Genomic DNA, 72,089 nt, shown 5'->3' on the forward strand with positions numbered 1-72,089 from the left:
AAAGAAAAATGTGCTGCACACCAAAATCTGAATTTCTGAAGGGCCGTCAATCCCATTGATGTGCAAGTTTGACATCTCTTTTAGAATCTAAATCATATAGAGCTGTGCTTTTTTTTGTTCTAGAGAGTGACATTTCTTCTGACAGAAGTGGATTATATAGAAATACATTCAAGGAAATATTGTAGGGAGTCAAATACAATATAGAAATGTTTTTTAAACAATCCCGGGATGCCAAAAGTGAAGGTATTTAGGAAAGAGTCCTTTTCCTGTGAAGTATGCTACTTATATATTTAGTAAAATACGGCAACTGAGGGAAAAAATAAATGGTGGTCCTGTGCTATGTCTCCAGTTTTTCTTTTTTTTTAATCAGAGAATCCTGGTTATGGAATGTACCGCATGCTTGTCTGTTTCCAAAATTCAGCAGTGTCTTATAAATCTGAGCTTCAAAAGGTGGAAAAGAAAGAGAAGTGAAGATCAGCTGCTATATCGTTGCATGTCAGGGTGGCCTGTGCAGATACAACGTACTGAGCAGTTTAACATCACAGAAAAATGTAACCTTCATTAAAGGTCATTTTCAGTTTATCGTCTTTGTGGTAGCATATTTTGCACTGCCTTTCCACAGTTTTTATGATTGTGATATACAATGTAGTTGGAAGAAAAATGATTACTATTGACCTCCCTTGTTTTATTTATGTGAGCTTCACCAAGTCAAATTCTGTGAGGTTGGTGTCATTCTGACTCTCATTCTTGCTCTCTCTTTTTATGTTTTATTGACATTTAACCACAGTCTTAAACATTTGCTGTTCGGTATGCCAGTTTCTAAAAAAAAATAAAATAAAATAAAAAAATCAAACATCCTTACAAAAGTGTCAGGGACACTATCTGTGACAGAGTTAATATAATTCTTGTAGTGAAAATAAGTGAATCAAAGATGCACAGGTAGTGCCTTGTTTTATATCCTACTTGGGGGAGATTACCACCAAAAGGAGGTGGTGTTTTGAATCCCGGCCTAGGACTAGTGGTGCAGCCTGCTGCCCTTCTGTAGTACGGCTCTGCTGGATGTCAAGAACTTCCGTTTTCCCTCCTTTTGTATGAGACGTCCAGATGTTTTCTGGGAAAAGAGCATAACAGGGTTTGAAACATCCAGAGATCCTAGAATCTGATATCCCAGACTCGTAGGTAGTGCTGGGCGGTATACCAGTTCATACTAAAAAACGTTTTTTATTTTTGTTATGATATGGATTTTTCTTATACCGCAACACCGGTTTAAATAGCCTAAACAACGTTCAGAACGTGGCGCAGCGTGAAACTGTTTAAGGGGGGACCTTTTTCTCTGCTGCACCGCTAAACACACATGCAACGGAGTACATGTGTTAGTGGAGGTACTGAATGGTGAAAATGGACAGAGAACATTCCGAAACTGAAGCTGTTGCAGAAGTTAAAGTTGAATATGATGACACAAAAGAACTTTTGCCGAAAAAAGGAGCAGTGTCTGTTTTCTGGATATACATTGGTTTTAAAAGGTCAGATGTAGACCATTATGTTAAAATGTGTGAATACTGTTTCCATAATACTGCAAGCCAAGTTGCACTTGTTTTATTATTTTTTTTTCAATACTGTGTAATGTACCTGAGTACTGTGTAACAGTGTGACGACATGTTGAATTTATTCTCGACATTTCCACTTTAATCTTGATGCTTATGACGAGAATAAAGTCAACATGTTGACTTTATTCTCAACATTTCTACTTTATTCTCGCTGCTTATGTCGAGATTAAAGTCAACATGTTGACTTTATTCTCGTAATTTGTCATTAAAGTAGAACATCGTAAACTAAACTTCATCTTAAAATGAATATTTAATTTACTAGATTTTCTCAAACCCCGTCATAAGTTATGTAGCACATTAAATGCTTTGTGTTAAGTGTTCCCCAAGCCATGTTAATCGCTATGTGCTTCTTAAACTGACTTCCTCTGCACTAAGAGGAGGCGCAGGCAGTGATTACCACACAGAATACATTAATTTCATGATATTCCTGCTCTCTGAACATTTAGAATGCTAAGATAAATACTTGATATTATTTTCATGATGAAATGCATTAAAGCATGTATTAATCATGTGGGGGCACGGTGGTGTGGAGGGTGCACTGCTGCATTGTTCCCTGCCTTGAATTTGCATGTTTTTCTGGTGGGTTTACTCGGCGTGCTTCAGTTTTTTTCAAAGTCATGTAGGATGTGGGGTTTTGTTAGGCTGTATTGACCCTGCTAGTGTGTATGTATTGCTCGTATTTACCCTACGATGTGCTGGCGCCTTGTTCAGGATTTGCTCCAGCCTCGCACACAATGCTTGCTGGGATGGGTGCAGCCCTGAATGGATGGCATAATTAAACATGTTTAACGAAGATTTTTTTTAAAGTTCTGAACACTCCGTGGTCTAAGTTTATAACTAGTTTTAATTTCACAAAGACGTTTATCGTGTGGTGATTGGTTATGTGGAAAAAGAAAAAGAAAGGATAGGAACTGGGGGTTTGGTATGTCAGACAGAGACCACACGCATGCAATAAAAAAAAAGCCCGCTCAGAAGAACATCCATTGAGTTCTGTGTTCGTGTCTCCGACCACCAGATCACAAACCCAATATTTACACAATATTTAGGTTAAACCTGTGTGATACCCATTCATACATTCAGTTTTTTGGAGCCTCGTCACACCTGCCATTAAGTTCTCAACACTGAACGTACACCTGGGGACCCCTTACTGCGAGGGAGCAGCACTACCGTACATGTTTAATACCTGCTTTAATGCATTTCATCATGAAAATTTATCTTAGCATTCTACATTTTCAGAGAGCAGGAATATCATGAAGTGTTAGGAAGTCAGTTTAAGAAGCGCGTACAGCGATTAACAACTGGGTCGGGGAACACTTAACACAAATCATTTAATGTGTATATTAACTTATGACAGGATTTGAGAAAATCTAGTAAATTAAACATTGATTTTAGGATGAAGTTTAGTTTATGACATTCTACTTTAATGACAAAATAAACTATGAGAATAAAGTGGAAATGTCGACTTTAATCTTGACATAAGCATCGAGTTTAAAGTTTAAATGTCGAAAATAAAGTCAAGACTTTATTCTCGACATACAGTTTTTTTTTTCTTCACCGTGGCCCTAATACGCTTCCGTAGGGCTATACCACAAATAGCATTATAAATGCAAGTTGCAGTTTTATTATTGATGTATATAGCTTAGCTTGAAGCAAGGTCCATATTAATGCACTTTGCCTTAGTGATGGTTCAGTTGGTAAAGATGTCATCACCAAGTTGCATTTGTTTTATTTTATTTTATTTTAATTTGGTGAATACTGTTTAATGCACCTGGGCTTGAAGTCTTGGAAGTAATAGTATTATTACTGGAAGTTACACTATTATTTATTTTATTGTTATTATTTGTTAGTTTAAATATTAAGCAGTTTAATGATGGTAAGGTTGTTTAAAAAGTCACTTTAACGTGTCAGTGGACAGAGATTGTTAACATTAACAAAGTGTAGTTGGTTTACAAAAAATATTTACTATTTATTCTGTTTCTAAGACATTTTCAGTGTAATACAACTTTTGACAAGCATCTCTGGATATTTTACTAAGTCTAAATGCCTCTTTGGATGATTGAAAATATGTTGTCAAAATTTTAGTTTAAGTTGTTTGCAAACTTTGTTCAATAAAAAGGCTCCATATTTTGACTGTATCTGTCATGCAGTGTGATTCCTTCTCTTCATAAGTGTCACCCCCTTGAAAACTATCACTTTATGGGGCCATGCAAACCTGTATTAATACTTGTGTGCACATTAAAATGTTTTTTGTACAATGTACAATTCTCATGACAGTGGAACAGGTTATACTTAGCCAGTCTACTGCAGTAATTGCAGTGGAAAAGGTGGTTAACACCCACTTATGCATGGGAAAAAAATACCATCCAACACTGTGAAACCGGTATAATTTTGAAAAATACCGTGATATAGAATTTTGGTCACACCACCCAGCACTACTAGGGTCCCCTTTTCTTCCATAGTGTATTGTATGAGAAAATGTGACTAGACAATACACAGTGTCTTCAGAGAGTATCCAGGACCCTTCATTTTTCACAGTTTTTGTTAAACGTCTTGAGCATGGAAAAGGTACTATATAAATAAAAAATATAAATTATTATTAAAATCTTGTTAAATATAATTTTTCTCCTCGTCAGACAATGCTCAATGACAATTAAGGATTTTTTACAAGTTTATCAAAAATAAAAAAAGGAATATCACAGAATTCAGACCCTTTTATTCAGCTCTTCGTTGAAGCCCCTTTGGCAGTGAGTATAGCCAGGAGTCTTCTTGGGTCTGAAGCATCAAGCTTCTCACATTTGGATTTGGGGATTTTCTGCCATTCTTCTCTGCAGGTCCCCTCAAACTCTTTCAGGTCGAATGGAGACTGTCAGTAGACACCTATTTGCAGGTCTTTCCAGAGATGTTTCATTGGGTTCAAGTTCAGGTTCTGACTGGGCCACTCAAGGATGTTCAAAGAGATGTCCCTAAGCCACTCCTGTGTTATCTGTGCCTTGCACTTAGGGTCACAGTATTGTTGAAAGATGAACTTCAGTCTAGTTTGAGGTCCAGAGATATTCATTTAGGATATCTGCACTTTGCTCTGTTCAACTTTCTCTCAATTGCAGCTAGTCTTCTAGTCCCTGCTGTTGAAAAACAACCACACAGCATAATGCCAACAACACCATGCTTTACCATAGGAATGGGATTGCTCAGGTGATGAGTAGTAGTTTCCTCCACATATGACATTTAGAATTCAGGCCAAACAGTTCTATTTTGGTTTCATCAGACTAGAGAATATCATTTCACATAGTCTGAGAGTTTTTTTGGTGCGTGTTTCAGTCTCCAAGCATATTTTCATTTGTAGTCTGGTTAAATTACCATAAAGTCCAGACTGGAGGAGTGTTGGTTATCCTGCTAAAAGTTGCTTCAATCTCCACAAAGGTTCTCTGGAGCTCAGCCAGGGTGACCATTGCTGTTCTTGGTCACCTCTCTTCCCATGACCATTCTTGGTCACCTCTCTTCCCATGGCCCTTCTTCTGAGGTCGTTCTGGACCTATTCTATTTAAGAATTATGGAGGCTGCTGTGCTCTTGGGAATCTTCAATTCAACAGAATTTCCCCAAATCTGTGCTTCAGCACAATCCTGTCACTAAGCTCTGCAGTATATTCCTTCAACCCTTTGGTTTTTGCATAACTGTGGGACTTTATATACACAGATGTGTGTCATTCCTAATCCTGTCCAGACAACTCAATTGTCCACAGGTGGACTTCAAACAAGATGCGGAAACATCTCAGTGATGATCAATAGAATAGGATTGTACTGAACAAAATTGTAAATTTTTGTAACAAAGACTCTGCAGCTTAACAAAATGTGAAAAGTGAAGGAGTTGGAATACTTTCTGAAGGCTCTGAACTGGTTATGCAGCGATTTGAAAGCATGGGTGCGCTACGTCGACGACACGTGGTATTAAAAAGAGACTGGATGAATGAATTCCTCAGCCACATCAACTCAATATGCAACCCAGTTCACTATGGAAAGAGGAATAAACCAATGCATCAATTTCCTGGACATTTCCATTGAAATGATTGATTACGAGTGTTTATTGAAAGGGATATTATATGGACAAAATAGTACACTTTTCTAGCAATCACCTCTCATCACATAAACAGAGTTGTGTTAAGACATTGTTCAGAAGGATTTACATCCCCTGAAATGTAAGACGCTATGTTTTCCATCTGTTCACATTAAACGGCTACTCAAAGACATTTGTCAAACAATGCTTACATAGGAGATGCCACAAAGCTCGCTCAGCTTAAAATTGACTCCAACCTGACCCCCATTCCACCTAGCACAGCCTTCGTTATCTTTCTGCTGTTTCAGAAAGCACAGTGCACATCCTCTCCATATTGGGCATCAAAATAGTGCATAAACAGGCAAACACGCTGCGCACAATCCATTTTAATGCCAAGAGCAGGAAATTGGCTGCAGAGACAATGAATGCAGTGTGCAGTATACCATGGCATGCATGCCCCGCTGTATACATGGGACAAACATCTAAAACACTCGCAACACCTATACAAGAACATTACAACGCTGTTGGAAGGAAGGACCTACAATCTTTGATATACAGTACAAACATACAAGTTCAACCTGACACATGTATGACTGGGACACGGAGCAAGTAAAATTCAAGGCTAATACTAAAAGTGCCAGAATGCTGGCTGAGTCTTGGCTATCAAACAAAAACAGCATTAACAGACACTTGGACATGAACCCAGCATATGCACGCTTAAAAGAAAGAACATCCAAATAATAAAAAAGACTTTATGACCAACACCCTCCAAACCCCAACCTTATTATCTCCCCCTACCCTCCTCCTCCTCATTTGCTATATACCGCTTTGCCTTTCCTATATGTCTAATCATTTTCCTCTGATGAAGACTCCTGGTAAGGGTTAGAACTGAAAGCTTAGGAATGAAAAACTATTTTAAGATATGTGACTTATCTTCTCCTTTTGTGGATTTCTAGCTACAAATATGAAAAATGCATCACAGGCCTTCACATATATATGAGGGACATTCAAAAAGTTTCCACACTTTCATATTTTCATTGAAAACGGTGAAGGTGGGAGGAGTAGTAATTGGGCATTAAAAAGTGGGTTTGACGCTGGGAAAATTGCATCGCAAAAGAAGGTGACCATGTAGAAAAGTGATGTAATTTGTTTTTGAAATTCTTAATAAACAGAGTTAAAAAAAGTGCGGAAACGTTTTGAACGTCCCTCGTATATATTGTGACATGTACGCAGCACTGCCACTCTACGCGTCCTGCTTCAAAAGTGCCTTCGTGGGCCCACCACACAGTAGAGCATCCATCAGCCATAGAATACTCATCACCACGACAACGGGTTCGCTCACAGCTCTCTGCTCAGAGCGTACGCTGGCTAAGGACCAATCGCCGATGTGGGGGGCTATTTTAAAATGGGCAAAGACTTGGCCCACTTTCTCTTTGTCCCCTCTTCTTCAGGACAATCCGATCCCAGTCCTGGATCTGCAGCTGTGGGATCAATCTCAGGAGGAGGATTATCAGTACCTTGTAGCGGTCCGGTGCCACTAAGATTCACACCGTCAAAATGACGGTGATTTATTTATTTTTATAGAGGATCCCAGGGACGCTGCCAGCCTTGACCCGACTCGCAACCCTGACATACAGAGACAAAATAAAGCACACTGGGAACTAACAATTAAAGAATATAATGAAATTAAACAATATAAATGTAAACAATAATACCATCCCTGTACCCCTACGGCGATATTACATTAAACATATAAACACAAACAACTCCACACAGCAAAGTCCATGGAAACAACACCGGATGCAATGAAAGATGATGATAGTGAGTCCAGAGGCCTGCACGCTGAAAGGGAATGAAAAACAGTCCTACCAGTAGACACTGTAAGGGTGAAGACGGATAGATGGTTCAGGAGCGCTCCTTTACTTGCGGGGAAGCCAATGAATCCACAATCAGTCCTCAGCACACAGGTAGACAGAAGACGATCCAGACCCCAATAACGACACAATCCAGGACACAAAAACTAAATACGGCTTAATCAACAGAAGGCAGTCTGACAGGTAAACGAAACACAAAATACAACAACAAAAAACACCTCTTCTCCTTTTGGACACCTGTCCACCTGTAAAACCCCTCTGACCACCTTTGACCCCAACAGCCCCTGCAGGGACTGCTGGGAGATGCAGTTTTAACTACTGGTAGCACTGCTACAACATGGACTGAAGGAGGGAGCCCAGGCGGAATAACTAATGAAATCACTGCTTGCTTGCTGTGCTTGTGTGTTATAGCTCCCACCTCAATAAAAATGCTTGCAGTTCCTGTTTGTCATTTTTAATAAAGCTGATCTTTCTGAAGATTGTGACTTAGCTTCCTGTTTTAGGGTGTAAAACAGTGACTCACACGTCACAATATATATAGCGTACATACACAGAGAGAGAGAAAATAAGGAAATTGTGCTATGGCTGAATGCCATCCCAGAAGAGTGGCCAATCTTAATTTGCATCAGCAGAAGAGAGTGAAAAGATTCCCTTGATTTGTTATTCTTCCAGTTGTGAGAGCATAATGGAAGAATTGTGGGGCATGGCCAAAACACGTTAAAATATTCCTCACCATTGTAACTGGTGACAATGGAAAGCTGCTACTGAAGCCTTCAGGGTTGTCTATAAGTGGACTAGCAATCTACCAGACATACTAGGATCTGCCAGAGTAAGCTATGGACAGATGACTCCTGGGGTTTTTGTAGACCTGTGCCTAAGTGCTTCTGAAGAGACCAGAAGTGACATCGGAAGTACTCCAGGGATCATACTTAAAATAAGCCAGGAGCCATTGCTGCAGGAAACTTAGAGTCAGAAGGATAAGGATAAGAGTTCAGCAGGCAGGAGGAAGAGTGGTGCAAGAAGAGGGAGAGGTAGAAGGAATGTTCAGGGAGACGTGTGTGGGTTTTATGATTTATTACCCCTCTACCCTTCTGCATTATTACTTTGAATTTGTAATAAACTCTTTCTTTTTCTTGTATTTTTCATTTCCTTGCTGTTCTTTTGGGTTCGGGAATGTCAAGAGTGCACCCTAAGGCCGCTCTCTCTTTATTTATTTTTCTCTCGCTCTTGGTCTATATATACTGTATATATAAATGATCCAACAGAAAGTTTTGTGGGGCAAGTTGGCCAATTGGACTACAAAATAGAAACAAAGGAGGAACAGTGAACCTGCTACATCGGAGAACTGTTGTAACCGAATGTAATGGACAATTAAGATTACGAATCTGTTCAGGGTTGAACTCATCAGACAAAACAGCTGCTGGAATGTAGCAGAGCCGGACACACTAGAAAAGGGAGTCATGTTGCGTGTTGTCATGTTGTGTTCTCAGTGTACATCCTGAAGTTCAAATAGGTGGTGAATTCTGGGTCAGTAACACCAGAACAACTTCAGTGTGTAGTGGTGTAGTGTAGTGTAGTGGTGCGAGTACAGCGTGCTCCAGGGCTGTGACACCAGGGAAGTTTTAGCACATGTAGAATCACAGTAGCAGCAGCAGCAGACTTACAGAGTGTATGAGAACCACTAGGCAACAAAACAAGGTTCTCCTTAGCCAGTAACAGTGGGTGTATATAAATAGTTAAGTTTAAAGCAAGCTTTCTCCTTTTCTTTCTGGTTATATTCAAATAAAATAGTCAAAGTGCCACAGTTTTTTTTTTCCATCCTAGTGATTTTTTTTTTTTTTAATTTATCTCTAAGACAGTCTGGGATTTGATCCCTTTTGTACATACACCTGATGAGCCCCAATAAGGGTGAAACACGTGTCATGTTCTCTTTGTATTATTTGGCTACTAAATAACACATACCTTATCTATTATATAAAAAAATCCTGGGATGAGACAAGACTTTTTTCAAGAGATTTTTTCAAGTCCCGCGAGACGAGACTTTGGCCATGAGATTTTCTCAAGTCACACTCTCCTCTCAACCATATTCAACCACGCACACGGTACTCTCACATCTCATTCGTGTTTTGTCAGACTCAGTTCCTGCTCTCTCAGCTCTTACAAATTTTAATGTTTTCCTCACTTTAAGTTCCCAATTAAAAAAGACATATTATGTCCAAATCTTATTGAAGAATTTCATCACGAAGGGTTATCAACAGAAAAAATGAGTGCACAGGCAATTCTAGCACTGAGAAACGATGAATTCAAACAAACTAATGCCAAAAATGTCAATCAGTTACACGGCAAATTGGTTAAATGCGTATCAATAGATTATGCTAGAACAGGTGGTGGTGATCGTGCGAAAGATGAAAACATCAACTTAAAATATCCCAAAGAATATCTACAACCATTAACACTATCCGGTCTTCCATCCCACCAATTACTGTAGAAAGAAGGATGTATCCAAGAAAGGTAATGTAGTACATCTTCCGCGGATAATATTACACAACAAAGGAGATCTTGATATGCCATTCATATTAAAACGTTAATAGTTTCCTGTTGGAATAACTTTTGCAAAGATTAATTAACAAATCTCAGAGAGAAACATTCGAAAAAGTCATTTTATTTAATAGAGAGAAAGAAACGAAATTCAATCACAGTCAGTTATACGTTGTGTTGTCACGATGAAAATCCAAACACAGAATCAAAATTCAATGTGATATTGATGAATATTTAATTAAAAAAATAGTTTTTACTGAAGTTTTACAGTAAAAATGTAAGTTTAAAAATGTTAATTTCAAAGCCAAAAAGAAAAAAATCATATTACACAACGAATAACTCTAATGCAACATGAAACATAATTTACTTTCAAATTATTACATTTTACTATTTTTTAAAATGGTTAATTACTCGCTGTAATGTAAAATATTTAGTTCTATTATGCGTATGTAATAATTCCCATGAAAATAACAATCTGTTTAAATTGTACAGATACGCAAGCGGCAGAACAGCAGGCTAGCACGTAGCACAAGCCCGGGGGTTGGCAAACAAAGTGAGCAGCTACTATATATATACAGTATACACACACTGGCTCCAAGTTAAGTGCACTGTGTGGGAAGGACATTGAAGGCTGGGTCTTTTTCTCCAGATCTCCAAACAGGACATTTACTGGAGCTTTGCATGCTTGCTCCAGTTTTCCTACCAAATCATCAAGATATCCAGGTTATTTTCCGATTCCGATTTGCCCCCCATGAGGGTGTGTTGGTGAGTGAACCCTGAGATGGACTGTCATTCTGTGCATCACCCAGTGTTGATGGGATACACTGTTATCCCCCATGATCCTAAATAAGAGATTATCTTTTAATGCTATATGTAACAATAACATTTATTTATATAGCACATTTTCATATAAATGATGTAGCTCAAAGTGCTTTACAAGATGAAGAAAGAAAAATCTAAAAATAGGATTAGGTAGCTATATGCAGTTTTAATTAGTTTCCTTTTTGTCTTCATTTTTAAATACAGCTATGCTTTGGTAGGTGCTCAGTTTATGAAGCATATCTAGGGGTATCTGTTGTCTTTTATAGACAAAAAATGTTCACTCAGTTCTGAAAAGCCAACAATCCATTAGTAGACACTCTGTGTTTATCAGGTGTGACTTACCCACCACAAACCACACTCTAAGCACATCTCATTAACGAGTTCTCTTTCCTTTCATGATTTATGTTTAGCTTCACTATCTTTCAGCTTCTAAGCATCCTCTACATCTCAACTCCCAACTTTGAATTCAATGACACCTTCCAGAGAATCAGTTTATACTCCAGCCTGGCATTTGCTTTCTGGCTATCCAAAGAGTCCTTTCAGAGAAGATGACACACCACATAACATAACATTCTTTAACCCAATTAATTCAGTTTAAAGTTAGAGAATGGTATTTTAAAAAGCCTGGCACCAAGAAGTTAGACCATTAGAACAATTGGTGCTGGATTGCCTAAGCTTCCATGACAGAAAGCAATTTAAGAATTTTCCCTTTGTAATTTTGTGACAGATAGAATTTTTAGGTCATCATTGTTAAAGTGGCTGAAAGCTTGCACACTCAAAGCAAATACACATAGTAAATGTAAGTCCTCTTTTATTTTTTTGATTGTGCTTGTTAGCCACTTTGTTACCTCTCTTAGCTATCATCCCCTTATACTTCCTTCTTTTAGTTTCTGCCATTTGTCTTGGGGGGAGTTGCACAACGTTTTTAAGGGTGGTTACACTTCCTGGCCAAGACTCATTTAGCAATCTTTCGCAGCACCCAGAAGACTGGTCATCCAACCAATATTCTGATCTCTCTTAACTGCATTCATTTATTCCATATTGAGGTAATGGCAGGGCGGAATCACCTTTAATGCAAATATATGAAAATATGGGTCCATTTTTTCTAAGAAGTTCAAAAAAAGCACGTTTACTCAAGTCTTCACACTATAGATTTAAAAAAGATCCTTTTGTAAATGCAAGTGATGTAAAAGGCACCCTTCTGTGTAAATTTACATTCTCAATTCCAAGATCAAAGAAAGAGGAAATTGCATGGTAAGCTTCTGCAAATACGTGGCAACTGGATGATTCATATTTGTGCATTTGATCAGGGGCTTCTGTGTCCAGCTATTGCAATTTTTAGCTTTGACTTCAATTTGTCAATATATACTTTACCCCAGGGGAGGAAATCACCTAAATTATACGTGCAGTGCAAAATATTCCTTTTAGCTATGACTTTATTTATATAGCAGTGGCAAAAATGATGTATTTATAGAAATGCACATCTTAGTGAAGCTTTGTGTGGTGCATATGTGCTTCAAATAGCCTGGTAAAGAGGTGGTGGTGATGATCCATGCATACAAAAATCCATACTGATTCTAAAACCATGTATGAATGAGGGGGAAGAGGAGTACACAGTAAAATATTGGCAGAGTTCTAAATAAAAAACTATACTTCCTCACCTTTTTATAATAAAATTACTTTGTATTCTGTATTGTGGCCTTGTTTTCTCCATAAGCACACTTGCTATGGTAATCATTATGAAAAGGGCTATGTCAAATACATCTGGATTATTTTGCTTGTGTGGGTTATGTATTGTGAAAGCTAGGGGGGCACCGCTGAACCCCAAACATGAACACATAAAACAGTCTCAGGTTCAAATGAAAGGAAGGTTTATTAGACAAATACCTTTGTACAGAACATTTAAACAGGTGTCTCTTCTTCTTTCCTTCTCTTCCTCTCTCCACTGCTAGTCCTCCGTGGTGAGTGTTGCCTGTCTCTGCTCCTGGCTCTTACTCACCTGGACAAGGCAGTGGTGGTCTCTTTTATTGAGGACCAGGGTGTACTTCCCATGCTAGGGCTTTGCCAGTTGGGAGTACATCCAGGTCATATGGAAGTCCCAAAGAATAGGGAGTGTAACTCCCTCTGTAGCACCCCCTAGCGGAAACCATGAACTCGAGCAGGGTTGTACTTCTGGACTACAATTTCCAGGATTCCCTGCTGGAGTCCAAATGGATATCGAGACCCAGGGATGCTGCCACCTAGAATATGCTGGGGAGACAATAAACTGGATATATTGCTCTTCCCAGTTCTTCCATATTATTGACATCCCTGACAGGTAAGGATCACAAGTAAAATTCCAGCTGGGATGCGGGTCCTCACTTGTCATTCCTCAGAGTATAATTTGAGTTTTTGTGTTGTTTTTGTTATTTTTGAATTATTATTTTTCAAATTTTTCTGTATTTTGTGTTATGGTTGTAATTATGCTCCATCTTTTTAAACGTGCTTACATTTGATGTGCTTTGTGGGTGGAGCCTCATGTCTAATGGGGATTACAAAATGCTTGGAAAATAAAATATGCAAAGGAGAAATTCACTGATTTAGGGACTGCACATAGTCTGCTTGTTTTCTGAAATATTAAACATTAATGTTCTTTTGCTGTTGTGTATTTGTAATATTGTTGTAATTGTATATATTATGTCTTTAAGGGTAATTTAAATTTGAACTGTATATTTTAAAGAAGGAAATATATAAGTGAAAATTGTTTAAAAAAAAAGGCAATTTGTTTTCAGTGTCTTCCTGATAAGAACAATTTTGATGTGTCCTTAAGTCGCAGAGTCTTTACAATTCTGTGACTTTGTGACACTGGATATGAAATTTGTGGTGGTGTTGAGAGGGAATGAGGGAACAAAGCTGCTACTTATGATATAATTTTGTAGCAACATCTCTGAATGTACACTGCCACTTTTGACATTACTTTACAGCAACATCTCCGAATGAAGCTGCTACTTCTGACATGGTTTGGAAACGCCATGCTTGAACACGGGGTGTGCTTCAATATTCTATGAAGTTAGAAGCTTGGATTTAGTTTGATGAGGTCTGAGTATTGGAGATGGGAAACTTGAGGTTTTATCAGATGGTCAGGATGAGGAAGAAAGCTTGAGGGATTAAAGTCAGGTTTTATGAGCCTCAGTGATAGAAGACAACGAAAAGCAAGTCAATGAGCTGACTAGTGAGGGAGAAAAACACAGAAAGCTGACAAGAAGCCAGATGAGATGACAATCTGGTTACAGAAAGATCTTGCCGCAGATTATGACTTGACTTTGTGTATGGCTTTGTCGGGATACTTAGTTACTTGGTGTAACTACTAAGATTATGAGCCACCTACAATGGACATAGATGTATCGAATGTACATGTTTTCAGAAGCATTAACCTAATAATAAGAGTGCTAATGAACTAAGCATATGGGCAAAGACTAAAATGTGCTCAAGAATCAGAGATAAGTTCAGGAGTCAAGCTCTCACGTAAAACTCCATAATCAAAAGAAAACTCGAGCGGCTGATGAGTAGCGCTAAGCTGGAGACACAAATTCCTAAGCAAAGGCTGCAGGTCGACACTTGATTTTGTTACAATATCTACTACTGATTATCAATTATTTTTTTGGCTTATTATCTATCTCAAATCTTTCATAGAGAGCCAAGCAGGCACTGTTCATTGTGAGCGATTTATCTTTCATAGTGACACTACCCCAAAGTTCTCTTCAGTCGAATGAATTCCGGATGAAAAAGTTAATAATCTGAAATGTTCAGTTATATCATAAAAACTGTTGAATGTAAATTGAGTGGCATTCTGTTTACACTGCGTGATGCACTAGTGAGACCACATCTGGAGGACTGTGTGCAGCTCTGGTCATCACGTTACAAAAAAGTCATAGCAGCACTTGAAGCTGTGCAGAGGAGGACAACCAGATGTATCCCAAGACTTAAGGACATGTTGTACTCTGATAGACTCTGAGAATTAAACCTGTCTATTCTCGAGTAGTCAAAGACAGTATGTCGAGCTAATCCAGGTCTTCAAAATCCTCAAAAGCATCGATCCAGCACAATTCTGTCATCTTAAGGGTGAATCACGTGCTCGAGGACACCAGTGGAAATAAAAATTCAAATTACATTTAGGGCTGAAGCCAGGAAGCACTTCTTTACACAAAACGTTGTAGAAACCTGAAGCAAGCTACCAAGACATGTAGGTGAAGCTGAAACCTTGACAACCTTTGTGAAGAATCAGGAGATATTGGGACAGCTTAGCTATTTAGATAAACAAACAACCTCAATGCACTGAATTGTCTCCTTTCATTTGTCAAATTTCTACAGTATGTTTTGATGTAATAAAATTGTTTGAATACCGACGAGCAGAATTTTTTCTATGACATTCTCTTCTTTGAAGGACATCTGCAATCCACTTACCAGTTGTGCTCTTTTCCTGAGCGTGTGATAGAAACGTGCAGTAATGTAATTTCCATCTTTAGGGATATTCAGTCATGTTGATCTAGTCCTTTGCATTTTTATAAGCTTTCTCATATGCTACAGTACATTTGTCTAAATGAAGTATGATGTTACAATTTGGCCAATGATATTTACGGGTTTGCCTTCCTGCTGCTTTTGTTTCCAAGTGTCTAGTAAAGTACTTGCAATGAAAACTCTACAAATTTATTGTGGCGCTTCAATAATATGAACTGTTGTTCCGTCTAAGAAAAAAAAAAGCCTCTATCAAATGTATGTCTCTGATACACAGTGTAAATGAAATAAGGATCTTGAGCTAATCCGCTTGTAACTGTAGAGGAAGGTGAAAAATCCATTGGCCCAGGACTTCTTTAATTTGCTTGGAGTCCAAAGCGATCCATCATTTGTAATGTATTATCTGTTGCGGAGCTTTATTGCATTGATTCACTGCTGCACTCATCCTCTACATTCAGTGGATTGATGTTTCTTACCCGGCTAGATAGATTTAGATTTGAAAATTGCAGTAGCGATGTAATAGATTTATTTAAGTATTCGTTTCCAGCCTCAGCTATAGCAGGCCCCAGCTCCCATTACCTTTTAAAAGACGCCAACTTCTCAGTTAGCCCGAACCTAAATATTCTGAACGTGGTGCAGTTCTGTGCATTTGTGTATCATTTAAAAATGAGAAGAAATGCTTTTGAATTACCTGCATAACATTGCAATTAGTCCTGATTTGTCTGTAGTGCTTGAACAAAGGTGTAGTGGAGAAATGAGTTATGCAATTTTTTTCCTTCAATAAAGGCACAATAAGGTAGCATGTTTTCCACATAAGTGAGATGTTCATAGGATATCCACAGAAACCTTTTAAAGTCATAGGATGCTGTTCCACAAAGAACACAGTGGAAAATCAATTATATCAATACATTATTAAATCAGTTATGGGGGTGTGGTGGAGCTCCTGCTTTAAGGATGTGTGAAACACAGCCCGGACACAGACAGGCGGACATCGTTGGTTCACCCATAACATGTTTATTTTACAAATATATACAATAAAGTGCACACACAACCCCAAACTCCCCCAAAGTTCAGGCCTTTCCAAACTGCCTCTTTCTCTTCAGGCTGCCTCCTTGCCTGTCCTCCCGAACCCCGTCCTTCTCCACTCCCAACTCAAACCACTGAACGGAGGGAGGCGGCCCCTTTTATAATCACCCGGATGTGCTCCAGGTGCCTCCCGATTATCTTCCGCCGGCACTCCCCAGTGTGGCGGAAGTACCGGCTGTGCACCCTGACACTGTGTCCCTGGTCTTCTTCCCCCCAGCACTTCCGGGTGTGGCGGAAGTACTGAGGGCCAGGGCTCTACAGGCATCGGGGCACCCCTGGCGGTGACCACGGGCCCCTACAGGTCCCCAAAGCCACCAGGGCGGCCACCCCCTTGTGGTCTGGAGGAGGCGTAAGCCCTCCTCCGGTCCTCTTGGGCGTCCCGGCTGTGTACCACCCCCAGCCGTGTGCCACAGATGCAAAGAAACCTGAGTCTGTAGGTTGTGTCATTTTCTGCATGGATTTTCATCTTTTCTTCCAACATTCTCAAAGATCTATATGATACATTAATTGGTAACTCTAAATTGCCCCTGGTGTTAAGAAGTGTGAATATGTATACCTTGCCATGGACTGCCACCTTTTCTGAGCCTGTTTCCTGACTCTTGCCTTGTATTGTTGGGATAGCCCATGACCCTGAATGTGATTATATGGATTTGAAAATGTTAAACTATGGTTTGAAATTCAATGATAATATACTGATAGATGTACAGGTGCATAAAAAAACAATGATTGAACAAATAAATAAATTCACAGACAAATAACGAATCATTCATCAATCCATTTAACGATTGTGAGAACTATAATACATCCTGGCAGCATCAGGCTCTAGTAGGGTGGCACAGCAATTGCTGGGCACACTCACATGCACACCCACACTCACTAAATGGTCCGTAACCTTTTGAGACATGGGAGGAAAACTGGAATACCCAAAGAAAAACCAACAAACATGGGGAGAATATGCAGTTTCCAGGAGGACAACAGATGGTGCCAAGATGCAAGTGCAGGACTTTGGAGCTGTGAGGCAATAGTGGAGATCACACGAACAAGCAAACAAATTGGATTAGTTTCACTATTTTATGTTGCATGTCCTTTAAACATAATATCTATCTAATTATTGAATTCTGTACTGAACAGAAGCCTGGTGATTAGCCTTGCTGCTACATGGATGCAGAGCCCTGGGTTGAATTCCAAAGCTAATGGTGGTCTTTTTGGAGTTTGCACATTCTTCCTGTGTCTGCATTGACTTTCTGTGGGTGCTTCAGCTTTCCTCCCACATCTCCAAAAATGTGCCAAATAGGGGTCAATTGGTGGTCTCAAATGAGTGTGTGAGTGGGCTCTGCAATGGACTGGCACCCTTGTCCAGGGTTGTTTCCTGCCTTGTGCCTAGTAATTCCAGGATGGGCTCTAATCCATCATGACTCTGAATTGGATTAAGCAGTTTTTAGCAAATTTTGTTATTATGGTGGTTTCTTCTCCGCTTAAGCTAAAGTATTTGTTTGACTGGTGATTATAAATGTGTACGATGTGCATGTGTGTGCTGCATTATAACACTGGCATCCCATCCAGGATTAGACCTTGTCTCATTCCTGATACTATCAGTCAGGCTCCACTCCTCTGTTTCCTTCTATTGGACTAAGTTACTCCAAAAATGGGTCAAGCAGAATGAAAATGAGAAACCATCCACTTTGTTGTGCTAATGAAAAATCAAAGTACAGTAAGTTAAATTTCAAGGTTGGCAATTGTGCTAAATTAAGGAATAATTTTACAGCTGGCCAGGACCCAACACCAAGTGTTGTACTTGTAGAGTATGTTGATACAAAAGTGGTGTTATTTTCTCCTGTGGAGTCCTGAAATGTACTTGATGTTGAGCAGAATGTTGGTGATCATGTAATAGCCCACCTCCTCACAGCCACTCGGCTATAAAAGGAGTCCCTTTTATATCACATATGTTCCTGAGTTAATTAAACACCACAATTTGCATATTTTATTTAACAGTTACACGATCATTTGCATATCATACAATATATGGTGACAGAAGTACATTAATATATATCCGATTAAGAAGAACATTTAAGTCTTTAAATTGGATTATTGAATAAAAGTTTAATTAAACTGTAAAATTTTCCTTTGTTGTCACAGATCACAGCAGCTGCTTCTGTAACTGATTTTTTAATTTTTTTAATCATGTCATGGGGTAGCCTACCCAGAGATAATGAACACTACATAGAAAGAGTGAGTGTTGTAATCTGGTTTTTGAAAACACTAGTACTCATGTGTACATCTTTAGTGTACATATAATTTGATGGTACACATTTTGCATTATAATATTTTAGTGTTATTCTCACAATGCTATTATGTGTTCTGTATTTTTTTTGGAAGGTAATGGATATCTGTCTAAACTGGACCAATTATTGTGGCCAAAAATGTGACCTGAACTGTGAGGCAGCAGTGATAACTAGTTCACCACACTGTCTCAAGCAATACAAGACACAAACGGAAGGATTGCCACAAATAGATAAAACAAATGGACAAAATTAGCAAAAAGTAAAACTATATAAATATATCTGTCACTGTACTCGCAGAGTTCCAGTAGCTGACGCAATCATGGACAGTGCCATGAAGCAGCCGTGTGCAACTGGTTTGTTCCATTGTTTGAAGTCGTGTGTTCATGCAGATAGAGTGTCTTTTATTTTTGTTTTGTTTATTTATGTCTGCAGATGCTTTGCACTTTTTTCTTCCATCAAGAAGATTAGAACACCTTGTAAATTGTAGTGAACCTTTCATTAATATTATTCACATGTTCTCGTGTTTTTTGACTTGGAGAAGCGGAGGGGAAGAATCTTTTAAGGGTTTTTTTGGCCTGTTGCTGCACTGCATGGCTAATTGTGCATGTATTTTTAAATGCGTGCAGGGTGCAAATCCATCTGGAGTACAGATTGTATAGTGACATCAGGCATGAGTGATGTAGATTGAGCAGTGACATAAAATATGAGGTGGGATCACACTTGCCTCAAAGCATTATGGGGTGCTGGGAAAAAAAAGTTTGTCTTAGACAATCACACAGCGAATTTCCAGGAAAATATTCTGTGAATAAGGTTGCTGACCAACACAGCACATTCACTGCAAAAAACACTTTGGTGAATTCCACTGCTCAACAGTATTAGTCAGTACAGGCTTTAGGAAAAGGAAAATGATAATCTTTATAAATAAATATAATTGGTCTCTTAAGAAACAAACTGGATTTTAGTCTTATGTTACAGCTTGAACTTGCGTAATTTTCTTTTTTATTATTTTTTTGTTATTTTTTCATAGTTTTATGTAATTTCTGTTACGTTGGCTTATTATTTATTGTTGATGTACTGTATCTTTAAATGTTCTGCCATTCTGTGTGTTCCATGGCTGGATCAATAAGGGGCAGGGCCACCCTCAATATCCTTGTAGATAAGATGGCTTCTCTCAGGTTTTCACTGAGTGTTGTTTGAAGTTAACTAAGAAATTGCTTTTCTTTTGATATTTGCGGGTTTTTGCTTCTGTTTTTGGACTGTGTGTTGGGACTTGTTTTCTCTGGATTGCCTTTTTAGACAAGTTCATGTGCTTCGTTGTTACATTTTTTTTGCTATGTTCTGCTTCCTTTTGTGATTTACAAATACAGTTCCAACTACAAAACAAAAACCAGAGTGGGTTGTGTGCTTTATGCCGGGAAAATGTAGAATGAATTGTGATTGAGCGCCTAGCCTCTATTGCGGTTTTGATGTTGTTGATGTGTCTACATGGCTATATCTCCATATGTTACAGTCTTCCTTCCTGAATTCCATAGATGGAGTTTTGGCTTAAGCTGATAATTATACATTGGCCACACCTGGGTGCATGGGCCTTGTGGAGGACAATCATCCTGTCCAGCACTGATCCTTGCCTATATTGAATTAATAGGGACTGAGAATGTTATGTTTTGTTATTTATTGGCTTCAAGATGTCATACAATTTACATTTTGTACAATTTACAAAGTACATTTATAAGCAGTAGCTGTGCAGCAGGGATCTGATCCCAAGTTATCTGGCTAATTCAGACACCATTTAAAGGCGCGCTCTTTTATTAGACTTTGTTCAGTCTTGAAGCCTTGATTCGAGATTGAGTATTTTTTCTGTGATTACTTTACTTAGATCTTCAACTGTGCTATTTGTCATTAACCTGTGAATTATATATAGACCTGTGACTCTTCTTGACAGCATCTCAGCTTTCTCAGTTATTGATCTGACCTTCTTGGTATATATTAAACCATAATACATTTAGAGCTTCACTATCCTATGACTTACTACTGAAGTCCTGATTGGCATTCTATCCATGAAGCTTTCTTTACCAATAGTATATCATAGGCTGACTTCAACACACTTTAAAGCAGATAATGATTGACCCAAATGGGATGGGTGATTCAGACAACCCCTGCTTGTAGATAAGGGAGTCCACACAATGCAAACTGGAAGCAGACTACACACCTCTGCATGGTACTGACTTTGAGTCAATGCTCAGATTAATTGAGTTTTCAGAATGTGATCTTGTATTAAACTGGTTTTGTATGCGTAAGTACAGATGTGTGTACATTACATGAGTGTTCCCTGTCATAGACTGCCAACTTGCCCATGGCGGGTTTCTGTTTTGCCACAGCCACTGTAAACTTTGGTCCTCAGTGACACAAAAACATTATTAAGCAGGATTGAAAATGGAGGGATGAAATAACTGAAAAGCAGGGCACTTTTCCTTTTCTTGCTTCCCCTCTGTTCTGTACAAACCTATCAACAAAACTTCCACAACGTTAACACTGAGGTCTCTGCTGGATCAGCTAAGGAATCCTGAGGCTTACTGTACATGGAGCTCAGTATTGCTTCCTGGTAACCTTGCACTGAGGGTTTGTGAATCATGCCTCACATTTCAGCCATGATTGAAGTTATTACTGAACAATTCCATTTTATTCAGTAGTAATTGATTTGACTTAAGCAACAGTTTTGATTTGAATTAAAAAAAAAAAACGACATTGGAGATGGCAGCTGTAATTTCTATGCTACAATCCAGGGTGTTAGTTTTCAGCCAGAGTTTGTTCCCTGGCTTGTTTTTATTTTTCTTGTTTTTATTATATTTATGAAGTTTACTTATTATCTATACATGACATGTTCTACTGTGTTTCTTGTGTTCTGTGGGTGGAAACCCAAGAGGTGGGGACACCCTGACATCACAATTCAAGGACCACCCCCAGCCTATATAGTGGATCCTGCAGTGCTTCAATGTGATTCACTGTGAGAGACTGTTGATTTGAAAGTGCACACTGTCAGTATTGTATATTTCTCTTTGGATGTCTTGCCTTGTTTTTTACTTTACATTTTTAGATTACATTTGAGACTTTTTGTCTTCATCTTTGCCGCTGGTTTGTCATTTTTTGTCCTTTTTTAGAACCAAATACATTCCTTCAATTATAAAGATTTTGTAAGGGACTCTCAATCCAGTTGCTCTCCCTTATGGGGCATTTCTGTGTAATTTTGTATATTGTGGGGCATTTAAAGAATGAGTTTCAACATTTAAAGCCAATCCTCCTGTGTAGACCAAAGCCAGCCTGTATACTTTGGGGTCAGTCTGCCACAGGTGAGGCCTGTCACCAATAGAAGCTTGTTAAGATTCTGGCCTGGTTTAAGGGTCTTTGAGGGGCCTAATAACTTTTTTGCTTTTCGAGAGCACTAATATCACAACAGTAATTACAGCTATCCAGTTAATGCAGCACATCTTGCAATAAACTTTCCTCCTGGCAAATGTCTTTTAAAACAGGAAGATTGAGATTTATTACTGAATATTAATGATATTAAGGGTCTCCTTATTATGTCACCCCCATCTATTGTTTTACTTGATAATCAGATACTGTGTTTGTCAGCTGTAATCTCTAGAACAGTAATATTGAGTCAAACTCAGTGTCATCTGTCAGGCAAAAATACATACAAATGTGAGATTTAATGGGTTGGTAATATAATGGATTCAGAAAATTTCCAGACCCCTTCACTTTTTTTCACACTTTAGCCTAGATAAAATCATTTAAATTCCTTTTCTCAATATCAAGCAACATTCAACACCCCAAAATGACAAAGCAATAATAGGAGTGTTTGCAGACTTATTAAAAATAAAAATTAAATATTACATTGACACAAGTATTCAGACATTTGCTGTGACATTTGAAATTTGGCTCAGGTGCATCCACTTCTTTATATCATCCTTGAAATGTTTCTAACCCTTGTTTGGAGTTCACCCGTGGTCAACTTTATTGACTGGACATGATTAGGACAGGAAGACATTTGTCTGTAGGAGCTCCTGTAGCTGACAACGTGCATCAGAGCAAAAACAAAGCCATCAGCACCATTCAACCTCTGCTCCTTAGGGACAAGCTGACAGAGATGGGAGTAGATTCATACCTGGTAGCATGGATCATGGACTATCTTACAGACAGACCTTAGTATGTGCATCTCAGGAACTGTAGGTCCGACACTGTGGTCAGCAACACAGGAGCGCCGCAGGGGACTGTACTTTCTCCGGTCCTGTTCAGCCTATACACATCGGACTTCCAATACAACTCGGAGTCCTGCCACGTGGAAAAGTTTGCTGATGACACTGCTATTGTGGGCTGCATCAGGAGTGGACAGGAGGAGGAGTATAGGGACCTAATCAAGGACTTTGTTAAATGGTGCGACTCAAACCACCTACACCTGAACACCAGCAAAACCAAGGAGCTGGTGGTGGATTTTAGGAGACCCAGACCCCTCCTAGACCCCATGATCATCAGAGGTGACTGTGTGCAGAGGGTACAGACCTATAAATATCTGGGAATGCAGCTGGATGATAAATTAGACTGGACTGCCAATACTGATGCTCTGTGCAAGAGAGGATAGAACCGACTATACTTCCTTAGAAGGCTGGCGTCCTTCAACATGTACAATAAGATGCTGCAGATGTTCTATCAGATGGTTGTGGCGAGCGCCCTCTTCTACGCAGTGGTGTGCTGGGGAGGCAGCATAAAGAAGAGGGACGCCTCACACCTGGACAAACTGGCGAGGAAGGCAGGCTCTATTGTAGGCATGGAACTGGACAGTTTGACATCCATGGCAGAGCGACGGGCACTGAGCAGGCTCCTGTCAATCATGGAGAATCCACAATCATGGAGAATCCACTAAACAGTGTCATCTTCAGACAGAAGAGCAGCTTCAGCGACAGACTGCTGTCACTTTCCTGCTCACTGACAGACTGAGGAGATCGTTCCTCCCCCACACTATGTGACTCTTCAATTTGACCTGGGGGGGGTAAATGTTAACATTATACAAAGTTATTGTCTGTCTGTATACCTGCATTGTTATCACTCTTTAATTTAATATTTTCTTTATCATTATGCTGCTGCTGGAGTATGTGAATTTCCCCTTGGGATTAATAAAGTATCTATCTATCTATCTATCTATCTATCTATCTATCTATCTATCTATCTATCTATCTATCTATCTATCTATCTATCTATCTATCTATCTATCTATCTATCTATCTATCTATCTATCTATCTATCTATCTATCTATCTATCTATCTATCTATCAGGTTGAAGGAATTGCATGCAGAGCCTAGAAACAGGATTGTGTCAAGGCACAGATCTGGGGAAGGCTACAAAAATTCTTATACCATTGTAGGTTCCCAAGAGCCTTCATAATTCTTAATGGGAAGAAGTTTGGAAGAACCACAACTCTTCCTAGAACTGACCACTTGGCGAAAAAGGCCTTGGTAAGATAGGTGACCAAAAACCAATGGCAGAGCTAAATAGAAACTGTATGGAAATGAGAAAATTTTCCATCATTGCAACAGTGGACCAGTCTGGGCCTTATGACAGAGTGGCCGGACAGAAGCTTCTCTTCAGTAAACAACACATGAAAGTCTACTTGGAGTTTGCAAAAAAGGCATCTAAAGCTGTTTCACACTTTGATGAAAAAAGATTATCAGGTCTGATGAAACAAAGAATAATGGTACGTCTGTACCACACCAGGCACTGCTCATCACCTGCGCAATACCATTCCAACAGTGAAGCATGGTATCCTGTGGGATTCTTTTCAGCAGCAGAGACTGGGAGAATAGTCAAGACTGAGAGAAAGCTGAATGGAGTAAAGTACAGAGATATCTTTAATGAGAACCTCCCCCAGAGCCCTCTGGACCATAGTCACCTTCCAATGACCCTAAGCACAAAGGAAAGACAACACAAGGGTGGCTTAGGGATAACTTTGGGAATATCCAGGAGTAGCCCATCCTGAGCCTGGACTTGAACCCAATCGAACATCTCTGGTGAACCCTGAAAATAGCCATCTACTGACAATCTCCATCCAAGCTGATGGAGCTTGATAGGTTCTTCTTAGAAGAATGGCATAAAATCCCAAATCCATGTGTGTGAAACTTGTCACATCAAAACCAAGAAGACTTTAGGCTGTAATTGATATCAAAGATGCTACAACTAAGTACTGAGTAAAGGGGTCTGAATACTTTTGTCAGTGTAATAGTGTCATCATTATGCACAGTGAACATCAAAGTGGAAAAATTCATTTGCATTAAATTAACAACAGTCAGTCAGTATCCAGTAGTAATCAGACCACAACAATAAATTCTGGAAGAAACAACAGTTTTTCCAAAATCACAATTCTACCACATGGGGTCCATATACCTTGTCGAGGGAAATTCTTTGGAATTATCTGACACCTCTGCAATATATGACTCTATGATCAGCATGCTTTACCTGTGCTAGTTACTTGACTAGTACTAAGTGGCATCTCTTGCTACTAGATGGTCACTGTCACCACTCTTCAAACCGTTTGTTACACCCAGATCCTTTTTGAGTTTGATCCCATATTTAAACAGTCTACATCTACTCCTTACTTTCTCAAGCTTGATGATTTTTGTAGCTCCCAGCCTGTGCACCCAATGCTACAAATCCGTGTTTAATCTGTGCAATTTAATTTTTGCCCAACACCTTGTTCCTTATATATCAGTGTCTTCTCTTTCTGAAGTTTCTTTCCTTTGCTTTTCTTATTCGAATAATAAAAGCACAATGAAATGGCTTACGCTGAACACCACATTCACCATAAATGCAAATGGCTGCTGAGGACCTCAAGCTAAATGGACTGTATCTTTTAGGTGGTTATAGCAAAAGAAATCATCATTAGGGATTGTCAGGCACAGGAGATTAAGGTTGAATGTGGTGAGGCTGGCATTGTTTTAGAGCGTTACAGTCAGTCAATTGAATCTTAAATGGTTATTCATCCATGCCTGTCATGATATTATTACCTCAACCATTGTAATCTATCTGAAGAACATTAAAAGGAATTTCAAATTATGAGTCACACCAGTTCAAATCTTAATAAAAAAAACAGTAATTGAGTTGAAATAAATAAAAGAGCAGGCAGTGGAGTGCTTCATCAGGAGAAGGGCTTAACACCGTTCTCTAAATGTGAAGGTCCCTCACTTATCACAGAATGACTAGTTAACAATTTACTCCCATGTTTGAGAGGGCAGCAAGTACCACAGCCTATAAGACAAAGTTTCATTTTTTTGTGCCCATGTTGTTTGAATCAAATTTTTCAACGAATTAAAGTATATTTTTACAAATTATCTTATAGCTCTCAAGACCTGAGTTCAGTTCCAGGCCTGGCCAGTGTCACTGTGGATTATCTCATGGATTTTCCTCCGATGTGGCAAATCTGTTAAGTCAATTGACGCCTCTTAATGTATATGAGTGATGGAGTGTGCCCTTGAATTGACTTGTGTTGATTACTGCCTTATACCTGATGTTACCAGGACATGCTGCAACTCAGAATTAAATTAAACAGTTTCAGATATGAATGTGTAGAAGTGATGGAAGATAGAAAATTGAAGACATGAAAAAAAATATCCTCAGAACTGTTTTAATAAGACTCTGTATTCTTTACGAAGTTATCACTTCTGCATATCAAAACATAATTTCTGCCAGGCCAGCAGCACCATGAAAGCAGACTGACTGTTATTCTGTTTACCGTTTTCATGCGAACAGACATTTATAAGGCAAATTCTTTCATTTCTTGCTGCAAATAGTAGTTGAGCTACAAAAATAGTAAGTTAAACTCCTTTAAGCTTAAAGCATTCTGAAGTTGTTCGTGATGGTAGACCCTCATTAGGTAAAGAAGAGGACTGAGTTGTGTATTCTGCTTCATGTCTAAACTCCTGAGACTATTTTTGTCACTCTCTCACATTGGCTCACAGTGCTGTTAACATGTGATATTTGCAGATAGCTAAGCTCTGAAGTTGCCACCAAGTAGCTCTGAGGGTGGTGGATGAACTAGTGCCACTCTGAGCACTGCCAATCCTACGGGGCATGTTTGGGTTGGGATTTAGGAGGATTACTGATACAGATCCTAGAAGTGAAGACATAATGAAACTGATTCTGGAATTGTGAATTTTGGTAACAAAAAAAAATTGTTTAGTATTCATTCAAATGACCAAAATGCAGATAGGTAGCAAAATAAGTATAAAAACAGTAACAAACTTATAAACCCATAAACATTCCATTTAAATGTTTCTCATCAGCAGTGCAGATTGCAATATTTGTGGTTTTCACCTTTTGTAACATTATACACTTTTATGATAATTTTGAATCTTCACTGGCTATTTGCAGCTTTGAATTAAACAAGTGAGCTCAGGGAGTAAACGGGTCATTCTTCTTTGCCATTTTCTCAGGTCAGCACCCACTCGGCATATCACTGCTTCACTCCATAGTTTGCAGTTGTTTATCAACTGACCACATTGCTGAAAAACCAATGTTTTCCTGAGGCACCTCAAGAATTATTGTGGGTTGACAAGGGGCTATAAAGTGAAATGTAGCTTGATGGGATTCTTAAAACCAGTGAAACAGTTTCGCACATTCATAGGCCTCCAAGGCCATGAAGAGAGCTGAAGCTTTTTTTTAACACTTTTCGTACTTCCATGATAACAACAGTGGCAATTACAACAATAAAGGTTCAGATACCTACAGGGTAGGTAAGTAAGTATATCCAGCACCTCCATATCAATCAGATGCTACTTCCGTTTTGGTCTCTAGAGGGTGCTGTTCAGCTAAACGCGAATGTTTCCAGTGAGGCCAAAATAAGCAAAAAGAAAAATCTATTCCTTTACGCTAGAATTTTACGGGGTCGGTAAGTAGGTATGTCTGGTGCTTCCATATCAGTCATATATTGTATACATTCTACATTTTAGCTTACTGCTTCTTAAGGTTATATGATGCGCTGCCTTCAAAGCACAAAGAGTTGAGGCACCAAATTGATCCCTGTTTAATGTTTTGGTTTTTTTTACTTGATGACACTGATGCATACACTTCTTTACATCGTCATTGAAATGTTTCTAACCCTTGTTTGGAGTCCACCCGTGGTCAACTTTATTGATAGGACATGATTAGGACAGGAAGACATTTCTCTGTAGGAGCTCCTGTAACTGACAGCGTGTATCGGAGCAAAAGCAAAGCCATGAGGTCAGAGGAATTGAATGCAGAGCCTAGATACAGGATTGTGTCGAGGCACAGATCTGGGGAAGGCTACAAAAATTCTTATACCATTGTAGGTTCCCAAGAGCACATAATTCTTAATGGGAAGAGTTTGGAACAACCACGACTCTTCTTAGAACTGGCCACTTCAGGAAATAGACCTTAGTATGATACTTGACTAAGAAACAATGGCAGAGTTAAATAGAACCTGTATGGAGATGGGAGAAATTTCCAGAAGGACAACCATCATTGCAACAGTTGACTAGTCTGGGCTTCATGACAGAGTGGCCAGACAGAAGCTTCCCTTCAGTAAACAACACATGAAAGTCTACTTGGAGTTTGCAAAAAAGGCATTTAAAGGAGTTTCACACTTTGATGAAAAAAGATTATCAGGTCTGATGAAACAAAGAATGATATTATGTCTGGAAAACTCTATTCCTTTACGCTAGAATTTTACTGAGTCAGTAAGTAAGTATGTCTGGTGCCTCCATATCAGTCATCTATTGTATACATTCTACATGCTAGCTTACTACTTCTTAAGGTTGTATACGATGCACTGCCATCAAAGCACAAAGAGTTGGAGCACCAAAGTGATCCCCGTTTAATGTTTTTTTTTTTAAATTGATGACATCTCTCTATTATAAAAAAAAAATCTTGAGACGAGACAAGACTATTTCAAAGTGATTTTATCAAGTCCTGCCCTCCTCTCAACCATTTATGGTTAACAGCCCATGCCCAACATCAATAGACTATGCTGAAACAGTTGGTGGTGATTGTGTGGAAGATGAAAACATCAACTTACAATATCTACAACCGTTAACACCGTCTGGTCTTCCACTGGCCAAATTACTGTTGAAAGAAGGATGTATCGTAATGTTATTATGTAATTTATGTATGAGTGATAAGCTATGCAATAGGACAAGATTAGTTGTATTCAAAATTGTTTGAACAATTCTGACATGTAAAAGTTTAACAGGCGACAAGAAAGGCAATGTAGTATATCTTCAGCGGAAAACATTAGACACCAAAGGAGATCTTGATAAGCCATTCATATTAAAACGTTTACAGTTTTCCATTAGAATAGCTTTTACTATAACAATTAACAAATCACACGGACAAACATTCGAAAAAGTATGTTTATTTATTAGAGAGAAAGAAATGATATTCACTCACGGGCAGTTATACGTTGCGTTGTCACGATGTAACTCCAAACACAGAATCAAAATTCAAAATGATATTGATGAAAAGTTAATTCCAAGTATTGTTTTTACTGAAGTTTTACAGTAAAAGTGTAAGTTTAAAAAGTTTTTGCATGTTAATTTCAGAATGAAAACGTATAATACAACAAATACCTCTAACGCAACATGACACATAATTTTCTTTCAGTTTATTACGTTTTACTATTTTTTACTATGGTTAATTACTCACTGTAATGTAAAATAGTTAGGTCTATTATGCATATGTGACAATTCCCATGAAAATAACAATGCTGTTTAAATTGTACATCCGCTTCCCCATACGTGAGCAACAGAGCCACGAAGTGTCTAGCACGTAGCGTCCGCACGAGGATGACGAGCTCCCTAGTTTCTAATATGAAAAAGGGAGCTCTCTGTCAACTTCCAACGTGGATGAGCTTCTGGTCTTGAATGACACCCTCATTCCGGTATAAGGTGGAAGCAATGTCAGTGTCCGTTAGAGTAGACCCTCTCCACTCTAGGGCAAACGGAAATCAGGTTAGAGCAGGTGTTACAGTCAAATTCTTCCCCGTTATTCTAATCAATCCTATATCCTTAAGGCAAGCCCTAAGACCACATGTCTGACAGGTGTGCATTATTCACATTGCTTATTGGATCAGGTGTCAATAGAAGTATTCATGTAGAGTGAGCTCTCTACGAGTAAATGCATTATATATGTGCCAACATTAAAGTTAAATTTCAGCACAGAAGAAGTCATTTGCATTAATTCGGCTGGGCTGCTGCCAGTGATGATCAGAGCTCACAACAGTCAGTAGTCAGTTAGACTCACAGGGCCAGATGTGACTCTAGGGACGAGAAATGAGAATTCATGTCTGGGAACAACTTTTTAAAAAGTTTGTAGTATCTATAGTATCACTCATCCATTTGATTCTGATGACTGATGTGAGGATCAGTCCTGCTCAAGCGAACATTTGTGTAGCTGATGAAGTGGGATTAGCGCCGTTCACACAGACACTTTGTAAAATCACAAAGGTCATTTGATGAGTTGTAGACATGCACAAAAACAATGATGCTTCACTATTTTCAAAGGTTTCTATATTCCAAAAAGCTTATGTGTCACAACTTTGACAGAAAATTTCCCTTCAGATCCAGACTAATGAGGGCACTGACAGAGAAATGAGACTGCACACCTAATGAGGACACTGACAGAGGAGTCAGAATGCATGCCAGCAATGCCACGGCTAACAAATTACCAAAAGTCCGGTCATCTTTTACAATCACATATCTCGGCAGTGTGTCTTTATACAATCTTGTGATGCATGGTGCTTAAGGAAGAATATTTACTCAAGAGCTGGGTGCATTCCAGGAATACAAAAACTTTAAGCAGAAGCCCACTGCCATAAAAACTGACACACAATCCAAAGACACTGACAGCATTATTCGAATGAATTCCTTGCACCGCAGAAATGCCTATCCGTAATGGAGGAAAATGCAAAATAATATTTTTTTCTCAAAGATTTTCAAAAAACAGACAGGAACAGTGAATGATTTGTCCATGACACTGAAAGGAGAGTTTCCTTAATTATAACTGTATGACATAAACTCATACTGTCAAATCTGGTAACACGGGGTTTCGGTCATTCCTGGGATAACATCAGAGCTGTTTTTACTAGACAATCATTCAGCTTCAGAAAACAGCTTTAAATGTAGCCTTTGGCATCATGAAAGAGGAACTTTATGCTCACAGATAGAAGAGTTCAGATTTTTTTTTTTTAATAAATGGAATTTTTTTTTTTTTTGGAAATAAATGAACACTGCTGCCAGTGGAGCACTGTCTCAGGCAGCAGACTAGACATTACTTAATAATGGAATAAAACATCGGATTTTTAAGTGCAGGCACAAAGGATTTTGTATGTCTTTTTGTGAAGAAGAAAGAAATTATCCTTTTTTAATTCAAATGGGGGGATTTTATATGATTTTTTCTGCACTTTCTGCTTTGTGATGTAGGAGTCTTACTTTAAAGATCGCTGATTAAAGCTGAAAGACTGCCCAGGAACAACAGCTCTGATGTTACTCCAGAAACAGCAGAAGCCTGATGATATCTGAATGTCCTACTGTACATAAGTAACACATTTTCTGGATCAGCTTATTTCATCAGAGGGTTGCTGGGATGTATAGTCTGTCCACAAGCACCAAGCTGGCTTCACGTATAGTAAGCTACAATGGTTCATAAAGAGTCAATTTAAAGTCACCAGCTAATAACATCAAATGAAAGCACATTTAAAACAACAGAGGTTGCGCCAAAGTGCTGTACAAAAAAGCATTAAAATAAACACAATACAAACAATCATGCAAAAGCAGATTAATAAAACAACCAATTATAACAAGGTAAAATGGAAAACATTTATTCTAATAGAACCAGATCTAACAAAAATGCACTTGTTTTGCCAGCTTACACATGGCAGACAATCAGGATGTTCCTGGGAGACGCACCACAAATCTGCATGCCTTAAACTAAGATTGCAAACATTACTGAAGGATTTGACAAAGACGTCCAAGGTTCAGTTTTAGCCCCTAGAAAGTCTTCTACACAAAAATGGAGTTGCCTAAAAAGGAAGGCTTCTGAAAATGGGGGCTTCACAAACCACCTGTAACAATGGTCAACAAAGCCACATCATATACAGTATGTGCTATAATCTGTCTGTCATTGTAAGGTCCTAGGGTGACCCTGTTCTCTAAATGTCCCAAATCCCATACTCTTATCATACTGCTGGGAATAACTGCTACAGTAGTCCAATACCACTCTGTTCCTTTTGCATCTGTAACCCCAGGTAGCAGAAAAAAGTTATATATTTATTAATGTATTATAGATAATATCCACCAAAATAATAAATAAAGTACAAATGTGAGGGCAAAATAATAATATTACCAATAATGAATAATATTACAAATAATGAATAATATTCATCTTGCATAAGCTAGCAGGTAGCTTTCTGTCTTGGTACATTGATCGGTCTCTGGTTCAACACAGTCCTTGCTTGGAGTTCCTTAAACAGACAGCATGATTTCTCTGAATATGGCCACCAAGAGAGACAATCTTCTTAGGATGCAAAATGGCAAAAAAAAAGATGGAAAAAGGCTGCATCCTTCTCTTATTGTGGCCTCTGCTCCCTGATACAGCAACTGATCAGCTCAGTCACTATGAAGATAGCATTTCTTCTAGTTTGAAAGGGTGAACAAATATTATTTCAACCAAACAAGCAAAAAAGAAAGGATATACAGGTAATTAAGTCATAAACTGGCCCATACCACCACAGTTGATGCTCTTCTTATCAATAATCACATTCCTTAAACTCTTAGGGGAGGAAATTATGAGGGGTATACAAAAAATCCCCAAATCGTTCAATAGCCTGGTAGCAGAATCTAGTAATCGAATATGCCACTAGGTATTGTATGGTTAATTTATCCACTGAGTGACATCATGCTCAGTTGATGTGGTTCTGGTGTTTTCTACAATCGCACAGGTGACTTCAGTGAATTTTTTTCCTACAAATGACTAAGCCAGATTTTCAGGAAACAATTATAATTACATGTTTCGACTTTGACAAATTTCTTCATTAAGAGTTTGTTTCCCCTGGACATACTGTTAATCAGTGATATTACATTAAACTGCTGAAACACCTACTGGAAAGCATCAAGAAAAATACATCTGGAGAAACAGTGCATATAACATTTGATTTTGCACCAAGACAATGCACCCTCACACACTATTGACCAAAAACAATGTTGTTTGAAATTGAACCCCCAACCCCCCATTTGCCAAACCTTGCTCCCTGTGACTTTTTTTTTTCAAATTTTAAATTGTGATTGAGATTAAAAAGATTTGTTCATTACAGAAATACAGAAAAAAACAGGAATCCCCATATATGGTAACAAAACATGAGTACAAGAAATGTTAGCAGGAATGGAAGAAATGCAGCAACAAGTGTATTGCATTGCAAGGAGAACATTTTGACGGTGACTAACTGAGAACTGCTGTTAAGTTTTTTTTTTTTTTTTTTACAGAACTGATCTTTTTGGGTCCCATCTTGCACTCAGTTCGTGTCCCCCTGACTGACATATACCATACAGCAACGGGGAACTTCTATGAGAAGTCTGAGTAGTCTAGACAAGATATGCTTTCAATATGCTGTTTGGGTCCTACTTGATCAGTACCTGTGGTTACATAGGCAATTAATTTTATTTAAAATGAATAGTTTTGGTTTTGACCCATTAATCATTTTTTGAGGTTAAGCTGCCTCATCGTTTGCACTCCAAAGTCTAATTTAAATTTTTGACACTATTTTGCACAACCAGTATCTAAATCTCCTACAATCGATTCCTTCATCTATATCAATAATTTGTCCATATTACTAACTGAGAATGGGAAACCAGATGGACGCAGGGACATCCGGCCATGGGCCGTAGATGCAAAAGACGTACTGCGCAGGTGCCCCACAACCACCCCCCCCCCCCCCCCAAGCAACGGAAACCGGCCGGATGGAATGCAACGTAAACGCACGAAGCCATTGCACATGAAACGGGACACACACAAAGAAGAGGATTGAGACCCACGACACCCAAAGCCCCCCTCCAGTAACTGAAATAAGAAATGAGGCCACGCGCCCCTAGAACACCAAAAACAAAGGAGTCACACGCAGGCGCCACATAGCACACGAAACGGTTCGCACACAAAAAGGACGATTCAACCCCACGACACACAAACACCCCCTCCACTAACAGAAATAAAAACTCAGGCAACAAGCCCCCAGCACACAAAAAAAAAGAAGCCGCGAGTGCCACACAAAGCCCATTGGACACGAAACGGGACAGACTACGGACATAGCACGCGAAACGTACACAAAAAGGACGATTCAGACCCACAACCACACTAACACACATACAAAAACGGGCAAGGCTCAATACAAACAATGAACGCCGTAAACTGCAACGAGCTTCTCACACACCACAGGCAAATCGATTACAGCTCCAGAATAGCACGTCCCAAATCCTGCACATACAACGACACGCCTCTCAAACGGCACAAGCAAAAGATACACGTCAAGGACATCAACGACAGACTCCTGCTAAACGATTGCGCCAGTTAGCTGACAATGCGTTCAATAATAAGTCCACTATTCATGAAAATTCATTGGGATTAATTAATGTCATTTGCAATCATTGTCATTCACTTAACTTCCCTGAAGAAACAAATGGCAATACAAGTTATGAATTTACACGTTGTTGTCAAAAGGGTCAAATTACATTGCCTCCTTTACATTCATTTCCTGCATTTCTACAGAAGCTTCTAACTAACGAAGTACCTGAAAGTAAAAACTTTATGAACTGCATTACATCCTACAATAGTTCATTTGATTTTGCATCTACCGGAGTAAATATCAGGCCACCAAAAGGCAATGACCCATACTGCTTTCGCGTATGTGGACAAATATTACATCGCATTGGAACAGTGCACCCTGAAACAAATCAAGAACGCAAATATGCACAAATCACGTCTGCACCTACAACGCGCTTCTGAAACCGCGGAAGAAAAAATGTCTCGGCTCCAAAAACACATGTCACTCCTTATTCAAAATACCGGTCCCAATCACAGAAACATCAGTATCCACTATGACAATTCACAGTAACAATGCACGTGACATCCGTCTTGCCACACTATTAATTATAAATGAATGTACAATGGCATCCAGTCACTTACTCAACACCATTGATAAACTTCTACAAACGTTGATGAATAATAATATTCCCTTTGCAAGAAAGGTACTTTTATTAGGAAGAGATTTTAGACAGTGCTTAACTATTGCTCCACTTGCAGTGCGCTCAGCTATTGTTCAGTCCACCTTAAAATACGTGACGACATCATACATAAACAACAAGAGACCGAACTACAATACATATACAGGCGCGAGACCTGATTGGTGATAATACGAAGAAACAAACAGTCCGCATATTAACAGTGAGTTCGATCCTCCTTATTAATTATCCATATTCCTAACTCTACAGATCAAACAAGTCATCAATTCACGATCACGGGTGCAAAACTAGACGGCTCGAGTAACGGAACCACAAACACGAACCCGCATCAAAAAAAAAAATTCACGTCATCGCCTACAACACGCTTCGAAAACCGTGGAACAAAAAATATTACGCGGACAATTGGCATTGCTTTCAAAAGATGCACTTGGTACAAAACATGTGATGTCCAGATCCCGAATATAACAATTGGTTATTTCAACTAGGACATTGTACACTCACCAATACAGGTGGACTTCACCCAGATATTATTACAATTCCTCAACCCTTTATCTGCGACGACTTACTTACGGAAATATTTGGAACAGCGGTCTCATTAGACCAAATACCCCTTTTAACACAACGAACTATATTATGTCCAAAAAATATTACTGTTGATCACATTAATAACCAGGTCATTTCATTACTTCCTGGAGAGTCACACCTCTTTCTAAGCTCTGACAAAATTGACTCTGATGACGACAATGACCATCTTAATTTCCCCTTTGAATATTTGAACACTATTAACCCAGCCGGATTACCACAACACAGTCTTAGTCTTAAAAACGGAACAATAATCATGCTATTAAAAAACCTTAACACTAAACAGGGTTTATGCAATGGTACACGTTTAGTCGTCTACACCATGACACACAATGTTATTCAAGCAACAGTTCTTACAGGATCACATGCTAACAATACTGTTCTAATTCCTAGATTTGACCTTACAAGTTCTGACCTGGAATTACCTTTTACACTTAAACGGAAACAATTCCCCATTTAACCTGCCTTTGCCATGACAATCAACAAATCACAAGGACAAACCATGGACAAGGTTGGCATCTACCTATCTGAGCCCATTTTTGTACATGGACAACTTTATGTGGCCTTCTCACAAGTTCGACGTTCATCTGACGTTAAAGTTAAGGTCATAATAAAATAAAAATATTAAAAAAAAAAAAAAAAAGTTAAGGTCATTAATGCTCCATGCCAAGGAAAACTCATTCAAGGACAAGACACCATCTTTACTACTAATATTGTTTACAAAGAAATTTTCCAATAAACCTTTACACTATGCCAAACACTTTATTGTTTGCTTCCTATCTGCGTCATCTACACCTTCACACTATGCTATATCTCATTCATACATTACGCTCTTTGTAATTTCCCAACACCAGGGGTTGGCGAGCGAAGCGAGCAGGGGGCGGAGCCCCCTAGTATGGAAAGATTGAAATAGTCATGGACTTCACACGATCATGAAATGTGCATCACGGACCTAGGGTTCACAATTACTTTTCAGAAAAATATATAATGCACTTAAAAAACAATATTCAGTTCATGGAGACCAGAGCTAGAAGTGTTCAGAATGGTAGCAGGCCAAGAAGTGAGACACAAGGGAAATGGAGAATTTTCCTCTCTAGAATACAGGAGAAATCTAGAGGTGATGGAAGCCTGATCTTCCTTTTCTGGTATAGGACATTCAGGTTTAATGAACAGGAAAAAGATATATTAAACTTTAAGTACCATATATTCTCACATATAAGTCGGGTCTTGAGACCTGAAAAATCAATCATAAAATTAGACCCTGACTTATACACCCGTTCAAAAATGTGACACTTAAATTTTTTTTTTTTACATCTTCTTGCCTCCTCCAATCTCGCATCAGTTTCTCAGACACATTGAATTTTGTTGCAGCAGTGCAGTTACCAATGTCTTTCACTACTTCAACAACGTTTATTTTAAAACCAGCTTCATATTTTCTTCTGATCAAGCACTCCATCGTAGATGAGGGATGCTCTTACGATAAAGGTGTATGAGGGTGTGAGATACAAAAAACACAAAACAGTGCAGACGTCGCTTCAGAATAGTTCGGTATTACAGTGTGCTCCGTGGTTACTCTCTCAGGTGGGTGTTAGCATATCATAATCTCTTGGACCAATAGCGTGAGTTTTCCGCATTCGACTTATACAACCAACATTATAAAATACCAGAAATTATATGGTGAAATCAAGTCTTGACTTATCCAAGGGAAAACCTATCCACGAGTATATACAGTACATTTAAATTTACTCAGCATTCATTGTCCTGATTTTTACCCCCCATCCCCACACAAACCACTTTAAAAGAGCTGTATTTGAACTAATGTGGTGCTGAGGTGTCATCCATTGCATGGCTGTCCTCGGGTCCTAGTTTGGGATCCTGTATCAGTGCCTGCCCCCAACCTCTCTGTCTTTCTCATGCTTCTGAATGAACTCTGTGACATTGTTCTGTATTTTAGACAACTCTGAATTACAGAAGTGAACCCCTTCTAATGATTTCTGGAGGATATATTTTGCTCTTTGATATTTCCATTTCTTTACCTCACCCTTGGGGTTTGTCTTGCATTATGTCTTTATATCCTCAGTGAAATATTTCAAAGCCTAAGGATTTTCTATGACACAACCCCTCATTTTTTTTTCTTTCTACTTCATGTGTCACCGTCATTTTTGCAAGTGGTAATCATCATGTTTGTCACTCAGCTTGAGTGACTACTCAAATTTGCCAGTTAAAATGCCTAGGTTGTGACATTTACATGAACATTTTCAGTCAAAGAAGCAGAGAATCTACTGTACATATTAAAAGTTGCACTTTTTGTATATGTGAGATATGTCATCAGTTGATAGCGCTCAGTACATTCAATTAGTTTTCTTATTTTAAGATATTGTTGGTGTGCATCAGGGTGCAGACCTCCTTTATGATTAAATGAATAAGCATGCCAGTTCATGCCCTATTGTGCTTTCTTCTAAGAGTTTTGGTTTTGGTGTGTGGACAGTGTTTGCATTTATTGGGAAAAAAATGAACTGTCTTTATATATTTTATATACAAGATGGTTGGTGTAGAGTCTAAATGTTCTTATCATTTCTGTATGGCTTTTCCTTTAGATCTCATGATTTTCCTTCTATATTTTTAAAGTTTGTGTGTTTGGTTATTTGGTGAGTCCAAACTGACAAAAGCCTAGGTTATACTTGATACATTCATGCATGGCGTGAGGGCCAAGCAGCGAAAAATTACATCAGATTTAGAGACACACACAGTGTTTTTGGCACAAGCTGCATGCGGAAATTTTTTCTGACCACACCATGTATCCAAAATGGTGAGTTTCAAGATGAGGCAGCCAGAATTATGAACAAAGGGCTGAATGCTACAGGTCATCGAAACGCAAGGAAGACATGCAAAAACATTTGGTATGTACAGTATCTTCTCATTACGTGGGCCTGCCAAGAATATTACACTCACCCTTTTAGTCCACCGTCTCCTTTTCTTCCTGTTAATGTCAGCATACATAGCAGGCAAAACTCTTCTTTCATCAGCAGAAACTCGCATCCTTATTAGCAATGTGACACTGACCAAATGCTGTCACTTAATGACTAGGAGAGCATCAACAAGCTGATCGAACATACTTAACAAGTATAAATGTGTTTAGGACACTCACCACATGTGCTCAATGCGTGTGGTGCGGTCTGCACGCCGGCTTCACACAGTAAATATAAACCAGGCTTAAGAGTGCCTTGTAAAGAATGGGCAGGATCTGAATGGTTAGATTTAAGTTAAACTGTTACAACCTTTGATGACCATCCATCCATCCATCCATTTTCCAACCCGCTGAATCCGAACATAGGGTCACAGGGGTCTGCTGGAGCCAATCCCAGCCAACACAGGGCACAAGGCAGGAACCAATCCCGGGCAGGGTACCAACCCACCGCAGCTTTGATGACCATGTTAAGGGAAAGTAGTATTAGTCTGTTTTCAGCGTTTCACTTTAATTTGGTTGATGTGCAATTATAGTAATTTGCAGTTAGGTCCATAAATATTTGGACAGAGACAACTTTTTTCTAATTTTGGTTCTGTACATTACCACAATGAATTTTAAATGAAACAACCCAGATGCAGTTGAAGTGCAGACTTTTAGCTTTAATTCAGTGGGTTGAACAAAACGATTGTATAAAAATGTGAGGCAACTAAAGCATTTTTTTAACACAATCCCTTCATTTTAGGGGCTCAAAAGTAATTGGACAAATTAAATAACTGGAAATAAAATGTTTATTTCTAATACTTGGTTAAAAACCCTTTGCTGGCAATGACAGCCTGAAGTCTTGAACTCATGGACATCACCAGATGTTGGGTTTCCTCCTTTTTAATGCTCTGCCAGGCCTTTACTGCAGTGACTTTCAGTTGCTGTTTGTTTGTGGGCCTTTCTGTCTGAAGTTTAGTCTTCAACAAGTGAAATGCATGCTCAGTTGGGTTAAGATCAGGTGACTTGACTTGGCCATTCAAGAATTTTCCACTTCTTTAATAAACTCCTGGGTTGCTTTGGCTGTATGTTTTGGGTCATTGTCCATCTGTATCATAAAACGCCGCCCAATCAATTTGACTGCATTTAGCTGGATTTGAGCAGACAGTATGTCTCTGAACACCTCAGAATTCATTTGGCTGCTTCTGTCATGTGTCACATCATCAATAAACACTAATGTCCCAGTGCCACTGGCAGCCATGCACGCCCAAGTCATCACACTACCTCCACCGTGTTTTACAGGTGATGTGGTATGCTTTGGATAATGAGCTGTTCCATGCCTTATCCATACTTTTTTCTTGCCATCATTCTGGTAGAGGTTGATCTTGGTTTCATCTGTCCAAAGAATGTTTTTCCAGAACTGTGCTGGCTTTTTTAGATGTTCTTTAGCAAAGTCCAATCCAGCCTTTCTATTCTTGAGGCTTATGAGTGGCTTGCACCTTGTAGTGCACCCTCTGTATTTACTTTCATGCAGTCTTCTCTTTATGGTAGACTTGGATATCAATACGCCTACCCCCTGGAGAGTGTTGTTCACTTGGTTGGCTGTTGTGAAGGGGTTTCTCTTCACCATGGAAATGATTCTGTGATCATCCACCACTGTTGTCTTCCGTGGACGTCCAGGTCTTTTTGCATTGCTGAGTTCACCAGTGCTTGCTTTCTTTCTCAGGATGTACCAAACTGTAGATTTTGCCACTCGTAATATTGTAGCAATTTCTTGGGTTTTTTCTGTTTTCGCAACTTAAGGATGGCTTCTTTTACCTGCATGGAGAGCTACTTTGACCGCATGTTGTCTGTTCACAGCAAAATCTTCTACATGCAAGCACCACACCTCAAATCAACTCCAGGCCTTTTATCTGCTTAATTGATAATGACATAACGACGGACTTGCCCACACCTGCCCATGAAATAGCCTTTGAGTCGATTGTCCAATTACTTTTGAGCCCCTGAATTGAAGGGATTGTGTTAAAAAAATGCTTTAGTTGCTTCACATTTTTATGCAATCATTTTGTTCACCCCACTGAATTAAAGCTGAAAGTCTGCACTTCAACTGCATCTGAGTTGTTTCATTTAAAATTCATTGTGGTAATGTACAGAACCAAAATTAGAAAAAAGTTGTCTCTGTCCAAATATTTATGGACCTAACTGTATACGTAAAAAAGGAGTGGCGCTGTTGTGCCACTCACATGTAGCAGCGCTACTTAGTTGGACTGCAGTTCCTGGCAACCTCAAGAGTACTACACTATTGGCCAGCTTCAGATTTGGGCTGGGATTACTCCAAAGAAACATGATTAAGTGATACCTTTTAAAAGGAGTGGAAAGACACTGGAAAGGAATCGCAACCATCTGTGTCTCTGTGTTTCAATTCTTCACCTTCTTTTGGATTACAAATATGACCACTTTGGATTACAATCTTTGTGGGTTTATGTGATTTGACCTGTGCCTGCTTGTATGTGTGGTTATATCTGAACTGGATTTCATCTTTGTTTATGAAATCCTCCCAATCACTACAAATCTTCATATACATTGGTGTCTCGGTAGGGCAAAACTTCACATTTCATTCAGGATGCTGTTCACAGGGGTTTCATTCTATTCACAATCATCCTCTGCATTTGTAGCACTGGACTGTGTTTGAATTTTACTACTGAGTGTTTACTATTTACTGCCTAGTGTTTTCTCATGTTTCATTTTCTCAGTGTCAGTTATGTAATAATCGCCATTTCGGTAAATTGGGTGGGACTTTGTACACTTTGTTAATTTTTTTTGCCCTCTCCGTTTGTGAGTGTGTGAGTGTCAGGTCAAGGCTGGACATGTTCCTGGGGTCCCTAAAATAAAATAAACAAATGACCATTTATCGACAATCACAGGTGCAAAAATTTGTTTTGGGGAAGACAAAGCTTATCTTGGCAGCAACATACGTAATGCAAGAAAATCATTCTGGACAAAATTTTAGCCATATATGCTCCACACAGATAGAAGTTCCCCCCATTCAGAGTTGGAAACCCTAGTGATTTTGTGGTGACAACTCAATTTCCTGGCTGTGCAGACTTTCCTGTAGACCCATGATTATCTGTTGTCTCTTCTCTCTCTATGTTCTATTCCTGCACTTAGCTATTTGAAAGGAGGTAACAACCTATAGCTGTAATACACTCAGTTCTATGCTCCAACATCATCCAGAATTTATTGCTACTATGACTTTTCTCTATAGAAAGTATCTACAGAATATATCAAAAGAGGAACCAGGTTTAGATCCTTTATATTTTAGTCATTAATCTTACTTTCTTGACCAAAAGTGAAAGAAAAGTAAATAAATGTGACAATTCAGACTATACAACCTAGATGTGTAGTAGGTTTCACATAAGGTACTGACTGAAGCATCTAATGTGCATTGATGTTCGGGTGTTTCTCATCTCCTGTGGTTACATGTCTGCTGCTCAGATAAGTCAGAATATGCAGGTCTCTTGGTAAGTGTGTTCCTGGATGTCCTTTTCACCTCATTATTTGACCTTATGAAGCTAGTCAAAAGTGTGGTTCGGCCCCTGAAGCAGTACACTCATCTTCTTTTATGGGATTATTGTGAGCTGCTCTGGTCTAAATCGTGCCTCTGACTGAAGCACTGAGCATTATTAATATGTGTCTTTGTCTGTTCCAAGGGTTTTATCTTAAGTTTTCCAATTTGCAGTTTATTTTGTCTCACAATGTGGTCAGGATGTGCCACGTGACTCCACTCGCCATTCGTCACACTTTTAATGTCACAGAGATTACCATATGAAGTGTCCTCAGTATATACTCTATGCTTTGGCTGTCGTTAGTGGCAGCTGACTATTCAAGTGGGCCCTGCCGTTTTTTTTTATTTTCTGTTTTCTGACTTCTTTTTGACTTAAATTATTGATTGACATGTTGCCTTTTGAATTCTTGGTTGCCTGTTTCATTTTTGTCCTATGGTTTTGACCCTTTTGCTATTTAGACTTTGTCTAAAGAGGCATCTCCTGGTCTTGTAATTCTCACAACAACCTTTAGACACACTGTGTACTTGTAAAATGAAAGCCAGAGGGACAAGGCAAAGAGTTCGGGTGCCTGTTTGATAACCCCATTTAATGATGACAAATTTAAGAAAAGAAAAAATAACACACAAGGATGCAAAACATAACAAATGTCACAGACAGATGAAACAAAATAACCTCTGTAGAGAAGAGCACTTCTGAGGCAGAGCTCTGATTATCTCAGACGTGGGTCCAAGATTGAACCACCACTTCAAGTGGCTAGTAATGTTTTATAGGGACCAGGAAGGAGTGGGGCTTTCTATGTTGAAGTGGAAGTGAGGTCAAAAAAAAAATGAAGAGAGAAGAAGTGTTTGAGACGGCGGCCCTCTCTGTTTGGTGTGGAATTTCTTACTTGCACAGATCCCTGAAAATGACCCTTAAGCATATGTGCTTGACAGTTTCCTAATACTAACCTTTAACACCAGCAGATGTCACCTTTTGGTTAGCATAGTTGGCGCTTGTGTAGTACTTAAGTGGTCAATTCATACCTTAGCAAAATTAAAAGATACATTAGCAAAGAGATCTTAACATCCATATAGAATACAAAAATTAAATCGTAATGCTAAAAAAACAAAAGTAACTAAACTACATTCTTAAAATTTCTAAAACATAATAACACCATACTCCCCAACACATCAGGATGGCTTCTGGCCCTGTACAGCCGAACCAAGGAAGCCAAAGAATGCCATGTCGTGTCACTTTAAAAATTAAGGTTTTTGTTAATTTCTCAGTGAACACCAAAACATTTAGCAGAATTTTGACAAAACTGAATTTTATTAAACATTTGTTTTATTAACAACATAAAAGCTTGGTCGTCAACATCATTAGGATAAAAAAATCCATCCATCCATTTTCCAACCCGCTGAATCTGAACACAGGATCACGGGGGTCTGCTGGAGCCAATCCCAACCAACACAGGGCACAAGGCAGGAACCAATCCTGGGCAGGGTGCCAACCCACCGCAGGACACACACAAACGCACCCACACACCAAGCACACACTAGGGCCAATTTAGAATCTCCAATCCACCTAACCTGCATGTCTTTGGACTGTGGGAGGAAACCCACGCAGACACGGGGAGAACATGCAAACTCCACGCAGGGAGGACCTGGGAAGCGAACCCGGGTCTCCTAACTGCGAGGCAGCAGCACTACAACTGCGCCACCGTGCCGCCCAGAATAAAAAAATAATAAACTGTATTCAATTTAGGTATTGCTAAAATTAATATACACTACAACAAATTCCACCAAATCTAATTTTTTGTATGACCTCCATGATTTTTAAGAACAGCACCAACTCTTCAAGACATAGAATAAACAAGTTGGAGACATACAGTACTGCCGCATCTACCTTTCTCCATTCTTGGAGACTGGACGCTGGATGTAGAATGATGCTCAACCTGACTTTTCAGAACTCCCCACAGGTGTTTGGGTTGAGGTTCAGTGACATGAATCCAATGGCCATTTAATCTCTTTCACCTGTGGCAGAGGCACGTGTAAAAATAAAACAAAGATTTATTTTTTCCTTCAGCTGGAGCCATGTCTTCCCCGTGTCCCTCAGCTCTAGCACTGTCCTACAAGCACCAAACAAAAAACACTGAAATACAATCTTCCTCCACTCCTCCCAGGCATCTTTGTCCTCCTCCTCTTGACTCTGGCGCCTAGAGTAGCGGCTGCTGGCTCCTCTTATAGCCCATCCCGAAGTGCTCCTAGTGATGATTGACCTAATTCAGGCTGCACTTCCAGGTGTGGCTGCATCACAGCCCACACAGGCTCAGGAAGCTGTGCAGCTTAAACTGGCGGTGGCCATGCAGCCTAACAGGGCTGAGTTCCGGTGTTCCACGATTGTGTCACCGATGCAACCGAGGGGGTGCTGCCACCAAGTGTTCTGGGGGAAGTAGTAAGCATCCCATTGCTGTTTCCCTGGATTCAGTGTCAAAGTGGCATCCCGGCCGGGCATGGGTCCCGGCCGTCCGCCACACACCTTATTCTTCCTCAGAAATACAGCAGTGGCTTTGGATGTATGCTTTGGGTCATTATCATGTTGAAAGTGTGCCCGGCGACCCAGGGCATGGAGAGATGGTAGCTTCTTCTACTTCAGTATTTTGCATTACATCTGTGAATTCATGATGGCATCACTGAAGTACAATTCTCTGATACCTGCAGCATATGATCCTCTACTTTTCTCTTTGTACACCACCTTGCTGGGCTCCATCATCTAATCCCATGGATTCTCTTATCAGTGCTGTGCTGATGATACACAGCTATACCTGTCGTTCCCTCTGGAGGACAATATGGTATCAGCTAGAGTCTGCATATTTCTTACTGATAGCTCAACCTGGATGAAGGACCACCATCTACAGCTCAACCTGGCAAAAACTGAGTTTCCTGTGATCCCAGCCAGCCAGTCTGTTCAACTCCCCATTTCTGTACAGCTTGTCGCTAACACCTGCTAAGCCTGTACACAGCCTTGGGGTGGTGATTGATGAGCAAGTATCTTTTTCTGACCACATTTCTACTGTCTTTCCTTCACGCAGATTCACACTGTACAACATCCACAAGATCAGACCTTATCTGACGGAATATGTAGCACAACCTCTGGACCAGGCTTTGGTCTTGTCGCATCTGGACTACTGTAACTCGCTTCTGGCAGGAGTAGGTGCATGAGCTGTCAAGCCACTGCAGATAATCCAGAATGCAGCAGCCCATCTTGTATTCAACCAACTGAGATAGGCACATGTCACTACATTGGCTCCCTCAAGCAGCACATGTTCAGTTCAAAACCCTGATGCTTGCCTACAGAGTAGTCAATGCGTCAGCACCTGTGTATATGGAGACACTGGTGAGGTGCTATTCTCCTTCTTGTTCACTCAGGTCTGCCAGTGAACAGCGTCTCGTGATGCTACCTCTGTGTGATATCAAGTCTCAATCCAGACTCTTTTCCTGTGTAGTTCTCAGTTGGTGGAATGGGCTACACACCTCCATCTATACTGCTGACCTCCCTCAATATATTTAAGAAGCAATTGCAGACCCATCTGTTCTGTGAATATCTGTCTAATTGATTGAAGAAGAAGAAGAAGAAGAAGAAGAAGAAGAAGAAGAAGAAGAAGAAGAAGAAGAAGAAGAAGAAGAAGAAGAAGAAGAAGAAGAAAACTATGCTCTATGTTCTTTTATATTGTTGGGTAAGTTTAATTACTTCATCAATTATAATCCATGACCAGACATTTTTAGTTATTATCTCTTTTTACTTGTGGCAATCAACTTTTGTTACCTGTCCTACTACACTTGATGAACAAATAGGCCCTAATCAAATGTTAAGTTAATTATGTTTACCTCTGTTGTAAGTCGCTTAGGATAAAAGCGTATGCCAAGCAAATAAAAAAACAGCGGCCCTAGCACTGACCCCTGTGGAACACCACTCTTAACATCTGAAAAGGTTCCTCACACCATAACCCTCTGCTTGCTGTGTTTTGGCCAATTTTGCATATATCTACACACTACACCCTGAAGTACTCCTTGATTTAGTTTTATGCCCAAGCTCTCATGACACCATATCAAATGCTTTTCTGAATGCCAACACGAAATTGTGGTGTAACATGCCTCCAACACGCTTTATGTGGGAACTTTTCATTGTATTCCTTTGCAACCCCATACAGTTTGGATGCCACCTGTTCGAAAAAGGTTTACCTTTGTCTCATCAAAGTCCCAATAGTCTTCACCTTTGTCAAAATGGGCCATGGCAAATGCTAAACAGGCTTTCTATTTCTTTAGCTAACTGTGATGAACTCACATGGTGATTTTTCTTAAATTTTCTTATCACAAATCACTCGTGTCGAGGTGTTGGCTTACATGGACGGCTTGGACATCTCAGAGAGCTCATCACAAGTCCATCCTTTTTGAATTTCTAAATCACTTTTCCATCCATTTTGCTACGGGATTCCAGGTGATTAGCAATGCTTTACTAATTTTCTTGTAGCCTTAACCATTTTTGCATAGAGAAATTTTCTTTCTCAAGTCTTTCTCTTCCATGTGCTGCCATTATTGTCAGTATTGAATGGGGGGCATTTTACTTGTTAAATACCACCGTTATTTGTCAGTTATCTTGTTGTCATCTCTGTGATGATTGATTGGAACTCATCTGTTGTTGAATTCCTGTTAATTTGAATTTTATCAGGTGCTATGTCTAAACCTTTATTGGAGTGTAGCTATTTTAGCACCATGGTTTAAAAAAATCCATTTGCAATCAATAAACCAGATTTGCTGGACTGTTTTATGGTATAGAAAGTATTGATTCTGAAGAGTGAGAGATGATTTACTGGAAAATCTGTTGGGGTGCCCTCATTAATACTATGCACTATAATTTACTCACTGCAGAATTAAGACTCTTTGATAAAATTTACAGTAGACACTTCAATCTCTAGTACCAACATCACTGCAAGGACTTTAACATCAAGATAAAATCTTATACTAAAATGATATTAGAACATATATGTGTATGATGTTTAAGTTTGGTGAGTCAGTCATGAATGAGCGGGGTAAGACCCTGTTGCATTACACAACTTTTCTGTTCAGACATTAGCTTTATATACGTAGCCTTAGTGAGTAAGAGTTTGTCATGGCGTGCTGTCTTGAATGGCAGTTGTGTAGTCTGACATACCTAGTGTAACGGACGACTGGCAGTCTTACCCAGGAAGGGAACGCCAATGAGGTGGAAGGATAGGGAAAGGCAGCTTCTTTTGGGCACTGCCTCCCCCAGAATTCCAGATGGCAGCCCCCCTGGGTTGCAGCGGTGCCACGGTTTCCAACAGGGTATCATGGGAATTGGAGTTTTTTGACTCAGCCCTGTTGGGTGCCGTGGGTGCCACCAGAGATTGCTGCAGGAACCGGACAGCCCTATGTCATGGAGCTCCAGCCTTACCCAGAAATGCTCTTGGGCCAGACGTTCAGGACACTGGAAGTGCTTCCAAGGATTACTTAAAAGGAGAGTTGGGAGGAAGAGGTATGAAATTTGCTGGAGGAAGAGTGGAGGTGGAAAGAGAGATGGAGACAGAGAAAACAGGCAAACACAGAGTGCTGTGTACAGCTTCGTGCTTTTGTAACTGTGCTGTGCAGGTGGAAAACTATTGGGAAGTGTTTCCCACATCTGAATAAAAGCCTGTGTGTGAAAGAACTTGTGTCTGTGTCTGTTTGTGTCGGGTGTTTGGGGAGCTGAGCACCCACACCAATCTCTCCGTACGGCCAGTCTGCGACTCACCCCAATAGAATCAAACAGATTTGATTTGATTTGTTGTAAGTCATAGGGGAAGACTCTGTGTGTGCATGAGCTGAAAACCAATGAATGCTCAGTCAGAAGTACAGTGTACTGTATATAAAGCAGGTAAAATGAATAAGGAGAACAGTTATTTTGTATCTGTAGTGAGAATTGAGGGTTGTCTATCTTATGTCTCATGTTTTATTGTTAAGACAGGATTTAGAAAAGAAAGAAAGAAAAAAGAGTTTGTGAATGAACCCGCTGTACCTTTAAAGAATTCATGCAGCACTGGTTCTATCAAGCAGCACATTATTTGGTTGTAAAGAAATGGAGCGAACTCGTGATACTTTGGAATTATGAAACTGGGCTGAAAAGTCAACACGGAGTATTGTAATTTGTGATTTCCAGCTATGGAATCTCACAGGAGACGAGCTCAGCAATAGTAAGTTTGACACGTCCTCTGATTAAAAGTCTTGTAATGTGACATCAGCTTAAGGCAAACAGGGTTAGCATTTGAGATGATAACAAACTTGTTTGTGAGAGGACATGGCACTGATGGAAGAGAGGTCATTAACAATTACTTTAAAATTAAATGCACCTTAAAAAAGAATAGGTGTCTGTGTGTCCTTCCGGTTTCTATGCCTCTATTATGCCAAAAGATGGCGCATCACAAGCATTTTTAGTAATTGCATGCATTGCATTTGTCATTCCAATAGAAGGCGCATCATAAACATTAGTAGTGCTTTTCCAAATCAGAGACATGTGCATTGCATGATGAACTGTAAACGTTAACCTTGGGATTAATAAAGTATCTATCTATCTATCTATCTATCTATCTATCTATCTATCTATCTATCTATCTATCTATCTATCTATCTATCTATCTATCTATCTATCTATCTATCTATCTATCTATCTATCTATCTATCTATCTATCTATCTATCTATCTAACACTGAGGTCTACATCGATTACATAGATTTCAATCTGTCTTAGCTGTCTGGTAACACAGCTAGTTTATCAAAATGTTAATATGTTGTACTTCTAGCCCTTGATATTTGTGCATTTTCAGTTGCATCTGCCTGTTTGCCTCCTGTGTTAACAAAATCAGTGCTAGTTATGGGGCACGTTCTGCTACATCATTAAAGGGGTGATTATCTTGTGCCTGTTTGGTGCAGATCTCAATTTACAGGGTGCACTAGCCATATAATAAATAAGGAAAAATAACATATTGTATTTATCTATTTGTAGTCTTCTTTTCCTAGACTGTAGAAATGGTTTACAGTTTCTCTACTAGGGAGATTCATTTTTATCAGCTCCTTATCTGCTTTCCTTTTATCATGCTTGCTGTCCTTTACTGTGTTTACCAAGCTCTTTGCCTAATATCCCTTGATACATGCAGTTAAAGTTTCCATCCTGACCTCATCCTTGCAGTTTATTGTTTGAAATGCGGCATTTTCCCTCTTTGTTTAGATTACAGGTTTACAGGATGTGAGATCAAATCTCTGTCGGAGATTGGCATATAAATATAAAATACACATTAACAGATGATTCCAGATTTTGTTCTTCCAAACACAAAAAATTGAATCCTGAATGAATTGTTTTTTTTTGACTCAAAAGACATTGGAGATGTGCAGAAATGCATAAGCAGTTTGATTTTTCTGTTGCATTCAGAAGCGGCTCCATTAATCACTAAATTCCCTCTGTTCATTAAAGGAATTTGGGATGTGAGTTCCTCTAATATGCACCCTTTCATTATTATTAAAAAAACAAGTGCTTTGAAAATCAAGCAAATTAATACTTTGAGCCGTAACACTAATTATAATGGTGCAGTCAGTATTTAGTGCTTCATGGATTCGTGTCCTGGATTCAAATCCCCTGAGAGTCTTTTTTTTGCCCATGTGGTATCTGCCCATTCTCCTTGTCTCTGCATGGATTTTCTTCATGGGACTCCGTTTTTCATCACACATGTCTAAAGATTGGCTTGTTGGGTGATTTGCTAATTCTAAATTGTCTGTGTGACTGTGTACTTGAATGTGCTCTGCGATCAACTGACTCCTACCCAGGGCTGGTTCCTGCTTTGCAATGAATGCTGCCAGCAACCTTGAACTAGCAGACTGAGAATTATGTGTTATGCTAATTTTATTTTATTTAATGACGATGCTCTTCAGTATTGATAAAAACTAGGGCTGGGCAAGTTAATATGTTATTATCGTGTTAACTTATTAATTATTTAACGCCAACAATTATTTTATCACACGTTAACGCAGTTTTTGTTATTATTATTATTATGAAAGCCTCAGTCTCGCTAGTGATCGTTAGAGATCAGTGATCTTGTTACAGCACTTTTCGATATGCTTTTGCTAGGAGGAAAGTAAGGTTTGTTGATTTGACCTCGATTCCCTGCACGTGCATGAGTAGCGACAAGCAAACAGCTTCTAAAATGGCATGTGGAGAGATACCAAAGTGAAAGCTCAAAGCAAAATAATCTGTGGATAACTTTTTTCGTATTATCACTGAATTGGAGTCTGATTTGTTGAACTCTGATTTTGATGCAAGTGATCTGGAGATGTAGATCAAAAACAAAAGTGAGGTATCGGCATCAGCTGATCGGTCCTCAGCTGATCATGGTGCTGAACACGTTCGTGTAGCTGATGCACATATGGCAACATTTGCCTGGGAGGACAGACACTTACGATGACAGGAAATACAAACCATATTGCGTCTCACTGCAACTGCCACCCCCGCTTACCTGTCTCACAAAGACAGCCAGCCCACCGCGCATTCCTGCTGGCCGTCGAGCCGCCCCCTGCAAAGCTGCTGCTGCCGCAAACTGCAAACAGGCGCCAACAGCAGGCGCAACAGGCAGCAACAGACATTTTATGTTGATTGATGTGTGAAACCATTGCTTTGTGCACTTTTCAGAAAAGAAGAGTTTTTTTGGAAAAAATATTAGCCCTCAAAAGAATTGCTACTGAACATAAACTGTTTATGCTGCTCCTTGATAAAAGAAAATGTTTCTGCTGGTATCTGTTCAGATAAAAAAGAATACAGATTTATAAATGTTAACTTGCTTTTGCTTGGAAGGTGCCTGTTGTAATGTTGTGATCGTGGCTCTGGACTCTGGCGGTAACTTATTTTTCTATAACAAACTAGGTAAAATGTTAATGCCCCTGGCAGTGGCAAATAGCTTTGGTTTTATATTTGATTTGATTACATTAATGTTTAAGTTGAGATTTACAAGAAATATTTTAACTGCTACTATGTAAAGGGAATACTGCTGTTAAAAAGCACCTTATTTGTTTAAAGTGTTTGCATACCACATAAACGCAATACACTACTTTTGAGTTCATTATTGAATTTTGCACATAACAATGTGATTGTTGCGATTGTCTACGATTAATTGCAATTAAACATTTTAACGCTGCCCAGGACTAATAAAAACTAAATAATGTTATAACTATTGTGCAATTAATTAACTGCTTCAGTTAGGTGAAATACAGTAATCCCTCGCTATATCGCGCTTTGACTTTCGCGGCTTCACTCTATCGCGGATTTTATATGTAAGCATATTTAAATATATAACGCGGATTTTTTGCTGGTTCGCGGATTTCTGCGAATTTCTTTCTTTTAATTTCTGATACATGCTTCCTCAGTTGGTTTGCCCAGTTGATTTCATACAAGGGACGCTATTGGCAGATGGCTGAGAAGCTACCCAACCAAAGCGCGTATTACGCATTAAATAAAACTCCTCAAATATATTGTGAGCATGGGGGCTCTTCGCACCCCTAGAGGATACGGCCGCTCCTCAAAAAACGCTGAAAGATTACTTTCACATTGCTCTCTTCTTTGCTGGGCTTACATATGGCTGCTTTATCAAGCGATATGCTTCCTGCACGGTGCTTCACATACTTAAAAGATCAAACAGCACGTATTGATTTTTGATTTTTACTTTTCTCTCTCTCTCTCTTGCTCTGACATTCTCTGCTCCTGACGGAGGGGGTGTGAGCAGGGGGGCTGTTCGCACACCTAGACGATACGGACACTCGTCTAAAAATGCTGAAAGATTACCTTCACGTTGCTCCTTTCTGTGCAGCTGCTTCGTGAAGCGACATGCTGCACGGTGCTTCGCATACTTAAAAGCTCGAAGGGCACGTATTGATTTTTGATTGTTTGTTTTTATCTGTCTCTCTCTCTCTGACATTCTCTGCTCCTGACAGAGGGGGTGTGAGCTGCTGCCTTCCTTGCAACTGCTTTGTGCCACGGTGCTTCGCATACTTAAAAGCCAAACAGCCCTATTGATTTGTTTGCTTTTCTCTCTCTCTCTGACATTCTCTGCTCCTGACATGCACTCCTTTAAAGAGGAATATATGTTTGCATTCTTTTAATTGATTCATTTAATTTTTTAATTAAATGTTTGTTTGCAGTGTTTGAATAAAGTTCCTGTCTCTCTACAACCTCCTGTGTTTCTGTGCAAATCTGTGACCCAAGCATGACAATATAAAAATAACCATATAAACATATGGTTTCTACTTCGCAGATTTTCACCTTTCGCGGGGGGTTCTGGAACGCAACCCCCACGATCGAGGAGGGAATACTGTAGTGTATAGGTGGAAAAGAATGGCCGCAATTGAAGACCTTTAGTTTGTAGAAGAGGTGTGTAGTTTGTTTGTGGCATGGTGTGTAGTGTTGTCTCATGGATCCAGTGTTCCAGATTCAGACTGCAGGCTCATCGTCTGTGGATGTAGTTTGGCATCAATTACATGTCCGTACTCCAGTCTTGCTCCCACATTTCAAACACCTCTGTGTTAGGTTAATTGAAAAACTATATTGTCCCCATGTGTACGTTTGAGTGTGCATTGCCATGCACTTGTGCTGACTGCGTAAAGTGCCAATAGCATTTAAGTGGAGATAAAATCAGAAGACATCAGAAAACAAAATGGCAAGCAAGGGTGCAAAACCAAAAAGACAAGTGAACAGGCAGACTAGCACAGAATTTGAAATGAGAATCATAGTGAGGAAAAGGTGCCGAAGATCAAAAGAAAATAAACTGAAAAAGAAACATGTAAACTGGAGTCAAATTGTGAACTTGTGGGTGGAGCCCCAGGAGGCAGGGCCGCCGTGACGTCACAGCTGCAGGAATCTCCCTCTGGCTATACAGTACACTGAGCCAGTGAGAGAATCTCAGCAGTGGATTATCAGGGGTTTGGAGCAGTTTGTATGTCTTCTTGTTTTCTTTGTCTGTTCCTGGTTTTTATGACTTATTTCCCTTATTTTTTGGATATAATTGTGGCTAGTGTTTTAGGACTTTTGTATGATAGGATTGCCTTTTTAACTGGCTTTTTATTTTTTTGCATTTTTTTGAGGATTTGTATTTTTTCTATTTTAGTAGATAACAATTTCTAAACATGACAATTTATGACTCTTTTGGTTTTTTGTGTCTATAACAATCACATATGAATATTTTAAAGTCACTTTAGTTTTTTTTTGGCCGGCGCCTACTACTGACTGTTTTGGGAAATCCCCCACATATTACTGTTTGACTTGTGTTGATATTTAGTTATCCAAGACATCAATCTTTTTGTGACCACAGGGTTTGGCCCTATACACTGAAAAAACATTTTTGGACCATATTTTATGCAGAAAATTCTGCTCTTATAATAAAAAGTAAGCCAAATGGTGTCAGCAGTAACTTTGAATTAACACCAGCATTCAGAGGTGTATTCTTATTGCCAATTTGACACTCTCTACCCTCTCAGTCCTTTGCTGGTCCAATTCCCTGTCCCCTTTTGTGATGCAACAAGTTGTGATCTGTATCTTTATTAATTTATGAGATTTCCTGGTTGGATTTACTCAGTCCATACATTAATCTAGGGGTTTTAGGTCTCCAAAATTGTGATTTTGTCATTAGTTTATGTGCTTACTATACAGTAAATTAAGAAAGTTCAAGATTTCTCCTGTTATTCTGATATGCCATCTTTGCTTACTTTGGCACCGCTGTGTCAGCATTTTTGGAGTCTTCTGTTATAGAAATTCTCTCACAATTCTCTGGGGTGTGTGCCGCTTGTGACATCTTTGGAGCAACAGTTTAAAGGTTGCTTCAAACATATAATAGCTGTAGTAGGTATGCCTTGGTGGTGCAGTGGTAGCGCTGCTGCCTCGCAGTTAGGAGACCTGGGTTCGCTTCCCGGGTCCTCTCTGCGTGGAGTTTGCATGCTCTCCCTGTGTCTGCGTGGGTTTCCTCCGGGAGCTCCGGTTTCCTCCCACAGTCCAAAGACATGCAAGTTAGATGGATTGGCGATTCTAAATTGGCCTTGGTGTGTGTGTGTGTCCTGTGGTGGGTTGGCTCCCTGCCCGGGATTGGTTCCTGTGTTGGCTGGGATTGGCTCCAGCAGACCCCTGTGACCCTGTGTTTGGATTCAGCGGGTTGGAAAATGGATGGAAAGATGGTATGCCTTGGGGGATGAAAAAAAAAGTATTCTTTAGTGTTTGCTTAGCTTTATATTCAAGTAGGCCATAGTGTTCTCTGGTGCTCTGATTTTAACTTTAACTTCATTTTGCCCCTTTTGATCTTGTTGTTTGGTTTTGTTTTGAGTTTTCTGCTGTTTTGACCTCTACTTGCCTTTTGACGAAATTTCCTCGCTACTGGTGACATTTCTTTGCTCACAATAATCCTCAGTACCCTACATATCATTATAGTTTCAAAGGTAAATGAATGTTAGGTTAAAGGGACGTGGTGGAGCTTTGAGACAGAAAGACGACTGATGACAAAAAAATCTCTTTTGTCTTAAAGATTGATTTATATTGGGTCAGTAGTGGCAACTGAGATTCAGACGTTTGGAATTTACAGCTTTCTAAGTTTTAAATTTTATTGGGTATCAGTCCAAAAACAAGTGTAATTGAACCAGCTAACGGATAATAAGTTTTCAGGCTAAAAGACCAGGAGAAAGCTGTAAGCCAAAGACATACAAGGACTGAAAACCAGGAAACAAACTGATCTTTTGTCAGAACAAGGGCAAAACAAGAATCGTAATCAAAAGTTTAGAAAAATCTTATATAAAAAGCAGACTGTAACAATCTTGCGGTGTTGTATATATGTTATCATCCAGTTGATGCTTAGTAGCCACATGGGACTGCCAGAGAGCCCCAGACACAGCAATGCAGACCACAATATGAGAATATAAATATAATTAAGAGTTTTTATTCCACAAAGCACCTTCCAATGAACACCTCTCCAACAATTAGCCACAATCCTATATATAAAGCAGCCTGTAACAAACTTGTGGTCTTGTATGTATGTTATCATCCAGTTGACGCTTGCAACCAACAGTTTTATCATGAAAAATCCGTAGTATTATTTGTTTGTCATTTAATATTTGTTTTTGTTAACTATGTTTTCATCTTGCATTAGTCTTATTGTAACAATGTTGTAGTGGTAATAGAATTAAATCAACCTAATAATAATATTAATTTAATTGACTTTTTTATTCGTTGTCAAAAATTCTGCATGTAAAAACTTATTACTACACCACAAAACAAAAATTAATATGTAAAGTTGTGTTTTTTTCAAATTATATTTTACTCAAACAATTAAAAAAATAAACCTTCTTTCCTCCCGGACAACACCGGGTATTTCAGCTAGTAAGTTATAAACCAGAAAAGCAATCAAGAAATAATCACAAGAATTACGACAATGTTTATCCAGTCGCAAATACAAAGTAAACGACATGCCGATATTCATATGGTCGCGTCAATTACATCACATGTAGTGTAACCGCAGATAATTCAGTCCTTGTCATGGCAACCATCAATGCCATTGTTGAGTTTCACCCAGGGTTCCCTCCGTGGCTGTGATTCAAATGCTGTTTTTAATACCTATTTGGTTTGTTTTTTTATTTTAGCAACATGGATTATTTTGTTTCTGTGTGTCTTAAGTATCTTGTTATGTTCCTTGAGGTGGAGCCAAATGCTTATCACCTCAAAGGACTACAATGGCTGAGGGAAACTCAGTCTCATGCGGTTCATTGAATGCACTAAGTAGTTGATGAGTCCTCCTGTGTCTAATTGCTCCTTTTGATTCTTTGTGATTTACTGGATTTTTATGACTTTTTGCTGTTTTTTGGACCATTCTTTGGACTTGTGTATTGAGCCTCAAAATTGCATTTGCCTTTTCAAGCAAATCCTTTTGCCACTTGTACTTTTTGGATCTTTATTTTGTAACAGAGGATCTTTCTGAATAGCTGGGTTTTGACAGATTTTCCACCTCTTGTGGGCAGTTTGTGTATATCTTTGGGACTTTGTGCTTAGGAACTCTCTTGAGTCATTGCTCTAAATGAAATCCAAAGACATCCTTTATTTATACCAACTGGAGGAAGCTCTCCATAGCAAGTCTAATTAGTCTTTAAGAAAACGGCTCCTGTTATCTTTGACATTCATTTACATACAGTAGCTGGTAAACATTTCATTCCCACCAATGAGCACTCAGATAAAAGGTACATTCTAGCAATACCCTTCTGTCATTAAGTAACTTTCAATGGTCCAAAAATAGTTAATCATTAAGAGTCTTGCCTAAAATTTGGTTTACAGAATAAGACTTCTTATACGTAAACTATATTACAGGAGTTCCCATGGACTATGATGTTTGCTGATGACATTGTGATCTGTAGCGATAGTAGTGAGCAGGTTGAGGAGACCCTGGAGAGGTGGAGATCTGCTCTAGAGAGGAGAGGAATGAAGGTCAGTAGGAACAAGACAGAATACATGTGTGTAAATGAGAGGGAGGCCAGTGGAATGGTGAGGATGCAAGGAATAGAGTTGGCGAAGGTGGATGAGTTTAAATACTTGGGATCAACAGTACAGAGTAATGGGGATTGTGGAAGAGAGGTGAAAAAGAGAGTGCAGGCAGGGTGGAATGGGTGGAGAAGAGTGTCAGGAGTGATTTGTGACAGACGGATATCAGCAGGAGTGAAAGGGAAGGTCTACAGGACGGTAGTGAGACCAGCTATGTTATATGGGTTGGAGACGGTGGCACTGACCAGAAAGCAGGAGACAGAGCTGGAGGTGGCAGAGTTAAAAATGCTAACATTTGCACTGGGGGTGACGTGGATGGACAGAATTAGAAATGAGTACATTAGAGGGTCAGCTCAAGTTGGACGGTTGGGAGACATAGTCAGAGAGGCAAGATTGTGTTTGTTTGGACATGTGCAGAGGAGAGATGCTGGGTATATTGGGAGAAGAATTCTAAGGATAGAGCTGCCAGGGAAGAGGAAAAGAGGAAGGCCTAAGAGAAGGTTTAAGGATGTGATGAGAGAAGACATGCAGGTGATGGGTGTAACAGAACAACATGCAGAGGACAGAAACATATGGAAGAAGATGATCCGCTGTGGCGGACCCCTAACGGAGCAGCTGAAAGAAGAAGAAGAAGATTTGGTACAGCTTTGCGATTGAGTAGACAACTAAGTCAAAGCAAGATTCAAGACTGCATGAACTTTAAACTAAGTGGAAAGCAAGAGATACTGTACTGTATGTTTAAAGCGGTTATCCACAACTTCAACAAGGAGGTAGACACACTCTAATGCAGTCACATGATGTGACTTCCAGGACACGCCCCCTAGCAACAGATGTCCACATCATGGCAACTGCAGCTCATAATAGCAGCACCTGCTGAACAAACCTGCATTACAGGTTTTTCAAAACAAATAAAATAACTACTTTCAGATTAAATAAATGTATAAAATGAGCATAAAGTTGAATTCTATATTTTTTAAACCTAAGAATAAATAAATCTCAGAGGAAAAATGATAACTTTAAAAAAAATGTACTAAGGTACAAAATCATAACAGTCCACAATTCAGAGATAGGGTCACACTGCAGCTGTGTTCAAAGTGAAGCTTTAAAATATGAGATTTCATTGAATGCTTGTCATAGGTACATTAGTATGCTGAGAAATAGTTTCTCAAAGCAATTAATATAAATATTATGGAAAAAAGTGAAATAACACAAAGACATCTGTTAATTTTTAATCATCCAAATTTCATTTGCAATTATGGCTTTACAAAAATATTAATCTTTGTTGCTGCCATCATGCAATTAAAGTTCTATTGTTTTGTAATTACCACTCTTTACAAATTCAGGTTTTGACCTTGAATTGTTGGCAATCACAGACCTTTCCATTATATTTATAGGTTTAGATTTATGATAACAAATGTTATTGTTGGTTACTTCCTTAATTGTATGCTTTTGATGTCTACACTAAAAAAAGTCTGAATAAATAGTTCACAAAATGAAAAATTACAAAAATCTAGCAATCCGGTTAGCTGGATATTTCCATCCTTGTGAAGGCAAATTGAAAGCTAAAGGAATTTTAGTAAAGTGTAGTTCATTAGCAACCTTAAAGTCTTTGATGTTGAAGCTTGTAATATTTTCAAAATGGATCTAACCACCATCGACTTGTTGTGATATACCGAGGTGGGGTTTGAGTTGTTCTGTGGGCAAACAGTCACTAAAAAGTAAATACATTTACCATGAAGCGCATTCTGCACTGGCTGTAGGGCACTCAAGATCCCAGGGGTACTGAACTGATGTTTAATTTTTTTTTTTTATGAATAGTACAGTAGGTTTGTTGCTAACATGGAAGAGAGTTGGGTAAGGTAAGATGAGGCTTTCTTAAATCATCGGTCTTGCCTATTTCAAAGTTTGTTGGAACAACAAGTAACCCTCTTAAATGTTTCTGCATACACTAACACCACTGAGTAGAACATCCAAAGCCTTAAATGTGCTGATTTGAAGGCAATGCCAGGTAAGGATTTGGGGGATGTGCAACAACTTGTATGTTTTTCTAATTTTATCGAGTGAAAAGGACCAAAGACAGGACAAGTCATTCTGAACCCATCTTCAAGTCCCTGCTAGATCATCTCCTTTTGTTCTGTATGCCTTATAGTCCCAAAAATGCCTTAACAAGTTCTTAGTCTCAACAGGCAGCTGGAATCGGCACACTGCATTGGGAGCTCAATTATTCTGCTACCTACAAGACTATAAAAAGGAGAACTTGAATAAACTGCAGCTAATATTGAAAAATGTGTTCCCTTTAACATCTGTACTGTACTTACTACATTTACAATTGTACTAGTGTAGGGTCTTAAGTTAATGGTCTGAGGATGCTGAGTGGTGAGGCCTCAAATTAGCTCTATGGAATGAAATTCTGCGGACCTTTATTTTCAGTTTGTGTCTTATTGTTTATTTGATTTTACAGTTTTTAATAGGGATCACCAGTACCAAAGGACTTAATTTGGTGTCTCCAAGAAGCAAACAGAATTCTTTCAAAGAACAAAACTCTGAAGTGTGAAAGTGGATGGTGATGTTGGAAACAGGGCTTATCTTAATAAAGGATGAGTGATCATTTTTTAAAGAAGAAGCAGGCGATTACAGTGATGTGCAGTGAGGTGCATGGCTGGTGAGGCACTGACTTCCTCAGAGTGAGATTTACAAATATATGAACCCAAAAGAGTAGCTTATTCACTATTCAGTTGGCAGCATACACATTGACTTCTGGTTATGTTTAAAATCTCATCAGCATTCTTTACACACATATTTGGTTAAGAAAGAACGTTACATTTATAGTGGCGAGACAGAATGGAGAGAGCGCATTTGCTCTGCACCCTCCATGTGTTCTAAATTTGCCGTTGCAATTCCACAATTCATATTCATTCAATACAAATGAAAGTATAGAGTGGTGTACAAAAAAAAAAATGGATTTCAATTTTGACCTTGATTGAAATATTTAGTTGTTTTTAAAAGCTTTTAATTCTGATACTTTAAGCAATTTTAATAGAGACTGTTTAACAAAATGTTAACAAGAAAACAAAAGCATATTTTATTTAAGGTCAAAATTTAGTTTTTAAATACAGGGGGTCCTCGGGTTACAACGTCTCGACGTACGACGTTTCGAGTTTACAACGCTCACTCAATTAAAAAGTTAAAAAAATTGAGACATGATTGTTTGGGCTTACGCCGTTAGCATTGTACTTACAGACTACGTGGGCAAACTAGTTTGGTTGTACGCAGCACATCCCTGCTGAATTAGGAGTATCAGGAAATTCTTTGGAAAATACATCAATTTGTTTGGTTTACTGTAGTAAAATGAGTCAATTGACTGGAATGCTTTAGAGGATGTGCCAAACACATTTGATGTTCAGTAAAATTCCACTGCAGAGTCCATTTATGCCCTTCTGGCCCTGACAATCTTGGTAGGAAACTGGGATTGTATGCTGTGTGGTACAGTAAGATAAGGGAACTTCTCTCCTGGAAGGTTGCAGTTTCAGTGAATTTTCTTTATGTTTTACTTAACATTGTATTTCTGAGGACCAAGTAATATGTAGTGTGTTGTTTTGCAGTTCTGTACATTACTGGGGTGCATCCAGGGGGCCATAGTAGCACAATGGTTAATGCTGGGCTCAAATCCAGCTTATGACTCTCATCCTTTGTGAAGTCTGTATGATCTCCCTGAGTAGGTCAGTCCATTTGGGGCAGAGTTTATAAAAGTTTGTGATTGTGCGGGCCGGCTCCATGCTCCCACTTCATTCTTGGGAGCCTTTTGAACCCAACACTGTCGAAAGCGTAACTGGGATAAGCTGAGCAGATGAGAACAAAACACAGCTGAAGCAAAGGGAAGGTGCAAAGTTCTCAGTGCTTTTATTAAAATAAACAACTGTTCAAAAAGTGCAGTGCAATGTCTATAATTAATAAGTAATCCATAAATAATCTATTAAAATGAGGTTAAAATTCAGGCAGCAAACTCTCTTTTTATCCCATGAGCCTCGGTGCCCCTTTAAAAATCAGACTCCTCTTTGGCTTGCCCTGTCTGGACCTTGCTGCCCGAGGAGAAGTCCTCCAGCAGGCACAGACACCGTTCTTCTCCTGGCCTTTGTCCCTGATGCTAACCCTGTGGTGTCTGAGGGGAGACACTGAGCCCACTGCTGCCTTTCCAGGCTTCACCCAGCGAAAGCCTGCCCTGTTCCCTCACCATCGCAGATCCATTGGCTCCTCACAGCTCCTGAGCCTAGTGGTCGCTCTTGCTACTAGTATGTTCAACAGGAGTGACTCCTGAGCCCACTACTGAGCGCCGGCCGCACACTCCTTCCTGGGGCTCCACACTCCACACATTATACCTGCTCACTCTTTCTGACTGCTGCCTCTCTTCTTCCTTTCTTCAACCTCCATGCTCTTTTCCTTTTCTTTCATTTCGTTTCTTTTTTTCCTCTCGTCCTGGCTCGTTCTTATAAAGCTCAGTGTGTGCAGCATTTCAATGGCGCACTGCAGGAAGCCGATGAAGCAATTAAGAAAGGCTGCACCTTCACATCCAGGTGCATCTCGCCCCAATTACTCCACCAACTCCCCGCAGCTGCGTGAATGCAGCCACGAAGAATGATCTGGCCAACGGATTATTTATTAAAACTACCATTCTTTCTGAGCCACGGACCTGCTATACCACAAAGTTGGACGCCAACAGGCACATGCGCTGTAAATTCCATGGTATGTACACAGAAGGGTGCAAATGATATAACTGGAGTGGCATGAGCCATGGACACCAAGGCGGCCCCTTGCCAGTTGTTAAAGCCTAAGACTGACTACCCACTATGGACACCAAAGGACACCAGTCAACCCCCTCGACCTGCCTAAGGCTCCAGTTATACTGCTGACCCCAAACTCCTCCCACCTGACCAGCCTAGAGCTCCAAATGGGTTTCTGGGGTAATTTGGTGGCCTGGCACATTTTTCAGTTTTTGTGCCACGTACTTCTTGAAAAGTGAGATTTTTTTGTAGAGGGTGCTTTTTGGAGGTACAGTAGGCCAGGCTCCCAGTGGTACTCCACAATCTGCTGGAAGATAACTGGGTACCTGGAAGTGCACAGTCCATCCAGATGTTATAGTATATTATGCTACATTTTTACTTTATTGCCAAATGTATTGTGTGTTATATCATTTAGGACTAAGTGAAGTGTCTGTTTGAGATGAAGAGACAAAGGCCATTGTATGTATGCCTCCAAAGAGTAGTGCACTGTCATTCTTTTCGACATCATGATTTATTAACAGGCACCATAATTCAACTGCCTGAAAGGTGGAAAAGAAATGCAGGCATATGAAATCTGCTTGAAATCAATCTACATCCATGGTAAGGTATCTCAAAAGAAAAAGTTCAGCTCCTCAGAATGCTGAATTTGTTATAACATAACAAGACTTATGTTTGTAAAATGCATAACTTTATCACATAATCTAAAAAATACACACACTCTGTGGCTGTCCAGGGCTGAGCTTTCCTCCATTGACGTATACTGTAATACCAAAATATGGACAAGATAAAATTCCTTATTCTGTTTATCTTTTAATGACACATGGTATGTTCTGAGTGAAAATTTTCAGGTAAGCAAGGCAGACATCGCGACATGAAGTAGTTAACTCAGATATCATGAGACTGGGGAGTGTTAACACATCTAAGTAATAATTATACTGTATTCTGTAAACATGACAGTAATGGCCTTGTAAACTCAACATTCTCAAAGCCACGTAATTCTTTTCAGGGTTGTGCAGTCTGTACTGGAAGTATGAGATACTGTACAAGGCAGGCTCACATCTTGGACTGATTGTCTGTGCATCACGGAGCCCATTTATGCACACACCCTTTTCCTCACTGAGTCAATGAACATAGCACACACATAAATAGAATATGGGGGGGGAATGATTTATATGGGCGGCACAGTGGCGCAGTGGGTAGCGCTGCTGCCTCGCAGCTGGGAGACCTGGGGACCTGGGTTCACTTCCCGGGTCCTCCCTGTGTGGAGTTTGCATGTTCTCCCCGTGTCTGCGTGGGTTTCCTCCGGGCACTCCGGTTTCCTCCCACAGTCCAAAGACATGCAGGTTAGGTGGATTGGTGATTCTAAATTGGCCCTAGTGTGTGCTGGGTGTGTTTGTGTGTGTCCTGTGGTGGGTTGGCACCCTGCCCAGGATTGGTTCCTGCCTTGTGCCCTGTGTTGGCTGGGATTGGCTCCAGCAGACCCCCGTGACCCTGTGTTTGGATTCAGCGGGTTGGAAAATGGATGGATGGATGGATGATTTATATGGATTAAAACTCATGTAAACATTGAAAGAAGGTGCCAAGTCCACTTGACAGCGACTGAACCCAGGGCACTGACCAATTTAGGCCTTAATTTAGGACTTGGCATCACTCTCTCACTTTTAAGTTTTAAAATTCCCAATCAACAGACCTTATCACGTACAGACTTGGTAGCATCACATCCTCCATGCTGAGCCTCAACAAAGGCACTATACAGGGTAGTATGCTGAGCCCCCTTCTGTATTCCTTGTTCACATATGACTGTGTGTTCAGACACATTTCCAACTGCATCATTAAATTTGCTAATGACACCACCATCATAGGACTGAATGGCAACAATGATGAGATCACATCTACTGTATCTGCTGACTTAGGGGTGCCAGGACAAAAATCTCGCCACTGATGTCGGCAAGTCCAAGGAGCTGGTCATAGATTACAGAATGTAGAAGGCAGGCCACACTGGTTTCTAACCTGGAGGGGATGTTTTTCAAAGACTAAGCATCTTTCAATTTCTTGGAGAAACCATAGCAGATGAAATGAAGCAAACACAACACAGCACTTTTTAAAAAGGACCACCAGTACATCTTCTTCCTCAGATGTGAGAGGGCAGCTTGCATTTTTCCATGTGTTCTCACAAACATCTACAGGCGCACAGTGGAGGTCATCGCATCCTGGAATGGTACCTGGTAAGCTCAAGAATGTGAAGCGCTACAGCGGGTGGTGAAGATGACACAGAATATTAGGGGCACTCAACTGCCTTCTTTTCGAGTTATATACTGCTCTTGCTGCCTTAAAATGTCAAATAGTATAATTAAAGACTTTGGCCATCCTACACAGCCACCTTTCATACTCCTTCCATCTAGCAAATGGTACAGGGCGATCAGCACACACACTAATATATCCAGAGGCAGTTTCTACCCACAAGTCAAAAAGGTGCTGAAAAAACAATCATAAGTCAATTATACTATTTATTAATTTATTTGTTGCATTTTGTTAACTGTTTTAAGGAGATATGCACATAATAATTTCATTGTATTATGTACACATGACAATAAATTTGACTTGACAGTCAGTATGTGAGACAGTAGCACTATCCACTGTGACATCACGCTTCTCAAGTAACAAAAGAGAAAGCCATTTAAATCAATTGTTTATTTGCATGAATGACCTGCCTGTAGTCGCTCATATTAATTTGATAAATTAACAATCCAAATCTATTCTAGTGCTCCTGGGCCATGGTTCACCACTCATGATTGATGGGGATGGGCATGAATTATGCATGGTTGCCTGGGTTTGCAAGTATAGATTATTAAATAGAAGATTATGGGGACAGGGGTCACAGGAGGGTGGTATGGTGTTATATCATACAACTTTATTCAGGATCCTGTCACCCTGAAGAAGACTGCAGTGTTGCTCCAGAACATAACCCCCGGTTGGCACATGAATAGTCTCATCTGTGGAGTACTTGTATGATTAAATCCAAAATAGTTGAGCTCTCAGAACATGAAAATGAGCTAAGGAGAAATGATATACAGGCTTGCAGTTGTAAGTTTACATTTATATTAAACATCCACCCATTTTCAAACACTCTAAAACCACTTCCATGTTTTAGCAATCCATACAGAGTTCATGCACACATTCAGCCACAAAAGATTAAAATTAAAATAAATTATGAAGATTAATCGCATGATTAAAATCTTTAATCAAATTTAATTGCATACTAATTGCAATTAATTGTATTTTTTCAAGCGTATTTATATTTTTCTGTAAAGCAGAAATTACTCAGTGATAAATTTGATATGAAACAATTTTAATAATCACTTGTCTAAGCATATTAACTTATTTCAAGTAGGTTATTGAAGACTTTTGTGTAACAGAAACAACACCCAAAGACCACCAAACACCACAACCCAAATCCTCATAGGTTGCTATAAAATTTGGGAAAACAAATATGTGTGGTATGAACTTCTTTGTTGCAAGACAAATAACAAAAGTTATAACAAACAAACAAAATATTACATAACACAAACATAAAATTCTGGTTCATCTTTTGTGCACAATCAGCACTGTTATAGCTCAGGTTGTGCTTAACTGCGTGATCCTCACGCGTCACCTCCACTGCTTTTACCTGGAGAGGAGGAGACATTAATTGTATTGATTAGGCTTTTAAATAGCAAAGTACAGACTGAAAAAAACCCTCTAAATATATATCTAATTGGATTATTTATTTAGATGTTTTAAATTGCACATTGTCATTGAATGTAACATCTATGAATTATACAGTATAGTAAGTCTTAACTATCTTAACCTTCAGCCCAAATGGGTGGAAATATTAGCCTGATTCATTTGCACAGATTATTGCCTAGTTTTAATTGTTCCAGTATAATATACCGTATACACTCACGTATAAGTCGGTTCTTGAAACCCAAAAAATCAATCATAAAATCAGACCCCGACTTATACGTCCGTTCAAAAATGCGACACATAATTTTTTTTTTTACATCTTCTTGCCTCCTCCAATCTCGCATCAGTTTCTCAGACACAACGAATTTTGTTGCAGCAACGCAGTTAACAATTTCTTTTGCCACTTCAATGACTTTTAATTTAAAACCAGCTTCATATTTTCTTCTGATCGAACGGTCCATCGTAGATAAAAGGTGCTCTTACGATAAAGGTGTATGAGGGTGTGAGATACAAAAAACACAAAACAGTGCAAACGTTGCTTCGGCATAGTTTGGGTATTCCCGTGTGGTCACATAGGCACAATACATAGAAAAAAAAGGCAGTGTACTCCGTGGTTACTCTCTCAAGTGGGTGTTAGCATATCATACTCTTTTGGATCAATAGTGTGAGTTTTCCGCATTCAGATTATACAACCGACATTATAAAATACTGGAAATTATACGGTAAAATCAAGCCCCGACTTATCTGCTGGAGAACTTATCCGCAAGTATGTACGGTAGAATAATGTAGGTTATAATGTAGGCTACAGTAAGTAACATACAATGAATTAATCAACAGCTACATACCATGTCTGCATTGGAGTATAAGGAATTGAGAGATTCAAGACTGTGTCATCTGGGGCCTCATGTATAATGCCGTGTGTAGAACTCACACTATAACATGGCGTAAGCACAAAAGCGGGAATGTGTGTACGCACAGGAAAATTCAGATGCAGGAATCTGTATGTACGCAAACTTCCACCTTCTTCCGCTACATAAATCCCGATCAGCGTGAAAAGTAATGCCTCTTTGAATATGCAAATCAATATAAATAGCCTTCTGTGAAAAGACAATGGGAAAATGTGCTGCTGCTTTGCAGTAAGGAGACTGTGGAAAATTGTGGGTTCGCTTCCCGGTTCCTCCGTGTGGATAGCGCTTTGAGTACTGAGAAAAGCGCTATATAAATGTAATGAATTATTATTATTATTATTATTAAAAGCACGGGGGAAAATATAAGAATTTCAGCGAATACCAAGTGGAGGCAAAGGAAAAACTTACTATTTGTTAGTTTAAACAGTGGTATAATCAACAAAATGAAGTTGATCGAGTGACAGAGTGTCGGAGAAACTCGAAAGCTCAAGTTCACAAAGTCGCACAGTGCCCGAAATAAAAAAGAAATCACATATCAAAGTCGGCGTGAAAAGGCGAGTCGTAGCCCACCATCTTAGTGTCATATGAAAGCTTATTAGGGTACAGACAAAAAAAATAGGCATACAGTGGGAAAAAAGCACGAAATGTCAACTTTAATCTCGAAATTTCCACTTTAATCACGTAGTTTATTTTGCCATTAAAGCAGAACATCACAAACTTCATCTTAAAATCGTTTAATTTACTAGTTTCTCAAATCCCATTGTAACCAAAGTAGCACGTTAAATGCTTTGTTCTGTATTCGATCTTCTATGTGCTCTATGTGTGTGAATCACTACCTGCTTCTTAAACTGGCTTTCTTTTTCTCCGACAGGACACATAATCCATTACATTCGTGATATTACAGCTCTCTGAATAATTAAAATACTGAGATGTATAAGTGATATCTTTTTCATGATGATAGGAATGAAAGCATGTTATTAAATATGGGAACACGGTGGCGCAGTACTTGTTCATGTCTCACGCAAGAGGCTTGCTGCGCCATGCGCGACCTTCGGTGAAATAATTTATTACAGAAGTATTGTCTCTTTCAAACGTACTAACCTCCAATTCCTGTCCTTACTTTTCTTTCCCAAATACCCAATCGCCACACAATCAGCTCTGTAATAGACGTTAAGCCATTTGTAAGCTTAGAACGCTGATTCTTCAAAACTTTTAAGGAACATTGAAATATCTTCGTAGTACATGTTTAATTATTCTATCCATCTATCCTTCCAGTGTCGCGTCAGCACCAGCAAGAATACAACGCAATGCAGGAACAATCCCTGAACTAGCTAGTGCTGCGGCACCGTATCCTCACATGTTTAATTAATAAAATATACACATTATTTAAATGAAGTTAAAGTTTTATCTGTATAATATAATCAACATATTTTGCTGCATTTCATCTTAAAAATGATATCGTCATCATATGTAAATACGCGCTTTATAAAGTGCCGCAGGTTGTGCAATATTATAACTGTAGTGCAAGTTTACAGTGAGGTAATTGTACTTATAAGTACAAACAGTTCTACAAGGAGCACTTGATGGACTAATTGAGTGCGTTTATGGTTCTTGGGATGAAACGTTTTACTAAACCGCGAAGTCCGTACAGGAAAGTCTCTGAAGCGTTTTGCCATGGCTCAGGCAGCATCTGCTTCATGCTGTATACCGATAATTCTCTTTCCAATCAGCTGCTGCCCCCACTCAGATACAGTGATATAAAAACTCCGAGTGGTGCAGTGAGAGTAATATGGAAAAAGATGATCTGCTGTGGCAACCCTTAATGGGAGCAGCTGAAACAAGTAGAAGATGCAGTGAGAGTTACAACGCTAAAGCAGTTATGGTATTTGGAATACTATGGCTATTCCCTGGACCATTATATTGCTGCAGGTTAATTACAATCAGATGCATTACACTAATAAACAATATGCAGTTAGTTTCAGTGTATTTATAAAGCCGCGTCAGGAAAATGGATCTAAGAAAGAAAGGGTGACCACACAGGAACAGTAGCACTGCTTTGATGCTGGGTGCCGCCAGTCTGCAAAACCAGGCGGAGAAATTGCGTATGCCAGGGTATGAGGTACCATGGAAATGTGCGTGGCTTTACGCCAAGTTTAGGTTTTATACATCGCGATTTGAGCGTGGAAACGTTCGTACGCAACATTTCTGTGCGTACGCACCGTTTATACATGAGGCCCCTGATGTTTAGCTGCTCGGACATGGGTAGGACCTGCACTGTGCTGTTTCAGGTCAGATATATTCCTCCATGGACGAACAAAAAAGTTCCACAGCAAACGTATTCGTCTCCAGGGACAGGGATGACCCACTGACATTCTGTCTCCCACTCAGACACATACATCAACAGACTCTTTTATGGGTGGACTTGGATTAGCAGACATTACCATAGTAATGACTACACTGCGTGTAGCATCTTGTTCTGGACGTTCTGCTAAAGTGTGCGATGTGGCTATTTTTTTTTTCTTTACAGATAATGTGTGAAAGTAGAATAATGGCAAGTGATGATGCTGATACGTAATCTCACTTAACATTCAGTGTTTATCCATTTGCAATGCTAGTGGGACATGAAAATTGAACTCATTCGCTCTGCTTCTATAACTGGTTTGGTCTGAATTGTTCTCATGTTATTCTTTACACTTTGAGAGTTAGTGTATATATGAAACCATGTATATGAAAATACGCCGATCCCATATTGATTCAATATGATATGCAGCATTTTATGTTCTGATATAGAATGCTTCTGTATTATAAGGGACCTGTGGAGACTCTACTGAATGAAGTTCATTATAAAGAAATAACATGAGAAACAATCAAGTTCCAGTGACCCGCCACTACTATTAACAGACGTAGATTCATTTGGCACTGCTTCATTAAGTATGCAGTGCAGTCAAATTAATGGAATTAATTTAACACATTTAGAGGTTGTATTAAAAAAGTGAATTGCAGGAAACAGCGATCAATCAGCAGCTCTAATTTAAACGTTTCAATTGACTTGTTATACAAGTCCCAGGATGTGGGAGATAAAAACAAGGTACTTAGCGAAAAAATAAAGCAGATGTTGGGGGGACTGATAACTTCCACATAGACAATGACAAAACTGCAGTTCAGACCAAACTTCCTGGAGTTTGGAGGCAATAACACTGCTCAAGATGTACAGTACATCTCAATATAGAATATATTCTGACATGTTGCACTGAATTAAATGTTTCAAACATCAGATGTTTCCAATTAGCAGAAATGCAGGCTATTTCTGTTTTTAATGGGGGGCTTCATAGCCATCATGAAGTGGAAAGATGTCTGGTCCATAAGAAAATGTAGGCTTTTCCTTTCCTTTCCTTTTCTTTGGAGCTCCATTGCAGCTTAGCGCTTGCCACAATATTCCTCGGACTAGCTGACTGTCACTGCAGAGAATATTTTTTTTAGATACTCCCTGACAGAGCTCTGCAGAGGTCTTTTACAACTTGCTGACACTCAAATGTTATCTGGAGAAGGGCAAAGTATGTTGCCTTTTCTTGCTCCACAATGACAGCAAAGCTGTGAGAAAAAGAACAAAGGTAAGAAATGTACATTAACTTTCTCTTAAATTTTTTTCTCCTTACTCATCTTGTAAATAGACATGGAGTCTGAGGCTGGGATGTGAACTGGAATGAAGGCTCAATGGCTGAGAAATCTTACAGCCACTGAAATGAGACCTGGAGGCCAGAGGATCATTTTTTGATAGGGTTAGTGATTAACATTGCACTGTCACAGTTCCACAGTCCCAACTTCTAACCGCGCCTATGTAGAATTTGCATGTTCCCTCAGCACCCACAAAAGCTTTCTCATGGTTCTTCAGTTTCATCCCACACACTTATAAGTATAGGTTAGACTGACTGGTGGTCAGCCTATCAGTCCACTGTACGACATTAATTAGGGAAACTCTGTCTGAAATGTACACCATCCTAGTTAGGGGCAGGCAAGATTGTTTTTGTGTTTTGTTCTGTATTACCAGTGTGTTTACTTTTAGCCTTTAGTTTATGTCTCCGTTGTCATTATGAAACATTTGTCATGCCGCCTCGGTCTTACTTGATTAATAGAGTCCAGACTCAAATGAGTTACTGAATGCAATGCACGGTTATTACTCCAAGAGTTCAACCTCCATAACTCCTACAGTTCCAGTATATCCTGTCCGAAAGCATCATGGGAACTGTAGTGCTTATCAACTAATTATATACAATTTATTTATATATTGTGGCGGGTGGTCGAGGCCCTTGCCTGGCCAGGATGCTTCTTTATATGGTCCGAGGGAACAAACAGGGACTGAACAGTACTTCCGCCCGGGAAGCTAGATGGCAGCCCCCCTTGGTGGCTGTGGTGTCTTGGATTCCCACAGGGTTCTCTACAACCCTGTTGGGATCCGGGGGCGCTGCAGTGGTTCCTGAGCCCGTGTGAGCGACTCTTCCGCCACACCCGGAAGTGCAACCGGAAATAGGTCGTCAAACACCTGGAGCACTTCCATGTGGTGGCTATAAAAGAAGCCAGCAGCCACCACTCCAGGAGCCAGAGTCAGATGGAATTGGATGAACCTTGCCGGAGAGGAGTGGTGGAGAAAAGAGAAAGAGAAGAATTGTGTGGTCTTGTGCTTATAGGGACCGTGTTGTGCCTATTGAAATGGGGAAGACATTACCCACAGGCCAAGAAAAGAAAAAGAAAAAAATGTATTTGTTTTGTCTGTGTGCTTCCTGCGTCTGTCTGTGCTTGGTTGAGCGCTGGTATGGCGGCTTTTGTCACAATATATATACATCTCACCACAACATTCTTTCCATATTTTGGGTTCTTCTATTAACATTAACCAGGGGCACAACATCTCAAAACATTTCATTACATACTTTGTACTACTTGCCAATAATGTCTGCCTAAAAGTGCTTAGACTTTGACAGGCTCCTTAAAGAATCCAAATCCATTGTTAAAAGCTGTACAGCTCCACAGAAAAGCAGATATCGGCCGATCTCTGCCACATCGCATATCTAAATATTTAGTCACACCTCCCAGTATGAAAAATGCACTTCAGAAGAACGCTTTAAAAAGGCCCTGTACTCTTTGAAATTCTTTACGCTTAAGAAAACAGCAGTCGCTATGGGATTGAATGCTTACCGTGTTATGTAAAATGATGAAATTGCCTCAGGAGAACTTGTTCAATACACCAAGCAGAGATATGGATCAAATATGATTCGGTATTTGTTATATTAAAGATGGCATTGGCTCCAGTACAATGACTGCATATTATTCTAAATAAGGTGATTGTCCCGGTAAAATGAATAAATAAAACCTCTTGTTATACTGAGGAAAGAAAGCACTATGAAGCTCTTTAGCACTTAGCATATTACAGCCACAGTCCCCTAACAATAAAGTTCTTCTTTGTCAAGGAAAACAGCCAGACCAATGCAATTTCATATTTATTATTGGGAAGATGAAGATCAGTGCATTCGTCCAAGTGCATTATACAAAAAAGGTGATCTTCTCTGCCATCAGGGGTCCAGAGAGAGCTGTTGGATGTATAGCAGGGCTTCTTAGCACAGCCTGTGGAGGGCTGCAGCAGTTTAGAGTCAAATTGCATTGTGGAGCTTATGTGTGTTTTCTGTTGGACCTGCTGGATGTGTTAGTATTATTGCCTCATGGATCAAACAGTGTGGATTTAAATCATGCTCTGCGTATTCTCACTGTATTTGACCAGGTTTTTCTCCAGGTACTTTGATTTTCTAATTCATGTTCCAGAGATGTGAATATTTTAGGATAACTGTGTATCTGTTGTGTAAGTGGGCTCCGCAGTTGATTTTTCTACCACATTCAGGCGGAGTGATGCCTTGATGCAGGCTCTTTCCTCCTTGCAACTTCAAATTGGTTGATGCAGATTTGAGAACATTACATCATGTTT

The sequence above is a fragment of the Erpetoichthys calabaricus genome, chromosome 13 (assembly GCF_900747795.2).
Source record: "Erpetoichthys calabaricus chromosome 13, fErpCal1.3, whole genome shotgun sequence".
NCBI classification, from domain to species: Eukaryota; Metazoa; Chordata; class Cladistia; order Polypteriformes; family Polypteridae; genus Erpetoichthys; species Erpetoichthys calabaricus.